Below are 72089 nucleotides of genomic sequence, written 5' to 3'. Positions count from 1 at the left end.
TTCCATTCGGGTATCGGCATAGGCTACAGTAATCCTGCTGGCTTCTGATGTTCTGCCTTCACTCGCTGGCATACATCACATAGGGCTACATACTCGGCAATATCCTTCTTCATTCCAGTCCACCAGAAACGCTCCTTCAAATCCAAATACATCTTAGTGTTTCTGGGGTGTATTGAGTATGGCGAGTCATGAGCTTCCTATAGTATCAACTTCCTGACCTCTGCATTATTGGGCACATATACACGGTCTTCAAACCACAAGGTGTCGTGTTCGTCTTCACGAAAACCCTTGGCTTTTCCTTCGCTCATATTCTCCTTTATTTCAGCAACTTCTTTGTCATCCTTCTGAGCTTCTCTAATCTTTTCCAACAATGTTGACTGAACCTCCAATGCTGCAACAAAACCTCTAGGAACTATTTCCAAACGAAGCTCCCTGAGATCTTCTGCTAACTCCCTTGGCAATCCCCCTGTTACTACGGTATTGGCATAACCCTTCCGGCTGAAAGCGTCTGCTATGACATTGGCCTTGCTTGGATGATAGTGCAACTTCATATCATAATCCTTTATGAGCTCCAACCATCTCCTCTGCTTGAGGTTCAACTCCTTTTGAGTAAAAATGTACTTCAAACTCTTGTGATCCGTGTACACATCACAACGGTTTCCAATAAGAAAATGTCTCCAGGTCTTGAGTGCATGCACTACGGCTGCTAACTCCAAGTCATGAGTGGCTTAATTCAACTAATGCGGTCGAAGTTGTCGTGAGGCGTAAGAAACAACTCTTTCGTCTTGCATAAGTACTCCTCCAAGTCCTAAGCGAGAGGCGTCGCAATACACTTGGAAATTCTTGCATATATCCGGCAAAATCGGCACTGGGGCTGTAGTCAAACGTTTCTTCAACTCCTGGAAACTTGCTTCACATTCTTCAGTCCAATGGAACTTGGTGTCCTTCTTCAACAATGCCGTCATGGGCTTCGCAATCTTAGAAAAATTCTCAATGAATCTCCGATAGTATCCCGTGAGTCCAAGAAAACTGCGGATCTCTCCAACTGAGGTGGGTGCCAACCACTCAGTGACTGACTGAACCTTGGTAGGATCCACTGCTATACCTTCTCCTGATATAACATGTCCAAGAAATCCAACTTCCTTCAACCAAAACTCACATTTGCTGAACTTGGCATATAACTGATGTTCCCTGAGCTTCTTGAGAACTAAACGCAAGTGTTCCTTGTGTTCCTCTTCATTCTTCGAGCCAAGATATCATCAATGAACACCACAGCAAACTTATCCAAGAACTCCATAAACACCTTATTCATCATACTCATGAAATAGGCAGGGGCGTTAGTCAGTCCAAATGACATAACCGTGTACTCATATAACCCGTACCTTGTGGTGAAAGCTGTTTTAGGTATATCCTTTTGTCGAATCTTCAGCTGGTGATATCCTGATCGCAGATCGATCTTCGAAAACACTTTAGCTCCTTGCAGTTGGTCAAACAAATCATTGATCATCGGCAGTGGGTACTTGTTCTTGATCGTCACTTCATTCAACGCATGATAATCAACAACCATTCTTAACGATCTATCCTTCTTCTCGACCAAGAGCACTGGGGCTCCCCATGGTGATGAACTTCGTCGAATGTAACCTTTCTCCAACAACTCCTTAATCTGCTTCTTAATCTCCTCCAGATCATTTGCGGGCATCCGGTACGGTCTCTTCGATATGGGTCCGGTGCCTGGCAATAGTTCTATCAAAAACTCAATATCTCGATCTGGCGGCATGCCTAGTAACTCCTCTGGAAACACATCAGGGTAATCCTTCACTACCGGCACTTCCTCCTGAACAACTCCTGAGAGAGAATTTACTTGGGTCAGGCGCATGTCTAGATACATACTTGATCCTTTTCCCTTCCGGGGTGGTGAATAGAATTGATCTTCTTGCACAGTCGATGTTTCCTCCATACTTCGATAACCAATTCATTCCTAGTATCACATCCAATCCTTGTGACTCCAAAATTACCAGGTCTGAGGGGAAAACATGGCTACCAATGGTTAAGGGTATCCGATCGCACCATCGGCTAGCCATATACTCTGCACCGGGTGAGCTCACTAGCAAGGGTGTCCTAAGGGCTAAGGTGGGTAACTTAAATTTATCCACAAATACCCTTGAAATGTATGAATGTGATGCACCAGTATCGAATAAAACAAGGGCGGTAAATGACTTAACCAAAAACTTACCGATAACTGCATCAGGCTGCTCTTCAACCTCCTCCACGTTCACGTGGTTCACTTGTCCCCTGTTGAAAGGGTTGGGCTTCTTTCCAGAGCTTCCATTGCCATTCCCATTCTTAACTTCAGGGCACTCAGTGGCATAGTGTCCAGTCTTCCCGCACTTGCAACAAGTAATGTGACTTAGGTCCCTCTTGGCGGGTGTGGCTGGAGTGGAGCGGTTCTGATTGTTGCTTGCTCCATTCCCATTTCCATTCTTGGGGCCACTGTGGTTATGGGAACTTCCTCCATTGTGAGTATAGCCTCCATGGTTATGGGTCAGACCTCCTGAGTTCGGGGTTAGACGGGGCTTCTGCTGAGCTCCAGAGTTGTACTTTCCTTGTCTATACTTCCTCTTGCGCCTCTCTATCTGCTGCTGCTTCCCTTCAATCATAAGAGCCTTGTCTACCAACTCCTGGTAGTTGTTAAATGTTGCCACCATCAACTGCATGCTCATCTCATTGTCCAGCCCTTCCATAAACTTCTCCTGCTTCACGGCATCTGTGGCCACATCGTCAGAGGCATAACGAGATAACTTACTAAACTCATCTACGTACTGAGCCACAATATGATTTCCCTGGCGCAAGTTGCGAAACTCATGCTTCTTCATGCTCATAGCTCCAGTTGAGACATGGGCTGTGCGGAATGCTTGCTGAAACTGATCCCAAGTGATACTGGCTATAGGGAAAGTGGCTGTGTAATTCTCCCACCATGATGCTGCTGGTCCATCCAATTGGTGTGCGGCAAAACGCACCTTCTCAGCATCAGTGCAACCTGCGGTGGTCAACTCCCTTCCAATCTTGCGTAGCCAATCATCAGCAACTATAGGCTCGGTGCTACTGGAAAACACCGGCGGCTGCAACCTCAGGAAACGGGCTAAGTTATCAACTGGTGGTGGTGGTGGCGGGTTGTTGTTGTTGTTGCCTTGGTTCTGGACTAATATCTGCATCAAGGCATTCTGCTGCTGGATCAACTGAGTGATCTCTGGTGGGAAGACAAATCCGGTATCACATCTCGGAGGCATCTGATGGGTTTAGAGGGGAGAGATTAGAATAGAATGAGGTCTAGTGAGAAAGCACTACCATATGCACACGAGACAAGCACAATCATATCATATCACTCAATCAATCAAGCAAGGACATACAATCAATCTAGAACTAACGTTACAAAAGTGCTCGGACTACTACTATATACATGGGGGAATACTACTGATCATATGGTGGTCATCTAGAAATACTGATCGGTGGAATACTCCATGATATCTGCTCCAACTTCGTCTTCATAGTCGTCATCACTATCGTCAGGGTCAGAGTCGGTGTCGTCGATGATGATGTAGTCTTCAGAACGAATTTCCTTGGGTTCGTCGTCTTCTCCTCCTGGCGCGGGGTCTCCCAATAATATTCCTATCTTTCTTGCCAGGTCGTCATTCTTCTCCACGAGTATCGTCATTTCCTCCTCATATCCATCGCGTGTAGACTTGAGTTCCTCTTCTAGCTCTGTGATCCTAGTCATCGCCTTCTTCAAATCCCTCATGCCTACGCACATCTGGTTCTCCTGTCGGCGGATGTGCTGGTTTAACTCCCGGATGAAAGCTGCAATGGACCTGTCCTTCCTAGTGCTGATCATCTCCCATTGCTCATCTCGGCGCCCACATATCTGATAGATAGTGTCCTTCAGCTCTTGTTTGTAGATTTCTCTAATATGTCCCATAGCAATGTGGGCTGCCATGCTCTTGCCTAGACTCCAGGTGGGTGCATCAAAGGAAAACTCTATTGGCTCAGTGACTAGCATGAAGGTCCTTCCTGGAACTTGAACTCGAATCATCCAGCGCTCCTCTTCTGGTAAAGTGGCGATGTAGGTCCCGGTGAAGCTTGGTATTCCGATGTTCAGGTACCTAGTGACTTCCTTCAAGTGTCATCCAAAGGGTGTGTCTTCATCCGGTTGTGCAAACTTGTTCCTTGAGTCCGCCATCCTAAAGAGTAGAAAATGGAGAGGAGTCAGAAATGAGGAGAGAAGAGTGACCTATGGCTTGTCTTAGTGGTCGTGTCCTACATTCAGCGTGTGCTCTGATACCATCTTGTAGCGACCCGACCTCAGACGGTCAACTCTCTGTGCTCAGTGTCATCCCTGGATCGGTAATGCTGACACACACACAGTACTCGAAAGATTTATAACAGAGTAGCAATCACACACTTATTACATCGAATGTCTCAAAAGAGAATTTATTACAATAAATATGGCTTAAGGCCATCTAAATAAGATAACAACGGAAGGCTTGGAAGATAAAGTGAGTCCATCAACTCCAACGTCATAGCTGAGTCATGACAAACGACCTAGCGATCCTTACTCCTCGTCTGAAAAGTCTGCAACATGATATGTTGCAGCCCGAAAATGGGTCAGCACATGGAATATGCTGGCAATATAACACAGTAGAGCAATGAACAGATAAAGCCTATCACTACATACATATATGGCTGGTGGAGGCTCTAGGGTTATATTGTTTTGCGAAAAGCCAATTTTTCCCTACAACAAAGGAATAAATTTTATTTAACTATCATGGTGGTTGAAACATTATTGAGAAGATTCCTCCAACTCAATCCCAATTAAGGTGATCATTAACAACCCAACAAATTAATTTTAGAGTGATGAGATCAAATCAATAATTCAAGTACCAAATACTCAAGATGTCCATAACCGAGGACATGACTAACCATGATTAGATTGTACACTCTGCAGAGGTTTGCGCACTTTTCCCACAAGACTCGATCTCCTCCGTTGGATTTCTCGCACTACATGGAGTTTGAGAAACGGATGACCGAGACACAATCTTTCAGAAGCATTAACTCTAACCCCGGGTAGACAGTACCAACCTACATCCCCTACATCTGCTAGCCTACCACTAGAAGAGGTCATGCAACCTACTCAACTATGCTAGAGCCCATAATAGCTTGTGGCTGCACACGGAAGTTTCTAGCATGAATAATCTTATGATCCCTTTGAGCCTGGGTGGCGGACCGTAGGATGATCACACGGGTACTCCGGGATATCCTAGGACAACACTGGATTCTCCAGGTGCCCACAAGCAATCCACCCAGATGTGTATTAAAGTTGCCACCTTAAGTTGAACCATTAATAAACAAACTCATATCTGTCATGGATACACTCAAACCCAAACCATGTCTACGAGCATAGCATGGCAGTATAAGCATAACGTAGAAGTAACTGCCAAGGGTTTGATAATAAAACAGGTAATAGGTTCTACCTCATCAACTACTTCCCAGACCCACAAATTAAGAGATCCTACTCATGCAATGTGTGAGGGTTGTAAGTAATGCATAAAAACTGGGTATGAAAAGGGTATGATCAATGTGTTACTTGCCTTGCTGACGATCCGCAAAACCTAGTGACTCGTAGTAGCACGCTTCGCGCTCCGGAAATTCTATCGCAAACAAACAATAGCATACATAAGAAATCAAAAAAAGATGCACGGGTAAAACCCAAATAAGAAGGTCTAACCAGAAAGTTGAACTGAAGAACTCCGGTTTGCAAAAAGAATCAAATCAAACGGAGCAACGAAAGTCAAACTACGAAAGAAACAAGATCCGATTACTAATATGGACTAAAGTCAAATTTTACAGTACCAAAATCTTGTTCAAGTTGGTTAAACAGAAAGAGGGCTTCGAAACGAAGATCTAGGCGCTTGTTTCACCCGATTTGGATAAACGAGCCAAAAGTTATACTAGATCGAAGATTAGGGCAGAAATCACGATCGAAAATAATCGCGGAAAAACCCTGGAAAAAGAAAACTGCGAACAAGCTAACGAACGAACGTTCGCTGTCTGTGACTAACGGACGAACATCGTTCGTTAAAATGAACGTACGGACGAATGTCCGCTATTTAACCGAACCGATAAAAACCGAAACAAAACCGATCTAAAAAAACGAACTAGGGTTTCGAAAAAACCGAGCGGCTTTCTAACGAAAACCGGCGGCGGCGGGCGGCTACCTCGGCGAGGTCCGGCGGGGTCGGCGGCGGCTCCGGCGGGGTTGGCGGCGGCGGCGGCGAGCGGATCCGGCGGCGGGCGGCGGCGAGGCGGCATCGCGACAGGAAATCGAGGCGGGGCGCGGCGGCTGGCTAGGGTTTCAGCGGGGCTGGCGGGGCGGCTTATAAAGGCCGGCCGGGTCGGAGTCCAGGTCGGACACGGGCCGGTTAGGTCGGTAACTTTTTTTAAAAATAAAATTCTGACGCGCAGAAAAACAAATAAAAGAAATATTAAACGGACTCCAAAAATCCTGAAATAAATTTCCCCGTCCTCTAAAAATATAGCGGACAAAGTGAATATTTATTTGGGCCTCTAATGCAATTTTGAAAAACGCATATTTTTCCTAATCCAAATTAAATTGCGATAAAATCCAAATAAAAAATTATTTATTGATTTTAATATTTTCCTCCAATATTTCATTTATTTTGGAGAAGTCGTATTATGTCCTCTCATATATTTTAATTCGAAATATTTTCGGAGAGAAAAATTATTTAAAACCAAAATTATCCTTATTTCAATATTTGATAAAAAATCAAATATGAAAGCGTGAAATCCCCAACTCTCTCCGTGGGTCCTTGAGTTGCTTAGAATTTCGAGGATCGCAAAACGAAATGCGATAAAAATATGATATGCATGAATGACCTATGTATAACATTCCAAATTGAAAATTTGGGATGTTACAGAAAGTAGCTCATCACAGAAAACCGCTCCCATGATGCCTACACCAACTAGAGAGGAAGCTAATGATAATGATCATGAAACTTCTGATCAAGTTACTACTGAACCTTGTAGGTCAACCAGAGCATGTTCCGTACTATAGTGGTACGGTAATCCTGTTCTGGAAGTCATGTTACTAGACCATGAGGAACCTATGAACTATGAAGAAGCTGTGATGAGCCCAGATTCCGCAAAATGGATTGAGGCCATGAAATCTGAGATAAGATCCATGTATGAGAACAAAGTATGGACTTTGGTTGACTTGCTCGATGATCGGCGATCCATAGGGAATAAATGGATCTTCAAGAAGAAGACTGACGCTGATGGTAATGTTACTGTCTACAAAGCTCGACTTGTCGCAAAAGGTTTTCGAAGAGTTCAAGTAGTTGACTACGATGAGACTTTCTCACCCGTAGCGATGCTTAAGTTTGTCCAAATCATGTTAGCAATTGCCGCATTTTATGATTATGAAATCTAGCAAATGGACGTCAAAACTGCATTCCTTAATGGATTTCTTAAAAAAGAGTTGTATATGATGCAACCAGAAGGTTTTGTCGATCCTAAAGGTGCTAACAAAGTGTGCAAGCTCCAGTGATCCATTTATGGACTGGTGCAAGCATCTCGGAGTTGGAATATACGCTTTGATGAGGTGATCAAAGCATATGGTTTTATTCAGACTATTGGAGAAGCCTGTATTTACAAGAAAGTGAGTGGGAGCTATGTAGCATTTCTAATATTATATGTGGATGACATATTGTTGATTGGAAATGATATAGAATTTCTGGATAGCATAAAAGGATACTTGAATAAAAGTTTTTCAATGAAAGACCTCGGTGAAGCTGCATATATATTGGGCATCAAGATCTATAGAGATAGATCAAGGCGCTTAATTGGACTTTCACAAAGCACATACCTTGATAAAGTTTTGAAGAAGTTCAAAATGGATCAGTCAAAGAAAGGGTTCTTGCCTGTGTTACAAGGTGTGAAGTTGAGTCAGACTCAATGCCCGACCACTACAGAAGATAGAGAGAAAATGAAAGTCATTCCCTATGCCTCAGCCATAGGTTCTATCATGTATGCAATGCTGTGTACCAGACCTAATGTGTGCCTTGCTGTAAGTCTAGCAGGGAGGTACCAAAGTAATCCAGGAGTGGATCACTGGACAGCGGTCAAGAACATCCTGAAGTACCTGAAAAGGACTAAGGATATGTTTCTCGTTTATGGAGGTGACAAAGAGCTCATCGTAAATGGTTACATCGATGCTAGCTTTGACGGTGATCCGGATGACTCTAAGTCGCAAACCGGATACGTATTTATATTGAATGGTGGAGCTGTCAGTTGGTGCAGTTCCAAGCAAAGCGTCGTGGCGGGATCTACGTGTGAAGCGGAGTACATAGCTACTTCCGAAGCAGCGAATGAAGGAGTCTAGATGAAGGAGTTCATATTCGATCTAGGTGTAATACCTAGTGCATCGGGTCCAATGAAAATCTTTTGTGACAATACTGGAGCAATTGCCTTGGCGAAGGAATCCAGATTTCACAAAAGAACCAAACACATCAAGAGACGCTTCAACTCCATCCCTGATCAAGTCAAGGAGGGAGACATATAGATTTGCAAAATACATATGGATCTGAATGTGGCAGACCCGTTGACTAAGCCTCTTCCACGAGCAAAACATGATCAGCACCAAGACTCCATGGGTGTTAGAATCATTACAATGTAATCTAGATTATTGACTCTAGTGCAAGTGGGAGACTGAAGGAAATATGCCCTAGAGGCAATAATAAAGTTGTTATTTTATATTTCCTTGTATCATGATAAATGTTTAATATTCATGCTAGAATTGTATTAACCGGAAACTTGATACATGTGTGGATACAAAGACAAAACACTGTGTCCCTAGTAAGCCTCTACTAGACTAGCTTGTTGATTAAAGATGGTTAAGTTTCCTAACCATAGTCATGTGTTGTCATTTGATGAACGGGATCACATCATTAGGAGAATGATGTGATGGACAAGACCCATCCGTTAGCTTAGCATGTTGATCGTTCAATTTTATTGCTATTGCTTTCTTCATGTCATATACATATTCCTTTGACTATGAGATTATGCAACTCCCGGATACCGGAAGAATACCTTGTGTGCTATCAAACGTCACAACGTAACTGAGTGATTATAAAGATGCTCTATAGGTATCTCCGAAGGTGTTTGTTGGGTTGGCATAGATCGAGATTAGGATTTGTCACTCCGTGTATCGGAGAGGTATCTCTGGGCCCTCTCGGTAATACACATCATAAGAATCCTTGCAAGAAAAGTGACTAATGAGTTAGTTACAGGATGATGTATTACGGAACGAGTAAAGAGACTTGTCGGTAACGAGATTGAACTAGGTATGAAGATACCGACGATGAATCTCGGGCAAGTAACATACCGATAGACAAAGGGAATTATGTATGTTGTCATAGGGTTCGACCGATAAAGATCTTCATAGAATATGTAGGAACCAATATGGGCATCCAGGTTCCGCTATTGGTTATTGACCAGAGAGGATTCTTGGTCATGTCTACATAGTTCTCGAACCCGTAGGGTCCGCACGCTTAATGTTCGTTGATGATATAGTACTATATGAGTTATGTATGTTGGTGACTGAATGTTGTTCGGAGTCCCAGATGATATCACGTACATGACGAGGAGCTCCGGAATGGTCCGGACGTAAAGATTGATATATAGGATGATATGGTTCGGCCAAGGGGTGAAGCCCACGAGGCTTTAGGTCGGTGCAAAAGGAGTTTTACGGAGGCCATGGGGCAAACGCTGGAGACCCTAGCGTCTAGCCCTAGGCTAGACGCCAAGGACCATGGCGTCTGGTCCTGAAACTCCGAGAAGGACTCTTCCTTGCGGGCAAAACCGACTTTGAGGAGGATTTTACTCCAAGTTTCGACCCCGGGGCTCAACATATAAATAGAGGGGCAGGGCTAGCACCTGGAACACATCAAGAAACACCAAGCCGTGTGCCGGCAACCCCGTCCCTCTAGTTTATCCTCCGTCATAGTTTCCGTTGTGCTTGGCGAAGCCCTGCAGAGATTGTTCTTCACCAACACGGTCACCGCGTCGTCGTGCTGCCGGAACTCATCTACTACTTCGCCCCTCTTGCTGGATCAAGAAGGCGAGGACGTCATTGATCTGAACGTGTGCTGAACGCGGAGGTGCCGTACTTTCGGTACTTGATCGGGACGGATCGTGAAGGTGTACGACTACATCAACCGCGTTGATAAACGCTTCTACTTTGCGATCTTCAAGGGTATGAAGATGCTCTACCCCTCTCGCTCCTATGCATCTCCTAGATTGTTCTTGCGTGAGCGTAGGTTTTTTTTTTGAAATTTCATGCTATGTTTCCCAACGATACCCCCCGATACTACCCATGGAATCATCAAAATAAGCAAACAACACATAGAAAACAGAATCTAAAAAACAGAACAGTCTGTAGCAATCTGTATTTCTCGAATACTTCTGTAACTCCAAAAATTCTGAAAAATTAGGACAACAGAGGAAATTTGTATATCAATCTTGTGTAAAAAATTCAGAATTTTATCACGCTTATGCGATTTTTAAAAATTCTGGGACTGGGCGCAAAAGTTTCTATTTTTTAGCAAGATCAAATCAACTATCACCCTAAGCTATCCCAAAGGTCTTACTTGGCACAAACACTAATTAAAACACAAAACCGCATCTAACCAGATGCTAGATGAATTATTTATTGAAAACAGCAAGGATAAATATTAGGTTGTCGCCCGACAAGCGCTTTTCTTTAAAGCCTTTTAGCTAGGCATTGATAATTTTAATAATGCTCACATGAAAGATAGCAATTGAAACACAAAGAGAGCATTATAAAACATGTGACAAACAAGTTTAAGTCTAACATGATTCCTATGCATAGGGATTTTATAAGCAAACAAATGATCAAGACAAGCAAAAACTACCATATGCAAGGAAGAGGAAAGAAACAATAGCAATCTCAACATAATGAGAGGAAATTTTGTAACATGAAAATTTCTACAATCTATTTTCCTCTCTCATAATAATTACATTTAGGATCATAATCAAATTCAACAATGTAGCTATCACATAAAATTTTCTCTTCATGATCCACATGCATGCAAAGTTGACACTCTTCCAAAATAGTGGGATTATCATCAATTAAAGTCATGACATCTCCAAGCCCACTTTTATCAAAAATTCCATAAGATTGATGAAAATCCAAAGTAGTGGGATCATTATTTCCTAAAGTTGACACTCTTCAAAACCCACTTTCAATATTATTGCAAACACTATTTTCAATATCATATTCATCATGAGGCTTAAATAATTTTTCAAGATCATAAGAAGAATCGCCCCAATCATGATCATTGCAATAAGTAGTGGACATAGCAAAACTAGCATCCCCAAGCTTGGGGTTTTGCATATTATTAGCACAATTGACATTAATAGAATTTATAATAACATCATTGTAATCATGATTTTTATTCAAAGATCTATCATGAATCACTTCATAAAGCACTTCATCACAATTTTCAGATTCACGGATTTCAAGCAAAACATCATAAATAGAATCTAGTGCACTCAACTCACTAGCAATTGGTTCATCATAGTTGGATATTTTAAAAAGATTAGCAAGTGGATGAGGATCCATAAACTCTTTGCTTCTGATTTCCAATAGATACACAATTATACCAAGCAAATGAGCAAACAAACCAAGACATAAGGGCAAACGCAAAGACGAATGAAACAAGGGCGAGTAAAACGACAAATCTTTTCAAAAATCGTTTTAAAAGTGGGGGAGAGGAAAATGAGAGGCGAATGGCGAATAATGTAATGCAAGAGATGAGAGTTTATGATGGGTACTTGGTATGTCTTGACTTGGCGTAGATCTCCCCGGCAACGGCGCCAGAAATTGACAAGTTGACGGGAGACAAATCTTGACTTGACTTGGCGTAAATCTCCCCGGCAACGGTGCCAGAAATTCTTCCTGCTACTTCTTGAGCTTGCGTTGTTTTTTCCCTTGAAGAGGAAAGGGTGATGCAGCAAAGTAGAGATAAGTATTTCCCTCAGTTTGAGAACCAAAGTATCAATCCAGTAGGAGACAACGCACAAATCACCGAATACCTGCACAATCAATAAAACAACTTGCACCCAACGCGATAAAGGGGTTGTCAATCCCTTCACGGTTACTTGCAAAAGTGAGATCTGGTAGAGGTAGATAAATGATAAAGTAAATATTTTTGGTATTTTTGGTTTATAGATTGGAAAGTAAAAGAGAAAAATAGTAGATCGAAAAGTTATATGATGGAAAATAGACCCGGGGGCCATAGATTTCACTAGAGGCTTCTCTCAAGAAAGAAAATAATACGGTGGGTGAACAAATTACTGCCGAGCAATTGATAGAAAAGCGCAAAGTTATGACGATATCTAAGGCAATGATCATGAATATAGGCATCACGTCCGTGTCAAGTAGACCGAAACGATTCTGCATCTACTACTTTTACTCCACACATCGACTGCTATCCAACATGCACCTAGAGTATTAAGTTCATAAAAAACGGAGTAATGCATTAAGTAAGATGACATGATGTAGAGGAATTAACTCAAGGAATATGACGAAAACCCCATCTTTTTATCCTCGATGGCAACAATACAATACGTGCATCGCTGCCCCTACTGTCACTGGGAAAGGACACCGCAAGATTGAACCCAAAGCTAAGCACTTCTCCCATTGCAACAAAAACCAATCTAGTTGGCCAAACCAAACCGATAGTTCGAAGAGAATTACAAAGATATCAAATCATGCATAAAAGAATTCAGAGAAAATTCAAATAATATTCATAGATAAGTTGATCATAAATCCACAATTCATCGGATCTCGGCAAACACACCGCAAAAAAGTATTACATCGAATAGATCTCTAAGAACATCGAGGAGAACATGGTATTGAGAATCAAAGAGAGAGAAGAAGCCATCTAGCTACTAGCTATGGACCCATAGGTCTGTGGTAAACTACTCACGCTTCATCGGAAGGGCAATAGAGTTGATGTAGAAGCCCTCCGTGATCGAATCCCCTTCCAGTAGGGTGCCGGAAAAGGTTCCTAGATGGGATCTCACGGGTACAGAAGGTTGCGGCGGTGGAAAAGTCTTTTCATGGATGCCTCTGGTGGTTTGGGGATATATGGGAATATATAGGCGAAAGAATTAGTTCATTAGGTGCACGAGGGGCCCGTGGGCGCGCCCTCCGTCCTTGTGGCCGCCTCGTGGCTCCTCCGACTTCGTCTCCAAGTCTCCTGGTTGTCTTCTGGTCCAATAAAAATCATCACGAAGGTTTTATTCCGTTTGGACTCCGTTTGGTATTCCTTTTCTGCGAAACTCAAAAACAGGGAAAAACAGGAACTGCCACTAGGCTCTAGGTTAATAGGTTAGTCCCAAAAATAAAATAAAATAAAATAGCATATTAATGCATATAAAACATCCAAAACAGATAATATAATAGCATGGAACAATAAAAATTTATAGATACGTTGGAGACGTATCAAGAATTAAACCATAACTTAGCATCACCCTTTAACGACAGAAGGAAACAACTTAAGAATATAGTAATAGCGAATTTTTTTCCTCATGAGCAAATAGGGTGGCTATATCATTCAATTCAGTAAGATGCAGCACAACAGTTTTAGATTCATAACCATAGAAAGGATCAGATTCAACCAAAGTAATTAACTCAGGATCGATAGAGAATTCATAATCCTTATCAGTAACAAAGATAGGTGAAGTAGCAAACTTAGGATCATATTGCATTCTAGCATTCAAAGATTTTGCTTTCCACTTGCATAATAATTTCTTAAGTTCATCCCTATCCTTACAAGCAAGAAAGTCCCTAGCTAACTCTCCATCCATAACATAACCCTAAGGAATAACAGGAAGTTCATATCTTGGAGAGCTAGGTCTAACAGGTGTTTCAAAGTTTTAAGTTTCACTAATTTCATCAGTTTTAGAAATATCATCATCTTCAGCATAATCAATAGTTCTAACTCTAGCAAGATGTTCATCAAGTAATTCACCCAGTGGCACAGTTTTATCAAGCAAAGTAGTATCATCATAAACATCATTCATAGCAGAAGTGGCATCATCGATAACATGCGACATATCGGAATCAATAGCAGGTGTAGGTGTCGCAAGTTTACTCAAAACAGAAGGTGAATCAAGTGCAGAGCTAGATGGCAGTTCCTTACCTCCCCTCGTAGTAGAGGGATAGATCTTGGTTCTAGTATCTTTCAAATTCTTCATAGTGATCAACAGATATAAATCCCAAGTGACTCATAGAACAGAGCTATGCTCCCCGACAACGGCGCCAGAAAAAGGTCTTGATAACCCACAAGTATAGGGGATCGCAACAGTTTTCGAGAGTAGAGTATTCGACCCAAATTTATTGATTCGACACAAGGGGAGCCAAATAATATTTCTCAAGTATTAGCAGCTGAGTTTTCAATTCAACCACACCTGGAAGACTTAATATCTGCAACAAAGTATTTAATAGAAAAGTAGTAGGGAAATAACGATAACGGTGGCAAAAGTAACAGTGGCAGTTTTGTAGCAATCGTAACAGTGGCAACGACAAAGTAACGAAGCAAAGATCAATATGAAACAAACTCGTAGGCAATGGATCAATGATGGATAATTATGTCGGATGACATTCATCATGCAACAGTTATAACCCAGGGTGACACAGAACTAACTCCAATTCATCAATATAATGTAGGCATGTATTCCATATATAGTCATACATGCTTATGGAAAAGAACTTGCATGGCATCTTTTGTCCTACCCTCCCGTGGCAGCGGGGTCCTAATGGAAACTAAGGGATATTAAGGCCTCCTTTTAATAGAGAACTGGACCAAAGCATTAACACTTAGTGAATACATGAACTCCTCAAACTACGGTCATCACCGGGAAGTGTCCCGACTATTGTCACTCCGGGGTTGCCGGATCATAACGCGTAGTAGGTGACTATAACTTGCAAGATAGGATCAAGAACACAAATATATTCATGAAAACATAATAGGTTCAAATCTGAAATCATGGCACTCAGGCCCTAGTAACAAGCATTAATCATAGCAAAGTCATAGCAACATCAATCTCAGAACATATATAGAGGATACTAGGGATCAAACCCTAACAAAACTAACTCGATTACATGATAAATCTCATCCAACCCGTCACCGTCCAACAAGCCTACAATGGAATTACTCTCGCGCGGCGGTGAGCATCATGAAATTGGTGATGGAGGATGGTTGATGATGATGATGGCGATGATTTCCCCTCTCCAGAGCCCCGAACGGCCCTCCCGAGGAAGAACAGGAGGTGGCGGCGGCTCCATATCGTAAAACGTGATGAATCCTTCTCTCTCATTTTTCTCCCTGAACGTGAATATATGGAGTTGGAGTTGAGGTCGGTGGAGGTCCAGGGTACCCACAAGGCAGGGGGTGCACCCTCCACTCTTGTGGATAGCAGGTGGGTCCCCCTCTTTTGATTCTTTCGCCAATGATTTTTATATATTCCAAAAATATTCTCCGTTAATTTTTAGGTCATTCCGAGAACTTTTATTTCTGCACAAAAATAACACCATGGCAATTCTGCTGAAAACATCGCCAGCCCGGGTTAGTTCCATTCAAATCTTGCAAATTAGAGTCCAAAAAAGGGAAAAAGAGTTTGGAAAAGTAGATACAATGGAGACGTATCAGTCACCATCACTGAGGGGTTGATCGTCCTCATTGGTGCCTCTCCGATGATGCCTGAGTAGTTCAATGTAGACCTTCGGATCCGTAGTTAGTAGCTAGATGGCTTCCTCTCTCTCTTTTGATTCTCATACAATGGTCTCTTGGAGATCTATTTGATGTAACTCTTTTTGCGGTGTGTTTGTTGGGATCCGATGAACTTTGAGTTTATAATCAGATCTATTTTATCCATGAAAGTTATTTGAGTTTTGATCTCTTATATGCATGATTGCTTATAGCCTCGTATTTCTTATTCGAATCTTTGGTTTAGTTAGGACAACTAGATCATTTTTTCTTGCCATGAGAAGAGGTACTTTGTGATGGGTTCGATCTTACGGTGCTCAATCCCAGTGACAGAAGGGGACATGACACGTATGTATCGTTGTTATCAAGGATAACAAGATGGGGTCTATTCCTACATGAATAGATCTTGTCTACATCATGTCATCGTTCTTAGTGCATTACTCCGTTTCTCCATGAACTTAATACACTAGATGCATGCTGGATAGCGGTCGATGTGTGGAGTAATAGTAGTAGATGCAGGCAGGAGTCGGTCTACTATTCTTGGACGTGATGCCTATATAATGATCATTGCCTGGATATCGTCATGATTATTTGAAGTTCTATCAATTGCCCAACAGTAATTTGTTTACCCGCCGTATGCTATTTTTCTCAAGAGAAGCCACTAGTGATATCTACCGCCCCCGGGTCTATTCTTTATCATATTTGCCTTCAAGATATATTTTTATTCGCTTTTATTTTCAGATCTATTAATCCAAAAACCCAAAAATACCTTGCTGCAATTTTTATTATTTATTTTATTTCGCGTTTCCGTGAGATCTATATATCCAATCTACTACAAATTTATCTATCTTTTTACCCAGGAGGGATTGACAACCCCTCTTACACGTCGGGTTGCAAGTATTTGTTCTTTGTGTGCAGGTACCGTTTACATAGTGTTGCGTGGTTCTCCTACTAGTTCGATAACCTTGGTCTCATCACTGAGGGAAATACCTACCGTAGCTGTGCTACATCATCCCTTCCTCTTTGGGGAAATACCGACGTAGTTCAAGCCTCATCAGTCACCTACAATAGTTGGCAACAAAAATGCTTGCTATAAACTAATTTATTATAGCTTTAATCCATATCGTGCATGCATCTGTTAGAAATATTTCATGCACATCCTCGTCTCTAGTTTCCCATTTTGTTGCCACTCGCTTATACCTTCACTTTACTCAATTCACCATTGTTACTTGTGGCCTGAGCCTCTCTATTTGCATTTGAGAATTTTGCTACATGTAATATCAAAAAATAAGAGGAAGAATTGGTGTATAGTATATACTCGCTGGCGTGAGGGTTCATATCTTATGCAATTATACCATTCCTTAATCAACAGAATAAACAGTAGGTTGATGTTATGCATTATAAAGCATAGGTTTAAGTAGACTATTAATATGATGTGAACACTCCTATGGAGCGCACTTTCCTAATTAAAGTACGGGGATTGATATGACGTGAAAACTCTTGCATTTTGGTCCCTCTTTTCATCCTCTCAGTTGAATCCATAGGTGTTTTGTGATTATTTATATAGCCTATGCAACGTTTCGGTACATTATTTCTAAGGAGAATGAATTTTTAGTTGACTATCATTTCTTTAGTCGAGTAATCTTCGCCTCAGCCATGTCATTTTTGGATTTTTTTTGTTAATACATATTGTAATACTTGAAGATATTCCTAGGTTAGTAAATACTCCCACCATTCCAAAATAAGTGTCGTGGTTTTAGTTCAAAGTTCAAATTTGAACTAAAACCATGACACTTATCTTGGAATGGAGGGAGTATATGTGTATGCAGGGTTGCGACTCATAGATGTCTAAGGTGCCCCCGGGGTACATTATGGCTCTATAAGTGTGTGATTGAAACTTTGAAAGGGGCATCGAGAAGGGTTGTATGGGTCTAAGATCCGACCCGTCCAACCAAGGTCACCAATTGGCAAAGAACAACAATGACTTGGTGATTGCTTAGGAGGTCGCCTGACTGCTCGACAGATATTTCTTTGATGATGGTTGGGTGGAGGCTCAGCCTCACTAGTCAGGTAATTTCTTCTCCAACTATCTCTCAAGGTATAAATATTAGAACAGTAGCATAACCATAAGCTGATAACACTGCAGATACAATATCTTAGTGAGTAGATTCAGATTTAGTTCTTCTTTTCTTTCAGGTTGGTAGCCTACTGCGCTACATCTAGATCTCGACATCTGTGAGAGTGCATCTTGATGTAATAGAATTAATGATTTGATATCCCATCGACATTTGATATTTGAGGCATTTTCATCTTGATTTTAGAACCGTTAATGTAATAATGTTGGCATTAGATATCCTAAAGACATTTGATATTTGAGGCATGTCTAAGGAATAACAACCGAGACATGCATGTTGTTTGTTTGAGTGCGAACAATTCATTTGCTTATGTCAGGGCTGATACACGTTGTGAGATTTTATATCCTGAGCATTCTTGTTGATAGTTTGACATGGCACTCTTTCTTGGTTCATCAATCTTAGATAAACAACTACCGAATGCAAGTTATATTGATATCATGCACTTTACAAGGTAATGATTTCCTTTTGAACTTCCATTTGATGGTCGGATCCACAACCTTTCTAGGATTACGAAATGATGCTTGAAAAATTCAAGAAGGAGACTCCATCCTTTGCCCTCTGGAGTGTTGCTGGGGGATGACCCCCAGGTAGGCTCAGGAGCACAAATCCACTTTCCAAAACATTGGGGCGGCCAACGCCCCTCAATCCGGCTGGCCCTCCAGCCGTCTCCCTGCCCTCAATCCGGCTGGACACGGTGCCGCACCGGGATGGCTGGGTCCCATCCCATCCAGCCGTAAGACAAGACTTCTCCGACGCTGGAGAGAGCGTGGCAACAGTACCCACGGTACCGCTGACCGGAGGAAGCATGGCAACAATACCACTGACCGGGGCGGACGACACCTACACGACATGGCACTGTAGCTACACAATGCCAACCACTCCGTGATGCAGGGGACGGCGGTCTACACTAACGTGCAGCCGTTGAGGCCTGCCGCCAGCAGGCCCAGCAGTCGGCGGGCCCCACTGTCGGCCAGAGACAATGACGATAGGGCGTCCCCCCTCTTATTTTATCACTTGTAACTTGGGAGGCCAGGCTATAAGACCTCCCAAGATCCCTCCTGAGAGGGGGTCGGCTTATTCAACACACACAAACTCACTCATGCAACCAAATAACAAAGAGTCTCTTGTGTTCCCAACACACCAAATACAATGGTAAATTGTATAGGTGCACTAGTTCGGCCAAGAGATGGTGATAAAAGTGTAATAATGATAGTAGATATTGATTTTTTTAATAGGAACAACAAAAAATAGCAAGGTAGCAAGTAACAAAAGTGAGCACAAACGGTATTGCAATGCTTAAAAATGAGGCCTAGGGTTCATACTTTCACTAGTGCAATCTCTCAACAATGCTAATATAATTGGATCATATAACCATCCCTCAACGTGCGACGAAGAATCACTTCAAAGTTCTTATCTAGCGGAGAACATAACACGAAGTTGTTTGTAGGGGTACAAAACCACCTCAAAGTTATCCTTTCCGATTGACCTATCAAGCTATCCCTATAAATGTCAAAAACAGCCAAAGAGTTCCTACTAAAATCACACCATATGATACACATCAACCAACTCTAACATTACCTAGATACTCCAATGTCACCACGAGTATCCGTGAGTTGATTATACAATATGCATCAAACAATTTCCGATTCATAATACTCAATCCAACACAAAGAACCTCAAAGAGTTCCCCAAGATTTCTACAAGAGAAACAAGGACGAAAACGTGCATCAACCCCTATGCATAGATTACCCCAATGTCACCTCGGGAATCCGCGAGTTGAGTGCCAAAACATATATCAAGTGAATCAATATGATACCCCATTGTCAGCACGGGTATTCATAGCAAGACATAAATCAAGTGCTCTGAAATCCATAAAAGTGTTCAATCCGATAATAACGAAATCTCAAAGGGAAAACTCAATTCCTCACAACAAGATAGTGAGGGAAAACACCATATGATCCAACTATATTAACAAAAATCACGATACATCAAGACCGTGCCAACTCAAGAACAAGAGAGAGAGAGATTAAACACATAGCTACTAGTACAAACCCTCAGCCCTGAGGGTGGACTACTCCCTCCTCATCATGGTGGCCGACAGGATGATGAAGATGGCCTCCGATGATGATTTCCCCTCCGGCAAGGTGCCGGAACAGGGTCTAGATTGGTTTTTCATGGCTACAAAGGCTTGCGGTGGCGGAACTTCCGATCTAGGGTTATTTCTGGGGGTTTCTGTATTTATAGGATTTTTTGGCGTCGGTCTCACGTCCAGATGGGCCACGAGGTGCACGCTACCCACCAGCCTACGGCCAAGGCCTCTAGCGCGTCCTGGTGGGTATTGGCCACCTCCTTCACCTTCTGGTCCTCCCACGAAGCTTCCAGTGCCTCTTTTGTTCCAAAAAAATTGTCAAAAAGTTTCGTTGTGTTTGGAGAACTTTTATTTCTGCACAAGAAACAACACCACGGTAGTTCTGCTAAAAACAACGTCAGTCCGGGTTAGTTCCATTCAAATCATACCAAAACCATATAGAATTGTTGTGAACATGGCATGAATACTTCATAAATTATAGATACGTTGGAGACGTATCAGCATCCCCAAGCTCAATTCCTACTCGTCCTCGAGTAGGTAAATGATAAAAGAAATAATTTTGAAGTGTGAATGCTAGCATAGTGCATAAGTTTGATCAGTGATAATTTCAATCACTTTTCCTAGCATCATAATAGCAACTCTTGCTCATAAAACTCATCATGATAAAGTAGCAATTGAAAACGGAAATTTTGTTGTAGCATGGACATTTGGACTTGAATAATTAAAAGCAATAGTCTATAATTTGACATGAGGACATTAATACTCAAGTATATCAACAAGCAACCATGTATTTCAAAATATCAACACTAAAGGAATCTATCCCTAGCCCATTACGCTCAATCGTTGATCCATTCATGAAACACACTCGGATATTAATTATGCCCAATGCACAAGTATGACAATAGTGTTCCCTAGTTGGTGCTTTATAAGAGAAGATGGAGACTCAATAAAAATAAAAATTGCATAAATTAAATAGATAGGCCCTTCGCAGAGGGAAGCAGAGATTTGTAGAGGTGCTTGAGCTCAAAGCTTAAATTGAGAGATAAAATTGTTTTGAGAGGCATGCTTTTCCTGTCAACGAAAACGACCGAGAATTCCCAATACTTTCCATGCTAGATACATCATAAGCGGTTCCCAAACATAAAATAAAGTTTATTCCCTTTTCCACCATTCTTTCACAATCCATGGCTAGCCGTATCCACGGGTGCCTTCCATACCAACACTTTCCAAGGAATTTATTATTGACAACATAATTAAAATTTCTTTTCATTTCGGGACTAGGCATCCCTATTACCTACCACACTCTCGTGCAATGACAAGTGAATAAATACTCATCTTGAGAATAACACATCTAGCATGGAAAATATTGGCCACCCCCTCCAGCTTCATGAGTGGTATGGGCACACAAAAAGGAAATTCATTTTGAAAATTAGAGTTGGCACATACAAATTTACTTGGAACAACATGGAAATATAGCATATAGGTAGGTATGGTGGACTCATTTGGCACAATTTTGTTTAAGGAGTTTGGATGCACAAGCAGTATTCCCGCTAAGTACAAATGAAGGCTAACAAATAGATTGAGAAGCGACCAACCAAGAAACGAAAACGACCATAAACGAGCATTAAACATAACTAACACCGAATAATGCACCACAAGTAGGATATAACTTCATTGCATAACTATTGACTTTACGTGCTTGCATAGGGAATCAAAAATCTTAACACCAATATTTCTACTAAAGCGTAATTACTCACCAACATGACTCACATATTATCATCTCCATATCGCAAAACTATTGCAAGGAATCAAACTTATCATATCCAATGATCTATATGAAAGTTATTATTTTAGCCTTCTTGGATATTCATCATATTAGGACCAATTTCATAGCTTGTGCAAATTTTCATCACTATTATAAACTCTCAAAATAATACAACTGAAGCATGAGAGTGTTCGACAAACTACTCCAAAAAGATATAAGTGAAGATCAAGTGAGTAGTTAAGTAAATAGGTAGCTATGTGAGGACTCTCTCCCAATTAAGAAATTCAGATGTTAAGTATTTTATTCAAATAGAAAACAAAACAAAATAAAATGGTATCCCAAGAATAGCACATCTCATGCGAAGAAGCAAAAACTTAGGTTCAACCGATACTAACCGATAATTGTTGATGAAGAAAGGTGGGATGCCTACCGGGGCACCCCCAAGCTTAGATGCTTGAGACCTCTTGAAATGTTATCTTGGGATGCCTTGGGCATCCCCAAGCTTGAGCTTTTGTATCTCCTTAATTCCTTTTATATCACGGTTTCACTAAATCTTAAAAACTTCATCCACACAAAACTCAACAAGAACTCGTGAGATCAGTTAGTATAAATCAATGCATAACCTTATCATTCTCTACTGCAGAAAATCACTAAAATTATTATTTAACATTGCATACTAAATGCCTCTGCATATTTAATACTCTGATCCTCAAATAGAACCATTAAACAAGCAAACATATGCAAACATAACAACAATCTGTCTAAACAGGACAGTCCGTAAAGAGTGCAATTTTATTCAAACTTTCCTAACTCCAAAAATTCTAAAAAATTACCACACTTTATAAAATTTCTCATAGCTAACCGTGTAAAAATTTCAAGATTTTATCATGTTCTGAATATTCACAAATATTCAAAACATAACAACAAACTTTAGTTTTCAAACAGCAACATATAGACTTGCAAAATAAGCATGGTAAAGGCTATGCTTGACATTTTTGTTGTAATAAAATATGCAAAAATTTACTCTAAATAATAGCAAGAAAATCCTAATAAAATAATATGACGCTCCAAGCAAAACTCATATCATGTGAGGAATAAAATCATAGCCCGAGTAAGGTTACCGATAATGTTGGAGACGAAAGATGGGATGCCTTCCGGGGCATCCCCAATCTTAGGATCTTGTCACTCCTTATTCTCCTCATATCGATATCTCACCCAAAACTTGAAAACTTCAATCACACAAAACTTAACGGAACTTCGTGAGATGGGTTAGCATAGTAAAACAAATCATTCACTTGGATACTATCAAAGGCAAGATTCATAATTGTTTCCACATAATTCCTACTGTACTCTATAATTTCCACAATTTATATTAAGCAATATAAGCCATAGAAACCATAAAACAAGCAAACTATGCATTGCAAACAGAATCTGTCAAAAACAGAACAGTATGTAAAGATCTGAATAATACTACACTTTTGTTACTCCAAAAATCTGAAACATTAGGACAATGTAGGAAATTTCTAGATAAATCATCTGTAAAAAATTCAGAATTTTTCGACGCACTAGTGATTTTAACAATTCTGTTACTGGGTGCAAAAGTTTCTATTTTTGTACAGAATTAAGTCAACTATCATCCACACTATCCCAGAGGCTTTATTTGGCACTTTATTAAACAAAGGCTATAAAACATGATTACTACAGTAGCCTAGTCATGGAACACACAAAAATAGTAGGTATAAGTATTGGGTTGTCTCCCAGCGAGCGCTTTTCTTTAATGCCTTTTTAGCTAAGCATGACGATTCCAATGATGCTCACATAAAAGATAAGAACTGAAACACTAAGAGAGCATCATGAAGCAGATGACTAGCACATTTAAGTCTAACCCACTTCCTATGCATAGGGATTTTGTGAGCAAACAATTTATGGGAACAAGAATCAACTAGCATAGGAAGGCAAAACAAGTGCAACTTCAAGGTTTTCATCATAAAGAGAGGAAACTTGATATTATTGAGATATGTAGAAGCATATATTACTCTCTCATAATAATTTTCAGTAGCATCACGAATGAATTCAACAATATAACTATCACATAAAGCATTTTTTTCATGATTCATAAGGATAGAAATTTTATTACTCTCCACATAAGCAAATTTCTTCTCATCAATAGTGGTGGGAGAAAACTCAACAAAATAACTATCATGAGATACTTGATGGACATAATCAAATTGAATACTAAAATCATGATGACAAATTTCATGGTTATCATTACTCTTTATAGCATACATGTCATCGCCATAATCATCATAGATAGGAACTTTGTTGTCATAATCAATTGAAACCTCTTCCAAAATAGTGGATTAATCATTAAATAGAGTCATGACCTCTCCAAATCCACTTTCATAATTATTAGAATAAGATTCAACACCCTCCAAAATAGTGGGATCATTAGTACCTAGAGTTGACACTCTTCCAAACCCACTTTCATCAATATAATCATCATAAATAGGAGGCATGCAATCATCAAAATAAATTTGCTTATCAAAACTTGCGGGACTAAAAATATCATCTTCATCAAACATAGCATCCCCAAGCTTATGGCTTTGCATATCATTAGCATCATGGATATTCAAATAATTCATACCAACAACATTGCAATCATGCTTATCTTTCAAAGATTTTATGCCAAAGATTTTATTGAATTCTTCTTCTATCAATTGAGCACAATTTTCCGACCCATCATTTTCAAGAAAGACATGATAAAGAAGAATAATATGAGGCCACCTCAATTCCATATTTTTGTAGTTTTCTTTTATAAACCAAACTAGTGATAAAACAAGAAACTAAAAGATTTAATTGCAAGGTCTAAAGATATACCTTCAAGCACTCACCTCCCCGGCAACGGCGCCAAAAAAGAGCTTGATGTCTACTACACAACTTGTTCTTGTAGACTCGTGTTGGGCCTCCAAGTGCGGAGTTTGTAGGACAGTAGCAAATTTCCCTCAAGTGGATGACCTAAGGTTTATCAATCCGTGGGAGGCGTAGGATGAAGATGGTCCCTTTCAAACAACCCTGCAACCAAATAACAAAGAGTCTCTTGTGTCCCCAACACAACAAATACAATGGTAAATTGTATAGGCGCACTAGTTCTCGCGAAGAGATGGTGATACAAGTGTAGTAATGATAGTACATATTGATTTTTGTAATAGGAGGTACACAAACAGCAAGGTAGCAAGTAACAAAAGTGAGCACAAACGGTATTGCAATGCTTGAAAATGAGGCCTAGGGTTCATACTTTCACTAGTGCAATCTCTCAACAATGCTAATATAATTGGATCATATAACCATCCCTCAACGTGTGACGAAGAATCACTCCAAAGTTCTTACCTAGCGGAGAACATCAGAAGAAATTGTTTGTAGGGTACGAAACCACCTCAAAGTTATCCTTTCCGATCAATCTATCGAGCTACCCCTATAAGTGTCAAAAACAGCCTAAGAGTTATGTTTTTGACAGATTACTACAGACTGTTATGTTTTTGACAGATTCTGTTTTTCGTGTGTTGTTTGCTTATTTTGATGAATCTATGGCTAGTATCGGGGGGTATGAACCATAGAGAAGTTGGAATGCAGTAGGTTTAACACCAATATAAATAAATAATGAGTTCATTACAGTACCTTAAGGTGGTGATTTGTTTTCTTATACTAACGGAGCTCATGAGATTTTCTGTTTGAGTTTTGTGTTGTGAAGTTTTCGAGTTTTTGGGTAAAGATTTGATGGATTTTGGAACAAGGAGTGGCAATAACCTAAGCTTGGGGATGCCCAAGGCCCCGGAAGGCATCCCCTCTTTCGTCTTCGTCTGTCGGTAACTTTACTTGAGGCTATATTTTTATTCACCTCATGATATGTGTTTTGCTTGGAGCGTCTTGTATGATTTGAGTCTTTGCTTTTTAGTTTACCACAATCATCCTTGTTGTACACACCTTTTTGGAGAGACACACATGAATCGGAATTTATTAGAATACTCTATGTGCTTCACTTATATCTTTTGAGCTAGATAATTTTGCTTTAGTGCTTCACTTATACCTTTTTAGAGCACGGTGGTGGTTTTATTTTATAGAAATTATTGATCTCTCATGCTTCACTTATATTATTTTGAGAGTCTTTTAGAACAGCATGGAAATTTTCTTTGGCTATAAAATTAGTCCTAATATGATAGGCATCCAAGATGGGTACAATAAAAACTTTCATATAGGGTGCATTAAATACTATGATAAGTTTGATACTTGATAGTTGTTTTGAGATATAAAGGTGGTAATGTTAGAGTCATGCTAGTTGGGTAATTGTGGAATTGAGAAATACTCCCTCCGTCCGGAAATACTCGTCGAAGAAATGCATAAAAATGGATGTATTTAAAACTAAAATACGTCTAGATACATCCATTCCTTCGACAAGTATTTCCGGACGGAGGGAGTACTTGTGTTGAGGATTGCAAGTCCCGTAGCATGCATGTATGGTAAACGTTGCGTGACAAATTTGAAGCATGGGGTGTTCTTTGATTGCTTTCCTTATGAGTGGCGGTCGGGGACGAGCGATGGTCTTTTGCTACCAATCTACCATGGATTATACGCACTCTCACCCTTCCATCGTTGCTAGCCTCTTCGGTACCGTGCATTGCCCTTTCTCACCTTGAGAGTTGGTGCAAACTTCGCCGGTGCATCCAAATCCCGTGATACGATACACTCTATCACACATAAGCCTCCTTATATCTTCCTCAAAACAGCCACCATACCTACCTATTATGGCATTTCCATAGCCATTCTGAGATATATTGCCATGCAACTTACCATCGTTCCGTTTATTATGACACGCTCCATCATTGTCATATTACTTTGATTGATCATGTAGTTGACATCGTATTTGTGGCAAAGCCACCTTCATAATTCTTTCATACATGTCGCTCTTGATTCATTGCATATCCCGGTACACTGCCGGAGGCATTCACATAGAGTCATATTTTCTTCTAAGTATCGAGTTGTAATTCTTGAGTTGTAAGTAAAAAGAAGTGTGATGATTTTCATTATTAGAACGTTGTCCCATGTGAGGAAAGGATGATGGAGACTATGATTCCCCCACAAGTTGGGATGAGACTCCGGATGAAAAAAAAGAAAAAAAAAGAGGCCAAAGAAGCCCAAATAAAAAAAAGAGGCCAAAGAAGCTCAAACAAAAAATAATAATGAGAGAAAAAGAGAGAAGGGACAATGTTACTATCCTTTTTCCACACTTGTGCTTCAAAATAGCACCATGATCTTCAGGATAGAGAGTTTCTTATTTTGTCACTTTCATATACTAGTGGGAATTTTTCATTATAGAACTTGGCTTGTATATTTCAATGATGGGCTTCCTCAAAATGCCCTAGGTCTTCGTGAGCAAGCAAGTTGGATGCACACCCACTTAGTTTCTTTTGTTGAGCTTTCATATCTACCATTCTTAATAAGTTGCTCCCCACTTCTACCTATTCTCTCAACATGCACACTGTCCACATCAGCTATATGCCACATCATCAATTAGTTTGCAAAATCATCCAATCTCTTATTGCTTTATGCCACATCATCAATCAGGGCGCTGAAAAAATAACTCTTTTCCCTGTCTACCACAGCGGCCACTCTTCCCGGGGATCTCAACACGAACAACTTACAGAATTGCGACCGTCTCTCTTGCTCGATTCATCTGAATCCATCTACTTCCTTTTCCCTGTGTACACTCCAACGCGGCGGCTGGGATACCATCCCACGCGGCAGGACTGTCGGCTCGGCTCCCCTCTGCGATTCTCCCGGGATCGACGGGTGAGCGATCCCATCTCATCTGCGCCACCAGTCCCTTGTAGGGGAACATAGTAATTCCAAAAAATTTCCTACGCACACACAGGATCATGGTGATGCATAGCAACGAGAGGGGAGAGTGTTGTCTACGTACCCTCGTAGACTGAAAGCGGAAGCGTTAGCACAACGCGGTTGATGTAGTTGTACGTCTTCATGATCCGACCGATCCAAGTACCGAACGTACGGCACCTCCGAGTTCAGCACACGTTCAGCTCGATGACGTCCCACAAACTACGATCCAGCAGAGCTTCACGGGAGAGTTCCGTCAGCACGACGGCACAATGACAGTGATGATGTTGCTACCGATGCAGGGCTTCGCCTAAGCACCGCTACGATATGATCGAGGTGGAATATGGTGGAGGGGGCACCGCACACGGCTAAGAGATCAAGAGATCAATTGTTGTATCTATGGGGTGCCCCCTGGCCACGTATATAAAGGAGTGGAGGAGGGGAAGAGGGGCCGGCCCCCATGGTGCGCCTTGGAGGAGTCCTACTCCCACCGGGAGTAGGATTCCTCCCCTTCCAAGTACTAGGAGTAGGAGACAAGGAAGGGGAAGAGGGAAGAGAAGGAAGGAGGGGGCGCCGCCCCTCCCCCTAGTCCAATTCGGACTAGTCATTGGGGGGGCGCGTCCTGCTTCTCTTTTTCCCCTAAAGCCCAATAAGGCGCATATACTTCTTCCCCCGTATTCCCGTAACTCCCCGGTACTCCGAAAAATACCCGAACCACTCGGAACCTTTCCGATGTCCGAATATAGTCGTCCAATATATCGATCTTTACGTCTCGATCATTTCGAGACTCCTCGTCATATCTCCGATCTCATCCGGGACTCCGAACTACCTTCGGTACATCAAATCACATAAACTCATAATACAAATCGTCACCGAACGTTAAGCGTGCGGACCCTACGGGTTCGAGAACTATGTAGACATGACCGAGACACGTCTCCAGTCAATAACCAATAGCGAAACCTGGATGCTCATATTGGCTCCCACATATTCTACGAAGATCTTTATCGGTCAAACCGCATAACAACATAGGTTGTTCCCTTTGTCATCGGTATGTTACTTGCCTGAGATTTGATCGTCGGTATCTCAATACCTAGTTCAATCTCGTTACCGGCAAGTCTCTTTACTCGTTCCGTAATACATCATCCCGCAACTAACTCATTAGTTACAATGCTTGTAAGGCTTATAGTGATGTGCATTACTGAGTGGGCACAGAGATACCTCTCCAACAATCGGAGTGAAAAATCCTAATCTCGAAATACGCCAACCCAACAAGTACCTTCGGAGACACCTGTAGAGCACCTTTATAATCACCCAGTTACGTTGTGATGTTTGGTAGCACACAAAGTGTTCCTCCGGTAAATGGGAGTTGCATAATCTCATAGTCATAGGAACATGTATAAGTCATGAAGAAAGCAATAGCAACATACTAAACGATCAAGTGCTAAGCTAACGGAATGGGTCAAGTCAATCACATCATTCTCCTAATGATGTGATCCCGTTAATCAAATGACAACTCATGTCTATGGTTAGGAAACTTAACCATCTTTGATTAACGAGCTAGTCAAGTAGAGGCATACTAGTGACACTATGTTTGTCTACGTATTCACACATGTATTATGTTTCTGGTTAATACAATTCTAGCATGAATAATAAACATTTATCATGTAATAAGGAAATAAATAATAACTTTATTATTGCCTCTAGGGCATATTTCTATCAGTCTCCCACTTGCACTAGAGTCAATAATCTAGTTCACATCGCCATGTGATCAATAGTTCACATCTTTATGTGGTTAACACCCAAAGGGTTTACTAGAGTCGGTAATCTAGTTCACATCGCTATGTGATTAACACCCAAAGAGTACTAAGGTGTGATCATGTTTTGCTTGTAAGATAATTTTAGTCAACGGGGCTGTCACATTCAGATCTGTAAGTATTTTGCAAATTTCTATGTCTACAATGCTCTGCACGGAGCTACTCTAGCTAATAGCTCCCACTTTCAACATGTATCCAGATTGAGACTTAGAGTCATCTGGATCAGTGTCAAAACTTGCATCGACGTAACCCTTTACGACGAACCTTTTGTCACTTCCATAATGGAGAAACGTATCCTTATTCCACTAAGGATAATTTTGACCGCTGTCAAGTGATCTACTCCTAGATCACTATTGTACTCCCTTGCCAAACTCAGTGGTAGGGTATACAATAGATCTGGTACACAGCATGGCATACTTTATAGAACCTATGGCTGGGGCATAGGGAATGACTTTCATTCTCTTTCTATCTTCTGCCGTGGTCGGGCTTTGAGTCTTACTCAATTTCACACCTTGTAACACAAGCAAGAACTCTTTCATTGACTGTTCCATTTTGAACTTTTTCAAAATCTTGTCAAGGTATGTACTCATTGAAAAAAACTTATCAAGCGTCTTATGACGCCCCCGATTCAATTGTACACTAATCGTGCACACAAACATGTACGATCAAGATCAGGGACTCACGGGAAGATATCACAACAGAACTCTAAAATATAAATAAGTCATACAAGCATCATAATACAAGCCAGGGGCCTTGAGGGCTCGAATACAAGTGCTCGATCATAGACGAGTCAGCGGAAGCAACAATATCTGAGTACAGGCCTAAGTAAACAAGTTGCCATAAGATGGCTAGCACAACTGGGATACAGATCGAAAGAGGCGCATGCCTCCTGCCTGGGATCCTCCTAAACTACTCCTGGTCGTCGTCAGCGGCCTGCACGTAGTAGTAGACACCTCTGGTGTAGTAGGAGTCATCGTCGACGGTGGCGTCTGGCTCCTGGGCTCCGGCATCTGGTTGACCAGGTAGAAGGGAAAGGGGAAAAGAGGAAGAAAAGCAACCGTGAGTACTCATCCAAAGTACTCGCAAGCAAGGAGCTACACTACATATGCATGGGTATATGTGTAAAGGGCCATATCGGTGGACTGAACTGCGGAATGCCAGAATAAGAGGGGGATAGCTAATCATGTCGAAGACTACGCTTCTGGCCACCTCCATCTTGCAGCATGTAGGAGAGAGTAGATGGTAAGTTCACCAAGTAGCATCGCATAGCATAATCCTACCCGGCGATCCCCTCCTCGTCGCCCTGTTAGAGAGCGATCACCGGGTTGTATCTGGCACTTGGAAGGGTGTGTTTTATTAAGTATCCGGTTCTAGTTGTCATAAGGTCAAGGTACAACTCCAAGTCGTCCTGTTACCGAAGATCACGGCTATTCGAATAGATAAACTTCCCTGCAGGGGTGCACCACATTACCCAACACGCTCGATCCCATTTGGCCGGACACACTTTCCTGGGTCATGCCCGGCCTCGTAAGATCAACACATCGCAGCCCTACCTAGGCACAACAGAGAGGTCAGCACGCCGGTCTAAATCCTATGGCGCAGGGGTCTGGGCCCATCGCCCTTTGCACACCTGCACATTGCGAACGCGGCCGGAAGCAGACTTAGCCTCCCTTAAACAAGAGTAGGCATTCCAGTCCAATCCGGCGCGCGCCGCTCAGTCGCTGACGTCACGAAGGCTTCGGTTGATACCACGACGCCGAGTGCCATAATTGTTCCCGCGTAGTTGGTTAGTGCGTATAGGCCAGTGGCCAGACTCAGATCAAATACCAAGATCTCATTAAGCGTGTTATTATGAAGTAACCGCGAACGCCGACCAGGGCCAGGCCCACCTCTCTCCTAGGCGGTCTCAACCTGCCCTGTCGCTCCGCCACAAAGTAACAGTCGGGGGCCGTCGGGAACCCAGGCCCACCTCTACCGGGATGGAGCCACCTGCCCCTTCAGCCCCCATCTCCGAACAGTATCATAAGTAATGTAACAGTATAAAGTATATAGCATATGCCCGTTATCACCTCCTGAAGTGATCACGGCCTAGTAGTATAGCATGGCAGACGTACAAGAGTGTAGGGCCACTGATGGAACACTAGCATCCTATACTAAGCATTAGGATAGCAGGTAAAGGTATCAACAATTGTAGCAACAATGACAGGCTATGCAGCAGAATAGGATTAACCGAAAGCAGTAACATGCTACACTACTCTAATGCAAGCAGTAGAGAGAAGGAATAGGCGATATCTGGTCATCAGGGGGGGGGCTTTCCTGGAAGCTTTGTTGTACAGGAAGAAGGGTCGTCGGTGATGTAGTCGTACTCGGTGGCATCAGCGCCGGTCTCGGGGTCTACCGGGGAAGAAGAGGGGGGAAGAAACAGTAAATACGGAGCAAACAAAGCATCACAAAACATAACGAGGCAATACGCGGTGCTAGGTATACCCTAACGCGGTAGGAGGTGATACCGACGAAGGGGGGAAAGATCCGAGAAAGTATCCCCGGTGTTTCGCGTTTTCGGACAAATGAACCGGAGGGGAAAGTTGCGTGTTTGCTATGCTAGGGATGTGTGGCGGACGAACGGGCTGCGTATCCGGACTCGTCTCATTGTTCTGAGCAACTTTCATGTACAAAGTTTTTCCATCCGAGCTACGGTTTATTTTATATTAATTTTAAAAGATTTAATCATTTTTAGAATTTATTTAATTAATTTAGTTTAACATTATCCAGAATAGTGCATGTTGATGTCATCATGATGTCAGCAGTCAACAGAGGTGTTGACTGGGTCGCTGACGTGTGGGTCCCGCATGTCATAGGTACAATAATCTAATTAACCTATTAGTCAGTTTAATTAGTTAATTAGGTAACTAATGTTTTTAGTTTAATTAAACAAGATTAATTAAGTTAATTAATTACTTAATTAGTTAACATTTTTATTTACTTATTATTTATTTATTTTAATTTCTTTTTTTAAATCGTTCTGGGCGCTGGGGCCCCATTTGTCACAGACCCCAGGGCCTAATGGGTGCACGGGCGTGTGGGCACGCGGACTGGGCGCGACCAGTCGGTGCCACGGCGAGGGGAGGACGCCGGCGCGGCGCCGGCGTGGCAGCGGCGAGGCCACGGTGGGGCGAGGTTGTGGTGATCCGGGCGGTGCTGGGTCGCCGGGACGGTGCGTCGGGCGGACGAGGCGAGGCTGGGGCGCAGGTAGGGGAGCAGGGGGCGACGGCGGTGAGCAGCGACGCGAGCGGCTGCGGCGGGTGGAGCTGGTGAGGCGCGGGTGAGGTCGGGCGCGTGTGCGCGGTGAGCAAGGAAGACGGACAAGAGGGGCGCGGCCGTGGGTGCGTCCAGGGGCACAGGGGTGGTGCGCGTGCGCGCGGTGGCCAGGCGAGGCGAGCGGCGCCCGCAGCGGGGCATCAGCTGCAGGTAGCCGCAGCGGGCGGAGCCGGCGGACGACGGCGTCGCGGGAGGAAAAAGAGGACGGGGCACAAGGCAGCCATGGGCGCGGGCTGGCCGCAGGGACGCGAGCGCGGCAAGAGGAGGAGAGGCCAGAGGCGCGGGATGGCAAGTGCCGCCCGGAGCGCGAGCTCCGCCACACGGGCATGGCGATGCGTGCACGGTCTAGACGCGGGCACGCGTGCGAAGGCGCGGACGTGGGCGTGACGGGGTCGTGGTGAGCGCGGGGCGAGGGAGAGAGGAGAGGCCGGGGCCTCACCGGGGTTCGTAGGGACGGGGGCAGCGGGGCTCGGGGTGGTCGACGGGGACGACGGCGACGGTGTGACGGAGAGGAGGCAGACCATCGGGGAGGAGGAGGCAGTCTGGCGAGGTGCGTCGGCGATGGACGGCGTCGGGCGGCGGGGATCGAGCGGCGCGGGTGTGGCTGGTCCTTGCCCCCGATCTCGATCCAGATCGGGGGGAGAGGAGCGGGCGACGCGGAGGGTGGAAGTGGGTGCGTGGGGGGTTAGGGTTTCTAGGTCCAGGGGATAAGGGAGAGTGGGGGCGGGCCGGCCTGGCTAACAGCTGGGCCGACTGGCCAAGTGGGGGGGTTCTCCCCTTTCTGTTCTTTTTGTTTTGTTTTCTGTTTTTATTCTTTTATTCTTTTTTTTTCCTTTTCTGTTTTAATTCAATTTAAAATATTTATGCATTTTCTAAACATGTGTTTTCTTCACCATAATTAACTATGTAAATTTGGCACAAACCGAACACTTTTGTTTTTATGTTAGAAAACTTTTATCGTTTGACTTAATTTCAAATTTGAATTTGAATCGGTTTTGAACTACGCGAGATTAGCAACAGTAACAGAGGTGACGTGGCATCGTTAACATGGGATTACTGTAGCCTAATTATCCGGGCGTCACACGTCTTGATCTATCTCTATAGATCTTGATGCTCAATATGTAAGCAGCTTCACCGAGGCCTTTCTTTGAGAAACTCCTTTCAAATACTCCTTTATGCTTTCCACATTATTTCCGATCAACAATATGTCATTCACATATATTTATCAGAAATGATGTAGTGCTCCCACTCACTTTCTTGTAAATACAGGCTTCACCGCAAGTCTGTATAAAACTATATGCTTTGATTAACTCATCAAAGCGTATATTCCAACTCCGAGATGCTTGCACCAGTCCATAGATGGATCGCTGGAGCTTGCACATTTTGTTAGCACCTTTAGGATCGACAAAACCTTCTGGTTGCATCATATACAACTCTTCTTTAAGAAATCCATTAAGGAATGTAGTTTTGACATCCATTTGCCAGATTTCATAAAATGTGGCAATTTGCTAACATGATTCGGACAGACTTAAGCATCGCTACGAGTGAGAAAATCTCATCGTAGTCAACACCTTGAACTTTGTCAAAAACCTTTTTTCGACAAGTCTAGCTTTGTAGATAGTAACACTACTATCAGCATCAGTCTTCCTCTTGAAGATCCATTTATTTTCTATGGCTTGCTGATCATCGGGCAAGTCAACCAAAGTCCACACTGTGTTCTCATACATGGATCCCATCTCAGATTTCATGGTCTCAAGCCATTTTTGCGGAATCTGGGCTCATCATCGCTTCCTCATGGTTCGTAGGTTCGTCATGGTCTAGTAACATGACTTCCAGAACAGGATTACCGTACCACTCTGGTGCAGATCTCACTCTGGTTGACCTACGAGGTTCGGTAGTAACTTGATCTGAAGTTTCATGATCATCATTAGCTTCCTCACTAATTGGTGTAGGTGTCACAGGAACCGGTTTATGTGATGAACTACTTTCCAATAAGGGAACAGGTACAGTTACCTCATCAAGTTCTACCTTCCTCCCACTCACTTCTTTCGAGAGAAACTCCTTCTCTAGAAAGGATCCATTCTTAGCAACGAATATCTTGCCTTCGGATCTGTGATAGAAGGTGTACCCAACTGTCTCCTTTGGGTATCCTATGAAGACACATTTCTCCGATTTGGGTTTGAGCTTATCAGGATGAAATTTTTTCTTATAAGCATCGCAACCCCAAAATTTAAGAAACGACAACTTTGGTTTCTTGCCAAACCACAGTTCATACAGTGTCGTCTCAACGGATTTAGATGGTCCCCTTTTTAGCGTGAATGCAGCTGTCTCTAATGCATAACCCCAAAACTATAGTGGTAAATCGGTAAGAAACATCATAGATTGCACTATATCCAATAAAGTACGGTTATGACGTTTGGACACACCATTATGCTGTGGTGTTCCAGGTGGCACGAATTTGTGAAACTATTCCACATTGTTTTAATTGAAGACCAAACTTGTAACTTAAATATTTGTCTCCGCGATCAGATCGTAGAAACTTTATTTTTCTTGTCATGATGATTTTCCACTTCACTCTGAAATTCTTTGAACTTTTCAAATGTTTCAGACTTATGTTTCATCAAGTAGATATACCCATATCTGCTCAAATCATCTGTGAAGGTCCGAAATTAACGATACCCACCGCGAGCCTCAATACTCATCGGACCGCATACATTAGTATGTATTATTTCCAATAAGTCAGTTGCTCGCTCCATTGTTCCGGAGAACGGAGTCTTAGTCATCTTGCCCATGAGGCATGGTTCGCAAGCATCAAGTGATTCCAAAAACCCATCAGCATGGAGTTTCTTCATGCGCTTTACACCAATATGACCTAAACGGCAGTGCCACAAATAAGTTGCACTATCATTATTAACTTTGCATCTTTTAGCTTCAATATTATGAATATGTGTATCACTACAATCGAGATCCAACAACCATTTTCATTGGGTGTATGACCATAGAAGGTTTTATTCATGTAAACAGAACAACAATTATTCTCTAACTTAAATGAATAACCGTATTGCAACAAACATGATCAAATCATATTCATGCTCAACGCAAACACCAAATAACATTTATTTAGGTTCAACACTAATCCCGAAAGTATAGGGAGTGTGCGATGATGATCATATCGATCTTGGAACTGCTTCCAACACACATCGTCACTTCACTCTTAACTAGTTTCTGTTCATTCTGCAACTCCCGTTTCGAGTTACTACTCTTAGCAACTGAACTAGTATCAAATACCGCGGGGTTGCTATAAACACTAGTAAAGTACACATCAATAACATTTATATCAAATATACCTTTGTTCATTTTGCCATCTTTCTTATCCGCCAAATACTTGGGGCAGTTCCGCTTCCAGTGACTAGTCCCTTTGCAGTAGAAGCACTTAGTCTCAGGCTTAGGTCCAGACTTGGGCTTCTTCACTTGAGCAGCAACTTGCTTGCCGTTCTTCTTGAAGTTCCCCTTCTTCCCTTTGCCCTTTTCTTAAAACTAGTGGTCTTGTTAACCATCAACACTTGATGTTTTTCTACCTTCGTCGATTTCAGCATCACGAAGAGCTTGGGAATTGTTTCCGTTATCCCTTGCATATTATAGTTCATCACGAAGTTCTAGCAACTTGGTGATAGTGACTAGAGAACTTTGTCAATCACTATCTTATCTGGAAGATTAACTCCCACTTGATTCAAGTGATTGTAGTACTCAGACAATCTGAGCACATGCTTACTGGTTGAGCTATTCTCCTCCATCTTGTACGCAAAGTAATGTGAGAGGTCTCATACCTCTCGACACGGGCATGAGTATGAAATACTAATTTCAACTCTTGGACCATCTTATATGCTCCGTGGCGTTCAAAACATTTTTGAAGTCCCGGTTCTAAGCCGTAAAGCATGGTGCACTAAACTATCAAGTAGTTATCATACCGAGCTTTTGTCAAAACGTCTGCATCTGCTCCTGCAATAGTTCTGTCACCTAGCGGTGCATCAAGGACATAATACTTTTGTGCAGCAATGAGGATAATCCTCAGATCACGGAGCTAGTCCGTATCTTTGCTACTAACATCTTTCAACTTATTTTTCTCTAGGAACGTATCAAAAATAAAACAGGGGAGCTAAACGCGAGCTATTGATCTACAACATAGATATGCTAATACTACCAGGACTAAGTTCATGATAAATTAAAATTCAATTAATCATATTACTTAAGAACTCCCACTTAGATAGACATCCCTCTAATCATCTAAGTGATCACGTGATCCAAATCAACTAAACCATGTCCGATCATCACGTGAGATGGAGTAGTTTTCAATGGTGAACATCACTATGTTGATCATATCTACTATATGATTCACGCTCGACCTTTCGGTCTCAGCGTTCCGAGGCCATATCTGCATATGCTAGGCTCGTCAAGTTTAACCCGAGTATTTTGCGTGTGCAAAACTGGCTTGCACCCGTTGTAGATGAACGTAGAGCTTATCACACCCGATCATCACGTGGTGTCTCGGCACGACGAACTTTGGCAACAGTGCATACTCAGGGAGAACACTTTTATCTTGAAATTTAGTGAGGGATCATCTTATAATGCTACCGTCAATCAAAGCAGAATAAGATGCATAAAGGATAAACATCACATGCAATCAATATAAGTGATATGATATGGCCATCATCATCTTGTGCTTGTCATCTCCATCTCCGAAGCACCGTCATGATCACCATCGTCACCAGCGCAACACCTTGATCTCCATCGTAGCATCGTTGTCGTCTCGCCAACTATTGCTTCTACGACTATCGCTACCGCTTAGTGATAAAGTAAAGCATTACAGGGCGATTGCATTGCATACAATAAAGCGACAACCATATGGCTCCTACCAGTTGCCGATAACTCGGTTACAAAACATGATCATCTCATACAAGAAAATATAGCATCATGTCTTGACCATATCACATCACAACATGCCCTGCAAAAATAAGTTAGACTTCCTCTACTTTGTTGTTGCAAGTTTTACGTGGCTGCTATGGGCTGAGCAAGAACCGCTCTTACCTACGCATCAAAACCACAATGATAGTTCGTCAAGTTGGTGTTGTTTTAACCTTCTCAAGGACCGGGCGTAGCCACACTCGGTTCAACTAAAGTTGGAGAAACTGACACCCGCCAGCCACCTGTGTGCAAAGCACGTCGGTACAACCAGTCTTGCGTAAGCGTACGCGTAATGTCGGTCTGGGCCGCTTCATCCAACAATACCGCCGAACCAAAGTACGACATGCTGGTAAGCAGTATGACTTGTATCGCCCACAACTCACTTGTGTTCTACTCGTGCATAAACATCTACGCATAAAACCAGGCTCGGATGCCACTGTAGGGGAACGTAGTAATTTCAAAAAAAATCCTACGCACACACAGGATCATGGTGATGCATAGCAACGAGAGGGGAGAGTGTTGTCTACGTACCCTCGTAGACCGAAAGCGGAAGCGTTAGCGCAATGCGGTTGATGTAGTCGTACGTCTTCACGATCCGACCGATCCAAGTACCGAACGTACGGCACCTCTGAGTTCAGCACACGTTCAGCTCGATGACGTCCCGCGAACTCCGATCCAGCAGAGCTTCACGGGAGAGTTTCGTCAGCACGACGGCGTGATGACGGTGATGATGTTGCTACCGATGCAGGGCTTCGCCTAAGCACCGCTACGATATGATCGAGGTGGAATATGGTGGAGGGGGGCACCGCACACGGCTAAGAGATCAAGAGATCAATTGTTGTATCTATGGGGTGCCCCTGGCCATGTATATAAAGGAGTGGAGGAGGGGAAGAGGGCCGGCCCCTATGGCGCGCCCTGGAGGAGTCCTACTCCCACCGGGAGTAGGATTCCTCCCCTTCCAAGTAGTAGGAGTAGGAGACAAGGAAGGGGAAGAGGGAAGAGAAGGAAGGAGGGGGCGCCGCCCCTCCCCCTAGTCCAATTCGGACTAGTCATTGGGGGGGCCTGCCTCTCTCTTTCCCCTAAAGCCCAATAAGGCCCATATACTTCTTCCCCCGTATTCCCGTAACTCCCCGGTACTCCGAAAAATACCCGAACCACTCGGAACCTTTCCGATGTCTGAATATAGTCGTCCAATATATCGATCTTTACGTCTCGACCATTTCGAGACTCCTCGTCATGTCCCCGATCTCATCCGGGACTCCGAACTATCTTCGGTACATCAAATCACATAAACTCATAATACAAATCGTCACCGAACGTTAAGCGTGCGGACCCTACGGGTTCGAGAACTATGTAGACATGACCGAGACACGTCTCCGGTCAATAACCAATAGCGGAACATGGATGCTCATATTGGCTCCCACATATTCTACGAAGATCTTTATCGGTCAAACCGCATAACAACATACGTTGTTCCCTTTGTCATCGGTATGTTACTTGCCCGAGATTTGATCGTCGGTATCTCAATACCTAGTTCAATCTCGTTACCGGCAAGTCTCTTTACTCGTTCCGTAATACATCATCCCGCAACTAACTCATTAGTTACAATGCTTGCAAAGTTTATAGTGATGTGCATTACTGAGTGGGCTCAGAGATACCTCTCCGACAATCGGAGTGACAAATCCTAATCTCGAAATACGCCAACCCAACAAGTACCTTCGGAGACACCTCTAGAGCACATTTATAATCACTCAGTTACGTTGTGACGTTTGGTAGCACACAAAGTGTTCCTCTGATAAACGGAGCTGCATAATCTCATAGTCATAGGAACATGTATAAGTCATGAAGAAAGCAATAGCAACATACTAAACGATCAAGTGCTAAGCTAACGGAATGGGTCAAGTCAATCACATCATTCTCCTAATGATGTGATCCCGTTAATCAAATGACAACTCATGTCTATGGTTAGGAAACTTAACCATCTTTGATTAACGAGCTAGTCAAGTAGAGGCATACTAGTGACATTATGTTTGTCTATGTATTCACACATGTATTATTATTCCGGTTAATACAATTCTAGCATGAATAATAAACATTTATCATGAAATAAGGAAATAAATAATAACTTTGTTATTGCCTCTAGGGCATATTTCCTTCATCCCTCTCTCTTCGTCTCCCTCTCAATCTATCCTCTCCCTCGTGTGGTGCCACCAGCGACTAGGACGGTGGCTAGCAGCAGGGCTTTGGGGGAAGGTGACACCGGCGGGGACGGAGACAGTCGGGGAGGCGAGCGACGACTGCTGGTGCCACCAGCTGACTAGGGAACCTGCTCGGTCTAGGCTTTGGCGGCAAGGACGCACAGCACCACCAGCCCAGATGATCCAGGTCGCATCTCCTCTTCCGCCCGCCATCCTTCTCCACGCAAGCGTTGGTGCGAGTTCTTGGCCGCGTTGCGACCACCAACAAGCACAGCAAGCAGGCGTATCAAGATCCGTCCAGCCACAACTAGTTGCTGACAATGAAAAAGTTGATTTGTTCGTGTGCTGGATGATGCTGTGCTATGCATGTCACCCACAAATGAATCGCTATATTTACTATTTCTTTTTCTGGTTATTTACCGGATGAATTTTATTTTGATTTAGCACTTACGTTTTTTCTCTGCCATGCTCCCTTGCCATCTCTCTCCCTCATAGCTGCCAGTTTGCCACACACCATGTCCATCTCATCTCTCCTGCTGGATCAGTCGAGCGGCAGAAGGCAAAATTAGTCGAGCAACGGCACACTTAAGGGATAAGCGGTGGCTGCTGGGCGTAGCTACATGTGTTGTGGTGTTCATACGTTTTGTGCTGCTTGCTGGTAGTTACAAGGTATAGTGATCTAAATGCTCTTATATTATTTTACAAAGGGAGTACTTACTAGCTTGAACTGGTCGGGACCGCAACCTACGGACTACGACAACGACGCTGCTGCAGTTTAAGGTCATGTGCTCCTTTGTTGTTCTTTAGTTTGTTATTTTCCTGTGTAGATGTACATCCTGGAACGCCAAGCAGCCCGATTATATGTTGTTTTTGGGATAAGTATAAGGGTGAGAATGAATTAGCGCTTATTGATGTGCAGCGTAATCCTGATTCTGAAATTCATATATAACCATATCTGGCAGGTTTGGTACGTACGAGCCCCATCCTTTGCAAAACTTATGATTTTTATTTGCACTACACATGCATTTTGTTGGATTCTGCATATCTTAAATAGCCAAATAATTTGATTTCCTTATGTGTGCTACACAGCCTAATGGATAATCTTGGTGCAGCCATACGAACCTTCTTAAACATTGGTTTAATTTTCAGAAAAAATATTGGGTTAATTATTTTCCTTTTGCGGGACCAAAAACATAGATTAATTGACTTCACAAAGTAACATTTTGGTACACTGTTTACACAAATTTAAATGTCACTATTTCCATTGTAGGAATCATATGCATGGGTCCTCTCACACATGTGATTTCTTTTGTTGGGGTTATATCAATACATCCTATATATTAGGGTTCTGACCTTTCATTGCAAAGTTGATCAAAGTTTTCAATATTGGGATTCATGGTATGCTTCCACCCATTAGTTTGTAAACACTCTCTCATCACCCGAGATGGCTTATGAGAAGGGATAATTAGATTTATGCCCCTAGTTGTATCCCACTCGTCTGTTTTACCCCTAATTCCCAAAAGTCACTGGTTCTCTCCAAGTAACTTTGCTCCTATTATGCTTTTGCCCTTTGACCGTATGACCATCAGTTTGAAAACTTCGTAACTAATTCATACTAAATCAGAAAAATGCAAATAAGATACCAAAATGTTCAGAAAAACATCACCTATATGTCAGTGTCATTTGCATTCATGAAAAAAGTGTTGGAAAGTGCCCATCCGAGTTTTAGCTCTTATGCTACCACCATGAATAGTAAAATGTAAAAAAGTTCAAAAAACTAAAATAAAATTGGTGGCAAAGAATGACAAATGTTTTAAGTGCCTGCCATGTTTCATCAGGGAATAACATTCGTGGGTGCCGCGGCAAAAAAAACAATCGGCACTCCAAAATAGATTATTTTTTTGCCACGACTTCCACGAATGTCGTTCCCTAATGAAACTTAGCAAGCACTTAGCACATTTGTTGTTCTTCGCCACCATATTTTTTTGAATTTTTTAGAGTTCACTATTCATGGTGGTATCAAAAGAGCTAAAACTCGGATGTGCACTTTCCAACACTTTTTTCATGAATGCAAATGACACTGACATATAGGTGATGTTTTTCTGAACATTTTGGTATCTTATTTGCATTTTTCTGATTCAGTATGAATTAGTTATGAAGTTTTCAAACTGATGGTCAAATGGTCAAAGGGCAAAAGCATAAGAGGAGCAAAGTGACTTGGACAGAACCGGTGACTTTTGGGAATTAGGGGTAAAACAGACGAGTGGGACATAACTAGGGGCATAAATATAATTATCCCTTATGAGAATGTTAGTTCTATATAGTAATCAAATACATTATATTATCTATTTTAATTTTCACTAATATTTCATCAAAAATTATTACAACCAATCCCGCGGCAACTCGCGGGGTATCATCTAGTATTTATAGCTTTAGTGCATCCGTTGCATGGCAATCCCTACTCCTTGCATTGACATCAATTGACGGGCATCTCCATAGCCCGTTGATTAGCCGCGTCAATGTGAGACTAGTCTCCCTTTTTGTCTTCTCACACAACCTCCATTATCATATGCTATTCCACCCATAGTGCTATGTCCATGGCTTGCGCTCATATATTGCGTAAAAGTTGAAAGAGTTTGAAAAGGCTAAGTATGAAACAATTGCTTGGCTTGTCATCAGGGTTGTGCATGATGGGAGCATTTTGTGTGACGAAAATGAAGCATGGCCAAACTATATAATTTTGTAGAGATAAGCTTTCTTTGGCTATGTTATTTTGATAAGACATAATTGCTTGGTTAGCATGCTTGAAGTATTACTATTTTTATGTCAATATTAAAACTTTGTCTAGAATCTTTTGGATCTAAACATTCATGCCACAATAAAGAGAATTACATTGAAAAATTATGTTAGGTAGTATTCCACATCAAAAATTATGTTTTTATCATTTATCTACTCGAGGATGAGCAGGAATTAAGCTTGGGGATGCTGATACGTCTCCAACGTATCTATAATTTTTTATTCTTCCATGATATTATATTATCTGTTTTGGATGTTTAATGGGCTTTATTATGCTTTTTTATATTATTTTTTGGACTAACCTATTAACCGAAGGCCCAGTGCAAATTGCTGTTTTTTTTTGCCTATTTCAGTGTTTCGCAGAAAAGAAATATCAAACGGAATCCAAACGGAACGAAACCTTCGCGAGGATCTTTTTTGGAACAAACGCAATCCAGGAGACTTGGAGTGGAAGTCAAGGAAGCAACGAGGCAGCCACGAGGCAGGAGGGCGCGCCCGGGGTAGGCGCGCCCCCCACCCTCGTGAGCCCCTCGTAGCTCCACCGACCTATTTCTTTCACCTATATATACTCTTATTCCCTGAAAACATCCAGGGGAGCCACGAAACCACTTTTCCACCACCGCAAACCTTCTGTACCCGTGAGATCCCATCTTGGGGCCTTTTCCGGCGATCTGCCGGAGGGCGATTCGATCACGGAGGGCTTCTACATCAACACCATAGCCTCTCCGATGATGTGTCAGTAGTTTACCACAGACTTTCGGGTCCGTAGTTATTAGCTAGATGACTTCTTCTCTCTCTTTGGATCTAAATACAAAGTTCTCCTCAATGTTCTTGGAGATCTATTCGATGTAATACTCTTTTGCGGTGTGTTTGCCGAGATCCGATGAATTGTGGGTTTATGAACTTGATTATCTATGAATATTATTTGGTTCTTCTCTGAATTCATATTCATGATTTGATATCTTTGCAAGTCTCTTCGAATTATCGGTTTAGTTTGGCCTACTAGATTGATCTTTCTTGCAATGGGAGAAGTGCTTAGCTTTGGGTTCAATCTTGCGGTGCTCGATCCCAGTGACAGAAAGGGAAACGACACGTATTGTATTGTTGCCATCGAGGATAAAAAGATGGGGTTTATATCATATTGCTTGAGTTTATCCCTCTACATCATGTCATCTTGCCTAATGCGTTACTCCGTTCTTATGAACTTAATACTCTAGATGCATGCTGGATAGCGGTCGATGTGTGGAGTAATAGTAGTAGATGCAGAATCGTTTCGGTCTACTTGACACGGATGTGATGCCTATATTCATGATCATTGACTTAGATATCATCATAACTATGCACTTTTTTATCAATTGCTCGGCAGTAATTTTTCACCCACCGTAATATATGTGAGAGAAGCCACTAGTGAAACCTATGGCCCCCTGGTCTATTTTACATCATATTAGTTTCCCGTCAACTAGCTACTTCTGTCGCCGTTTATTTTGCAATCTTTATTTTCCAATCTATACAACAAAAATACCAAAAATATTTATCTTATTATCTTTATCAGATCTCACTTTTGCAAGTGGCCGTGAAGGGATTGACAACCCCTTTATCACATTGGTTGCAAGGTTCTTGATTATTTGTGCAGGTACTAGGCGATTTGCGTGTAGTCTCCTACTGGATTGATACCTTGGTTCTCAAAAACTAAGGGAAACACTTACGCTACTTTGCTGCATCACCCTTTCCTCTTCAAGGGAAAACCAACGCATGCTCAAGAGAAAGCAGGCAACAACGACAAACATTTGCATTTCAGTGGTGGCGTTGGTAGCGCATCTTGTCGAGGAAGACGGCTAGCGCGACGATGAAGGAGTTGTCGATGTTGGGGTTGACGGTTGCGCTGTATGCGTTCTTCCCCAATACGCGCTCACCACGGTGGACCGACGGTTGATCCTAGCGATGATGATGTAGGGAGGCCGGTGGGAAGGAAGGAGCTCGTCGGAGGGCTGCCCCATCATCTTAGAGTGGGTGGGTGGGGGTGGGGGGGGGTCAGCACGATGATGGTGGGGAGCAGCAGCACGACGGTGGTGCAAGTTCGCCGGAAAAATCTCCATCGACGCCAGGGCTAGAGGGATGGCGGGGGACCGACGGCGATGGGCCATGCTTTGGGGGGGGGGGGGGGGGGGTGGTGCGGAAGCAGGAGGCTAAACCAACGGCGGCACGACGGTTCGAAGCAAGAAGATGAATAGGAGGGCACGGGAGGTTGAAGAAGGTGACCCGGCTGTTCATTTCGCGTCCGAAGGTTGGTAACAATCGACTAACCCAAATTCAAAAATCAGCAAACTTATATCAAGCCATTCCCATACTTTTGTCTATAAAATAGGTGCCCTTCTACTTGCCGCTAAATCCCGCGCTGATGGCGAATCTGGCGGCCCAGCTCGCTGGCGTGCTCCAAGCATGCATCAAGCGGAACCCAAAGCCCAGCCGCACCCACGCCAAGGCCGCCCACGCGCGCGTCCTTGCCGGTGGCCTCGCCGCCGACACCTTCCTCCTCAACCGCCTGGTCGAGCTCTACTCGCTCTCCGGCCTCCCGCGCGACGCCCTCCGCGTCTTCCGCACCCTGCCCCACCCCAACGCCTACTCCTACAATGCGGCGCTCTCGGCGGCCAGCCGCGCGGGCGACCTCGACGCGGCCCGGACGCTGCTCGACGAAATGCCCGAGCCGAACGTCGTCTCCTGGAACACCGTCATCTCCGCGCTCGCGCGGTCCGAGCGCGCGGGCGAGGCGCTGGGGCTGTACGAAGGGATGCTCCGGGAGGGCCTCATCCCGACGCACTTCACGCTCGCCAGCGTGCTCAGCGCTTGCGGCTCCATGGCCGCGCTCGTGGACGGGAGGCGCTGCCACGGGCTCGTGGTCAAGGTCGGGCTTGAAGAGAACCTGTTCGTGGAGAACGCGCTCGTTGGCATGTATACCAAGTGCGGCAGCGTCGGGGATGCTGTGCGGCTGTTCGACCGGATGGCTCGCCCGAACGAGGTGTCGTTCACGGCGATGATGGGAGGGCTCGCGCAGACCGGGTCCGTCGACGATGCGCTCAGGCTGTTCGCCAGGATGTGCAGGAGCGGGGTACATGTTGATCCCGTGGCCGTGTCAAGTGTTCTGGGCTCGTGCGCACAAGCTGGCGCCAGCGAGTTCAACGTTCTTCGCTCGTTCCAGCTTGGGCAGTGCATTCACGCCTTGATCATCAGAAAAGGCTTTGGGGCAGACCAGCATGTGGGGAACTCCTTGATCGATATGTACACCAAGTGCATGCAAATGGACGATGCTGTCAAGGTGTTCGACTCATTGCCCAGCGTCAGTATTGTTTCTTGGAACATCCTTATAACTGGATTCGGCCAGGCGGGCAGCTATGAGAAGGCTTTGGAAGTATTGAACGTGATGGTAGAGTCGGGCTCTGAGCCCAATGAGGTCACTTACAGTAACATGCTTGCGTCCTGTATTAAGGCGAGGGATGTTCCATCTGCTCGTGCAATGTTCGACAATATATCAAGGCCGACTTTGACTACGTGGAACACGCTTTTGTCTGGTTACTGCCAGGAGGAACTGCATCAAGAAACAATCGAGCTGTTTAGGAAAATGCAGCATCAAAATGTGCAGCCTGACCGAACAACTCTGGCCGTGATCCTCAGTTCATGCTCAAGATTGGGGAATTTGGACCTTGGAGCACAAGTTCATTCTGCTTCAGTAAGACTCCTGTTGCATAACGACATGTTTGTCGCTAGTGGTTTGGTCGATATGTATGCAAAATGTGGACAGATTAGTATTGCCAGGAGCATTTTCAACAGGATGACAGAGAGAGATGTGGTGTGTTGGAATTCCATGATCTCATGTTTGGCTATCCATTCTTTCAACAAAGAGGCCTTTGATTTCTTCAAGCAGATGCGACAAAATGGAATGATGCCCACATCCTCCTCCTATGCTACCATGATTAATTCATGTGCAAGACTTTCTTCCGTACCTCAAGGTAGGCAGATACATGCACAAGTTGCGAAAGATGGTTATGATCAGAATGTCTATGTGGGTAGTGCCCTGATTGATATGTATGCTAAATGTGGCAACATGGACGATGCACGCCTTTCCTTCGACAGCATGGTGACTAAGAATATAGTTGCATGGAATGAGATGATACATGGATATGCTCAGAATGGTTTCGGAGAAAAAGCCGTTGAACTATTTGAGTATATGTTAACTACAGAACAGCGGCCAGATAGTGTCACTTTCATTGCCGTCCTAACAGGATGTAGTCACTCCGGGCTCGTAGATGAAGCCATTGCATTCTTTAATTCCATGGAGAGTACTTACAGAATTACACCACTGGCTGAGCATTACACTTGTCTCATAGATGGATTGGGGCGAGCGGGTCGGCTTGTTGAAGTGGAGGCACTAATAGAACAGATGCCATGCAAAGATGATCCTATAGTGTGGGAAGTTCTACTTGCTGCCTGTGCTGTACATCACAATGCTGAATTGGGGGAATGTGCCGCGCAGCACCTGTTCCACCTTGATCCAAAGAACCCATCACCCTATGTTCTCTTGTCAAACATATATGCTTCCTTAGGCCGACATGGGGATGCATCAGGCATTAGGGCATTGATGATTAGCCGTGGAGTTGTCAAAGGTCGTGGATACAGCTGGATAGATCACAAGGATGATGTTCGTGCCTTTATGGTTGCTGATGATCTTCAGACGGTCAGTGGAGAATCTAAAATGTTCAGCAATCAAGAGAGTGCTGCTGGGGTTACAGAAGTACACCAGAAAGAGACATGTGCTGGTTGATTTGGGCTTTTTGTTATCAGACGCACTGGTGAATCTGTTTCAGTGATAGCTGAATTCAGTAGCCACTTTTGTGCAATTTGCTTGAGAGCCTCAAGCTTTACTGTTGTATGTAGCTTCATGTGTCTGGAAGATGGGAAACACAGCCTGAAGGTTCAGTAGAAAGAATATGCAAGACAGGAATGGGTTGCGTTGCAGATTAGGTGCTAATGAAATTATATGCTCGGTTCATGTCACTACGTGGTGCAGAGCTTCATCGATGAGCATGTACTACGATGAGTTGTGCATGTGAGAGCGCAAAAGCAATTGTTGCCCGGTTATACGAGGGTAAGTTAAATCTTTGGATAAACACAATAACCTTCCATTTAGTTTTCAGTCAGTATCCGTAAGTGTATTGAATAGATCAACTGTGACATGACTTTGATTACCACTCCACATGCACTGGAGTCTGGAGGGCAGAGTGGTGCCCTTTTCTGTACCTGGTTGTAATTTTAGTAGCAATTGCTCAATTTTAAGCAGTCATTTCTATTTTACGTTTAACTTCCTTGTGCTAGAAAAGAAATTTGCATAAGATGAAATTTTGATCAGTTGCTCTGCACTTGCTGCACACAACTCATTTGGTTGCACTGTTGCAGACAAGGGAGGCTGTGCAAGCATCACAATCAACAGTCACAACTCTGAAACAAAATCAATTCATATTAATGTTGTTTCCAGTTTAATATCTCTTCAATAGTAACATTAATACAACACAATTATAAATTTAATGTTGATGTCTCAAAAATTTGACATAGGGTTTCTTCATTATTGGCCTATAGCCATTGACCATAGGACAATAGGTATTTCTGTTTCGTATGACCTTTGTATTGACTTAGGTGCAAACTGCAAATCTTGCCACAGAGAAATACCATTGTGCTGAAAATCTGAGCTGAATGATGCAGGATGCAATAACTGCATTCATAGCTTCACAATGGTTGATTTAAAAGCCAGTGGATATAACTTTTGGATAATCATTATCTGGCTTCGCTTCCCATTCTGTCCAAGATCCGCCGTAAACTGGAACGTCATGCTTCCCAATTCTATAGTCCCTGTAAAGAAATATTGTTAGACACTGCTTGGCAGAGTCAATGTCTCAGTGATAATATCCAAGAAGAACATGCCAGATTTCCAGACCAGAGCAAAGTATGCAGGCAGTTACACCAGATCTGCATGTGATGTGATGACTATCGGTTGATCAAAGTGAAGTCCCTGAAGAGACATCAAACCGGGTGCTATTATTACTATTGCTTGGTGAAACTTTTGTACTTCATGTACACATCTGATAGGCCCAAGAAATGATTGCTTCTTAGGTCAGAATGTACTTCTGTTTTCTGTACTGTACACATTGAAAATTTTCTTACTTGTTTCCTTTCATAGCAAATGCCATAATAAACTATGAGTTTCAGACTAGAACAGTGAGACGAAACAGAATTCACACGTGCTTGCTCAAATTTCTTACATAGCTCTTTCTGCAGGGAGAAGCATTGGTGCACCATCAATCATTTGGGAGAAGACTAGCATTGTCATATTCTAGCCTTTTGTGGTTATCCAAGTATATATTATCTAATAATGATATCGGTGTTAGGAATAAGCAACTTGTATTCCCATGAGGCCATAGGCCGATATATATACATGTACAGGTGCGGAACATATGCAGGAAACCCCTTATACAACGGGATAAATACAAAGGGTTACATGACTTATATTATAACTCTAACACCCCCCCTCAAACTCATGGTGGATGAACAACACTGAGTTTGGAGAGGTAAAAGCCATGTTGGGCTCTAGTCTGGGCCTTCGTCAGGAAATCCGCCAACTGTAACTCGGAAGGCACATACTGAAGAGCAATAACCTGATCCTGCACACCAGCACGCACATAGAAAGCATCAACACCAATATGCTTGGTGAGTTCATGCTTTACAGGATCGCGCGCAATGCTAATAGCACCTGTACTGTCAGATAAGAGCAGAGTCGGTGTAGTGACAGAAACACCAAAATCCTGAAGTAACCACCGTAACCAAGTCACCTCTGCCGTCAAAAGAGCCATGGCTCGCAACTCAGCCTCAGCACTCGAACGGGAAACTGCAATCTGTTTCTTCGTCTTCCAGGCAATGAGAGAACCGCCAAGAAAAACACAGTAAGCAGAAAGTGAACGGCGATCAGAAGGATCACTAGCCCACGTAGCATCCGAATAGGCCTGAAGCTGTAAAGAACTGGAGCTAGGAAAGAATAGACGGTGAGAGATCGTGCCCCGAAGATATCGGAGAACACGAAGGAGATGACTGTAGTGAACCGATGTGGGAGCAGAGACAAACTGACTCAGAATATGAACCGGATAGGAGATGTCCGGACGAGTGACAGCTAGATAGACAAGACTGCCAACGAGATGACGATAACGCGTCGGGTCAGGGAGAGGATCACCATCAGTAGCACGGAGGTGAACATTGAGCTCCATAGGAGTCTCAACAATGCGCTCGTCGGTAAGAGCAGCACGAGCAAGAAGATCCTGGATATACTTTTCCTGGGATATAAAAAAGCCATCAGAGGTAGAAGAGACTTCAATCCCAAGAAAGTAGCGAAGAGGTCCAAGATCAGACATAAGAAACTACTCACTAAGACGGGCCTTTACAAAGGCAATATACTCGGGGTCATCCCCAGTGATGACCATGTCATCAACATAGAGAAGAAGAAGAGTCCGGCCACGAGGAGAAAGGTGAATAAACAATGCTGGATCATGAGCACTTGCTGAAAAACCAGCAGTAGTGACCACAGAGGCAAAACGCTCAAACCAGGCGCGAGGGGCTTGCTTAAGGCCATAGAGAGAGCGACGAAGACGACATACCATGCCATCAGGAACAGAATACCCAGGTGGTGGCTGCATGTACACCTCCTCACGCAGCTCACCATTAAGAAAGGCATTCTTAACATCAAGCTGAGAGATAGACCAGTGGCGTGCAGAGGCAACGGCAAGAAGTGTACGAATAGTGGTCATATGGGCCACAGGAGCAAAAGTCTCATCATAATCACGACCATGCTCCTGCTCAAAACCACGAGCCACGAGACGAGCTTTGTGATGCTCAAGAGAACCATCGGAGCGAGTCTTAACCTTGTAGACCCACTTACAAGTGATGGGACGGACTCCGGGAGGAAGAGAAACAAGATCCCAGGTACCAGTGCGTTCAAGAGCAGCAATCTCCTCTGCCATCGCAAACTGCCATTCAGGATGAACAACAGCCTGATGGTAAGAAGTCGGCTCAAGAACAGCAGCACCAGCGGTGGGAAATCCAAAGCGATCAACAGGCGGACGAGGACGAGAACGCAAGCCATAAGTAGGCTGAGAGGAAGAGGACGACTCATCCAAGGAAGCATCCACAGGTCGTGAACGACGAGTGTAATGCTGAGGAAAAGATGGAACAATAGAAGGAGGAATCGCCAAGGTAGAATGGGGGGGTGGCGACGAAGAAGTCACCGGAGATGAAGGTGTAGAATCCGGTGACATGCTAGGTGAGGAGACCGGGGAAGATGGTGGCTGCAAATCGACGAGGGGTGGAGAAGCAGAGGGAGTGGAACGAATAGGCACAGGCGCGACGGGGGTGATAGGTGAGTCAGGAAAAGTGAGGAAAGAGATATCCTCCACTGAAAAAATCGAGGAAGATGGGCGTGGGTAGAAAGGACGAGACTCATCAAAAGTCACGTCTCGAGAGATACGCATCCGACGACCGATAGGATCCCAACAACGATAGCCCTTATGTTCATCACTGTAGCCTAAGAAGACACACTCAACAGACTGAGCGGCCAGTTTGGTGCGTTCGCGAGGGGCAAGAAGAACATAGCAAACACAGCCAAACAAGCGAAGCATCGAATAATCGGGAGAACGATCAAAAAGACGCTCAAAAGGAACACCACCCTGCAAAGCAGCGGACGGCTGAAGGTTGATGAGATAGGCGGAAGTGGAGATAGCCTCGGCCCAAAAATGAGGCGGAAGAGAGGCGGTGATCATCATCGCACGAGCTGTCTCAAGGTGGTGACGATGCTTGCGCTCAGACACGCCATTCTGAGCATGAGCACCAGGACAAGAGAACTGGGCAAGAGTACCCTGCTCAGCAAGGACACCACGCAACATCTTAGAGATATACTCACCAGCGGAGTCAGCACGAAAAACACGAATGGGTGAAGAGAACTGAGTATGAACCATGGCAGCAAAACGCTTATAAATAGACAACACCTCACTACGAGAAGTCATGAAATAAAGCCATGTGTAACGAGAAAAATCATCGATGAAAATAATATAGTATTTATGACCACCTTTCGAAGCGAAAGGAGCCGGACCCCATACATCAGAATGGACTAAATCAAAAGGACGCTTAGACACTGACTCACTATGTGAATATGGTAACTGAATCTGCTTGCCAAGACGACAACCCTGACACTCTAAAGAGACATCTCCTGAGACAGACCCCAGAAGACCTCGACGAACTAAAGACGATAACCGAGAACCACACAGATGACCAAGTCGATGATGCCACTGCTTGAAGGAACCAGTAACAGAGGCGACAACAGCGGAGGGACTGGCGATGGTGGTGGCAGCGGAAGGAACATGAAGCCAGTCCAACTCCCAAAGACCCTGAGAATCACGGCGGCGAGGGCCAGTACCAACCAGAGTGTGCGTGCGACGATCCTGGACAGAACAAGAGTCAACGTCAAGGATGACACGACAACCAGAATCAGTAAGTTGACCGGCAGAAAACAGATTCATGGTAAGTCAAGGAACATGAGCAACATCAGGAACAGAATAAGGAGTGGAAAGATGGCCTCTACTAGCAACAGAAAGTGGAGTACCATCAGCAGTGAAGACATGAACAGGAGAATCCAGCGATCGAAGAGAGGACAAAGCGGAAGAATGAGAAGACATATGAAAAGAAGCTCCAGAGTCCAGAACCCATGGAGATGTACCTGACTGTGTAGAGGGCGGGTGCTCAGTGCGGGAAGCATCAGTAAACCAGCACCACGTAAGCGAGTCTCCTCAGCACGAATCTCTGAAAGCGCCTTCATGAGAGAAATACGGCCACGGGCAAACAACTGAGCACGCCGGGGCTCAAACTCCTTACGGAGCCGAGACAGGAACTCGTAGACGCGATGAAACTCCAAATTGGCCTGGACAGCCTGGCAGCAGGGGCAAGTACGACAACCAGCACTGCGGAGAGAATCAAGCTGGCGCCAGATAGCAGAACTCTGTGCATAAAAGTCATCAACAGTAGAGTCACCCTGCTGAAGAGCATGCTCCTGACGAACCACAGAAAGGTATAAGGCATCACCAGAGGGCTCATAGCGCTGACGAAGACAGGTCCACATCTGAAAGACAGTAGGAAGACCCAGAAACTCAGAAGCAAACTGAGGCAGAACACTAGCAGTGAGAACAGCTGCAGCACGAGCATCATCATCAAGCCACTGGGTGTAAACAGACAAAGCACCATGATACGTCTGAAGAGCCTCCTCATAAGCCAAAACCCTCTCATCATAAGCACGATCAGTAGTCTCATCAGCAAGCTTAGCCGCATCCTTGGCGGCCTGATTAGCGTCCGTAGGAAGAACCAGTGGAGTCGGCGGAGTAGGGGCCACCGGAGGGACCGGACGTGGCGGACAGCATACCTCGCCAGAAAGAACACCCCAGAGACGAATGCCACGCATGTGAATGCGCATGAAGCCAGCGAACTCGGTGTAGTTAGTACCATCGAAGATCACCGGACAGCGAGGGACAGCAACATAGCCCGATGCAGCAGACAATTTTTTTTTAGCAGAGATCCGAAATCAGCAGAGTCCGGACGAGAACGGCGGCTGGGAGCGGGATCCGGCACGGGAAGCCGGCGAAAACCAGCGAGAATGGCAGCTGGGGGCGGGATCCGGTGCGGCCTGATCACGAGCGGGAGGAGGCGGAAGCGGCAGGTGACGACTGGATCGGGGAGCACTGCCTGGTCACGAGCGGGAGGAGGCGGGATCCGGTGCGGCAGACCTCAGACGGCGGCAGGTGACGACGGGATCGGGGAGCACAGCCTGGACACGATCGGGAGGAGAGGGACAGCGGCCCAGCCTGGCGATCGATCCACACAGCGGCGACGACGGCGGCAGGTGACAGCTCGATCGGGGGCGGGACTAGGGAACGCGTCCTGGCGTTGACCTGCAGGGGGAGAGGAGCAGGCACAGAGAGCCAGCGGCGACCACAGACGAGGGTAACGGCGCGAGGTGGATCAACAGCACGAGTTGCAACGTGCAAAAAAAGTTGACCTAGCTCTAATACCATGTTAGGAATAAGCAACTTGTATTCCCATGAGGCCATAGGCCGATATATATACATGTACAGGTACGGAACATATGCAGGAAACCCCTTATACAACGGGATAAATACAAAGGGTTACATGACTTATATTATAACTCTAACAATCGGCACTATACCCACCTCAGGGAATTGAACACATTTAGCTCCAGGTATGTGCCCGCTTCTTACTCCTTCCCTTGGTTCTGGTGCTACACCGTCAAATCTGTGAATGAACTTTAAGTGGCTTTGGTGAGAACAATAATTTAAAAACTGTAGGTAACACTGGGGGAAGATCAACAACAATAAATGGCATCATGTTCAGTTGCTTTGTTCTGAAAATTTAGACATAGATAAAAGACAACATTTTATAAAGGCATGGCATCATGTTTAGTTACATTAAGTTTTTATTTTTGAGGGACAGTTGCATTAAGTTTTGAAAATAAAGAGATGTACACAGGACAATAACCTTTCATATCAAACCGTTCAACCTAATTGTGTGTTTTTAACATCCGTTTTGCAGGAGATGCAACAATACAGAGGGGGGAAAGGATCTTCTAGGTATATGACTTTGGTATGCTGCAATGTGGAACTCTGTAGCAAAATCCTCATTGGCGGGATGATAACGAGGCTGATGCACCACTAGGTGGGAAAAGAACCGGCGATGGTCTTTGGTGTGTGTGTTGTGTTCCATGACGAAGACCGCTGTTGTTCCTTCCGCGACAGTGTTCGAGTCTGAAGATGGTTAACTCGGATTTGTTGTTCCTCTCTATACCATCTATTTTGTTTGCCTGTAGATTATCATATTCACAAGTGTGGCTGGTTCCTTGTGTAATACTTGTGTTTGTTGTCTACATCTTTCTGAATTAAGACTTGTCTGGAAATCTGAGAACTGAAGGTTACCAGAGGCTGTAGTTACGGTGCAAGGTGGGCCAGCGAATTTTAGTACTCCCTCCGATCCATTGAATTGTACTAAAGCAGTGACAATTAATATGGATCAGAGGGAGTATGGGAAATTTTGTGTGAACTGGGGTTTCAAGAAGTTGCATGAATCGTCTTTGGAACGTCTTGGTTAGCAATCTCCCACGCCGTGCTTTTGTCAAACACGATAATACGAGATGCAAGAGAGGAAATGTACAAGGTTTCTCCAAAGTAAGAGTAATATTGCACTTGTGTTATGGTTCGTTTGAGAACCGTAAATAAAGCCAGGGTTGCAACATCTTTGAAACAAGTTTAGCCAGCAAGTCATCTATACTGTATATTTGATCCATGCTTTACTTAGAAAAGTTTTTTTGTCATCTCAACTCACCATACAGAATTGTTTAAACGAACCTCTCTTTGCTTTTCAGATATCAACATCCAGATGCATAGCCATGTCAGTGCACCTTCAGTCGATGTCGATGCTCAGCAGAGGATTAATACCACAATGGGGCGAGTGGAGGCAGCGACGGACAGTTGTTCTTTTCATTCAGAAGATGGAATATGAGTTGATTGAGTTCCATTAACTGTGACTCCAACCAAATCACCTGTGGTCTGCTATGCTGTCGCAAGATCTGGCACAGACTTGCAATGAAGCCTGCTGTCATATGCAATGCCCATCTTAGGTGTCTTGGTTAAAAACTTTCTATTGCCATGTGCCTGCAAGACATGCCCTTCTCAGCGCATTGCAAGAACACGAACCACTCAAGCGAAACACTGAAATATAAGAATGTAAAACGACATCAAGTAACCATGCAAAGGAAGCTGATATCAGAAAGTACTTCCACGAAACAACGCAGTTTCATACTCTGTATATGTTTTTAACACCTCAATGGCAGCAATGACCGCGGATAAAATCATGATGCTCTGTTGTAGGTCAGTTTCATGCGATACAATCTGTATTAAGTAAAGTACACATATAATGCTCTCAAAGTTAAGGCTGAAATGACTACATGAGGCATAGAAGTGTTGATCCGAGCAAATTCAAGATCGTCGCTATTTCAATGTATCAGAATGGAGATTTCAATGGGCTGAGTTAGAAAGGTGATATAAAAGGGCATTCATGAGGGGGGACAACATCAGTTACTTATTAATGTCAGTGCTTAAGGACAGTGGCGGAGGACGAAAGAAAATTGAGGCGTGGTGACTCTAAAGCATTTTTTGTAATGCAAAACTAAAGTAGCCAACACAAACTAAAATGCACAAATAGATTTTCCGTGTAAAACAGTTACATATGCATGCTGAAATGTGACCAATTAATAAAGTCAGGAAGTTGCATGGCACAGTAGAAAGGTATCGTCGCTAATTTTACAATATTAAGCCCTAAAACATTTCGGGCTGATCAATTATATGCACAAAACCAAAAATGACACTTCGCAAACGTATGTGCATGAGAAATCGTTTAAGTCACTGATCGCTTGCTGATCTATAACATCCTCTATAACATTATGCTCCCTAGTTTTAAAGAGCCCACAATCAATTGAGGTCTTCAATTAAAATTGGGTCATCCAATTTTGACCGGGTAAACAATTTCTCAAAGCTTTTTCATTCAATTCTTTTATACTATACACTATAATTCCTAATTTTTAACGCCTCATAATTAATTGAGGTATTGAATTTAGAATTGAGGCATCCAATTTTGACCGGATCTTCTCAAGCTCTCACATCCTAATTTTTGAATCTTCTTTCATTCAATTGAGGTATTCAATTTTGGATTTGGCTTAAAATTTTGACTGTGCCAACAAATTTTTAAATTAATCAGCAACAACCAGCCTATAAAAACATATCAATCCCACACACCCTCTCACCTTCTAGAAAAAATCATGTGATACTATAGCATCAATATAATATATGGAGTCACTGATGCAGAAATTTCCCCTAAAAAATATAAGTTGGTTAGTGGGTAACATATAATCAACCATGAATGGCTCACCAAATCATCGCATTATAAAAAAAACACACACTCCATCATCTCCCACACCTGTCAAACTAAATATTCCATCAGTTTCAAACTATAAGGGGTATTAGTTTCTTAAAAAGTTGAATTTCTTTAAATTTGACCAAGCTTAGAGCAAGAATATTGACATCCACAATGTTGAACAAAAAATTATGTAAATCTAATCGTACCGAAATAATATTATGGATTTTGATATATTTCTCTACAAATTTGATCAAATGTAAAAGGTTTGATTTTTGAGAAAAGTAATACACCTTATATTTTGAAACAAAGTGATTATTTCTTTTATGGAAAATCTAGCAACACCAACAACGCAACAAAGTGTGTCCAACCCTTTTAGTTAAGAATAACTCCAGAAATAAAGATCTTGCGACGCAGAGAGTAGGAAAGCACCGTGACGGCTCGCTCGGAGACTCCAAAGTCTGACCATGACGCCGTGCACAGACGCAAATCTGAACAAATTGCAGAAACTCCCACTGCAACTCCCAAACTTTGGTCCGCCATGTCCTCTTGCGTCTCCTCCTCCCATCACCACTGCGCCCGCCGCCTCCCCGCCCCAACGCCCCGGGCGCACCTCGCCGCAGCTGAGTTGTGCGCGTCCCCTCACCGCAGACGCGTCGGTTCCCTGAGGGCAGTGAGAGCCGAGCCGCCCTCGAGCGTGGCGCCGGCGGGGGGCAGGAAGGCTGCGGCGGTGCAGGCGGAGATGGTAGAGGCGGCGGCCATGTGGTGCGCCATGCACGGACTCGTCGTCGGCGACCGCGGCGACCTGGTACGTTCGGCTTCTCACTCGCTAGTTCCTTCCCCGCCCCAAACTTTGCTGCTTCTTTTGACTCATTTCAGGAGCCCGGGATTTGGGAATGTGACGCGTATCTCCGCATACTTGACCATAAATTCCGTGATAGAAGAAGGAGTACTTCTTAGAGTCTTTTCAACCTGCACATCTCCGTAGAATGAACAAATAGGCAAGTATTGCTCCTAGAATGTCTGTCCTTTTGTAGGCTGCCCCTGCTCCATTCTCAGGAAGTTTGGATTGTTTGGCCACTAGGACTTGCCCTCGATATGGAACTGACGTGTCAAGTGCGTACACAAATCAGGGGCAGAGCCAAGAATTAGGCAGGGAAATGTGGGAAGCGAAAAACAACCAAGGATCACCATGATGTTAGGTGTTTCTGTCTGAAGATCCTTTGTATGAGAAAGTGGAGTATAAGTTAAGTCACAGAAGTTGAATTAATTGGACATTAGGTGTTGTTGCCGAAGACCCTCTGTGTGAAATATTGGGATATAAAGTGCGAAAATTCGTGTTGGAGTCAATTGATCGTCATGAACAGAACATCACGTTTGGTTGTGTCCTCTCCCTTTTGTGACAAGCCCTTTTTATGTGACAAGCCCAACACTGAGACATGCTCTTATTCTGTTCACACTCAAATGCCACAAGACGTACCGGTATCTTCGTTCATGCATCACCTAGCTTTGCTCAAGTGCTATTTGAATTGAGAAATAACTCTAGTTGTAAACCAGCATCTTTGTGGAATTAGCAGCTAACATTGTATCAACCCCTTGCAGAGATCTGGAACAGTCCCAGGTGTTGGTTTGGTTCATGCTCCATTTTCGCTACTTCCAACACGTTTTCCAGCATCTTTTTGGAAGCAAGCATGTGAACTGGCTCCTATTTTCAATGAGCTTGTGGATCGTGTGAGCTTGGATGGGAAGTTCTTGCAAGGTTCTTTGTCTAGGCAAGCTCCAAATTCCATTTGATTTTTTTTTAATGTTGATGTGTGGATCTAGAACTTCGTTTTAAATTTTCATGAAGTGGATTAGAGTTTTGACTGGTCCATATCATAAGAAGGCTGCTGCCTTGAGACCTTAAGCTTTTGGAACAGTTTGTTGTCTGTTAGCCTGATCATTGACATGACCAGTCCATTTTTATTATTACTTTAAATAAATGAATGCCAGTTAGGTATTTATTTTGTTTTCAGATGACAAGGAACTTCCAAATCAATAGCGTTTTTTCTTTCAGAACAAAGCAGGTTGACGATTTCACTGCTAGGTTGTTAGAAATTCATGCAAAGATGATGGCAGTAAACAAGAAGGAGGTAATTAACTGCGTTTGTTGGTAATTTCTTATTCAGAATTCAGAGAAAGCATCTTTTAAGTGGTGCTTCTTAACAATATGTTTGTCAGTTCTGTTAGTAAGGTACTGACAAGTGCTTAATGAACCATCAGGATATCCGCTTAGGGTTGCATCGATCTGACTACATGCTTGATTCTGAAACAAATTCTCTTCTTCAAATTGAGCTCAACACCATCTCAACATCATTTCCTGGTCTAGGCTCTCTTGTGAGCGAACTTCACAGGTGAACTTTTTCGTGATATCCTGCAGACTTGCACTCTTAATCATTTTGTGTTTTGTCCCTGTTTGGTAGTCTCTTAGGGTGTGTTTGGTTCGGGAAGGAAGTGGAACGGAATGGCATGGTTCCATTCCACCGGAACGGGTCGGTTCCGTCTTTATGTTTGGTAGGAGCAATAGCGAGGAATGGAATGATTACATTTCGGTGTTTGGTTTGAGTGATGGAAATTCACACTGAATTAGATTTTGATAGAAAACTAAACTGAACGTATACTAAACACTTGATTAAGCTGAACGGTGCATTAGACGCTGCAGTGCAGAACAAATCAAAAGTTCAGGTAGCCATAACTCATCGTTCTGCCAACATCACAGGATTGGAAAAATCAATGGATGACGAATGTGACGAGTGATCATCAGAGGTTGCATCGTAATAACACTGGAGATTGTTGTTGGTCGCTGCCGCTTATAGTTGTTGTTTGCTGCGCCGCTGAGTTGCTGCCTAGTGCCTGTACACTGCCTGTCGCTGCACACTGCCTGATTGTTGTTGTTTGCTGCGCCGCTGAGGTTGCATCGTACCTGCACACTGCCTGTCGCTGCCCTGCCGGCCACCAGCCCGCACGCCGGCACTGCACCAAGAGAGATGAGGGAAACCAGAAGAACGACGTGCGCGAACTCGCGACCACCAAAGATGGGCACCTCAGGTGCGCCCAGCCTCCATGCCCGGCTGAAGAAGATGACTGAGAGGGCTGCCCGGCCTCCCTGCTCGGCTGAAGAAAACGAGTGAGAGAGCCGCGACCGCGACGGCGAGAAGCGCCAGCACGAGGATGCGGCGGTGGCGAGTCATGACGCGCGCGGTGGGGCTGCTGGTGGCGGCGCACGCAAGATTGCAGAGGGGGTGGCGGCGCCGGAGAGGGGGAGACGGGGGAGTGGCTGGCGGCGTCGCAGATCAGATGGGGAGAGAGACTAGGGTGTGGCGGCTGGCGGCGCACCGAGGCGGAGAGAGACGAGGAAGAGGATGACAGTCGGGGTTGAGGCGTTCCGCGTGGTCCGCTCGTTTTCGAGGAACTGCCCGGTTCGGGATAATGAGCGAATATGCCGTTCCTGGGAACTGGTGGGTTCCGGTTCCTACGGCAAGCCAAACGCAAGAATGGTCTCTCGGGATGGGTCCGACCCATTACGTTCCATGCCATTACAGAAAGCAAACACACCCTTAGAAACATAAGATGAGGTGTTTCATTGAACATATTGCATGCTCACATGTTTCTGAATCCAACTGTAGATAGCATTCTTGTTGACCATTATATTATCCCTTTAGAATATTGGAGCACAAGGTGAATGCTGTAAATAGTAAAACTCAAGTCAATTGGCTTGCTTAACATAGCTACATACCTACAAGAACGTGAGAAGTATCCTATTCAACATTTTGGAAGCCCCAATTATATCTATGTGGTATAAACGTATTCATATATTGTAGATTTTCAAATCCTTAGATTTGAGAATGGATCTCTTTAAACATGTCTGATGCATGAGTTAACTATATGTTTATATCAGTGAGTGGGAAGTCAGGCACGATGATATTCTCAATCAGTACCAGTATTCATCTTATCTTGAAATGGCTGAAAGATTTCCTCATTTTGATCTCCAAGAGTAAACCTAAATAACTGATAAGTGCTATTATCTTGTTAAGTACAGGACCTTACTTAATCAATATGGTGAAGTCTTAGGTCTTGATTCTGAAAGGATTCCTCGGAACTGGGCAGCCATTCAATTTGCTGAAGCATTGGGCAAAGCATGGGTTGAGTATAATAATGAAAGGTCTACAGTTTACCTACATAGTTTGTGTTTATTTTATTGAGAACATTTGGAAAGGCAAACATGAAGTGACATGTTTTTTCCCTCTTGGTTGCCCAGCGCTGTAGTTATGATGATTGTTCAAGCTGAAGAAAGAAATATGTACGACCAGTACTGGCTCATCAATCATTTGAAAGAATCATATCCTTTTGTTATGTACTTTCTTTTCCCTTTCGTTGCAAACCTCTGAAACGACAAAACCTCAAAATACCCTTTCAAGTTAACGTTTTTGCTCATACAGTTTTCTAATCTATTGACGCTTGTTTAGTTTCTCATGAATTATAGTTCACGTAAACAATACAAACTTCCTATTGTGCTGTTGAATTGCTTGTTCACTTTAATTATCAACAAGTCATCTGATTGATACCACAATAAACTGCATCAAGATGAGACTTTTCTTAACTGTCTATAACGCATGGTGTGATGACCATTAGGAAAACTTTGGCACAGGTGGAGGCCGAAGGACTAGTGCTTCCGAATGGAACACTTGTGGTGTATGTATCTTGTATGACATGAAGAAAGACCTACCTTTTGCTATTATCACTTAAATTTAAATTTGCCAAAAATGCAGAGATGGACGACCTGTTGCTGTTGTGTATTTCAGAGCTGGGTATGCACCGACTGACTACCCTTCAGAAGTGGTATGTATTAGTACTACATTTGTTACCCTTTCACAGTTGAAGCTAATTCCTATCTCATAAATTGATTGAAGATAAAGTTTCAATGAGGAACATTTCATTCATAATCATATGTTTGTTTAAGGAAACTTCTTTTGTTTGTATATTTCATTGTAGGTTTTGTAAAGCTATATGTCCAGCACGTCAAGTGATGTGATAACTATTTACCTTTGTTGGTGCAAGTTTTCACCTTGGCATGTTCTTCTTATATTGATTTCAGGAATGGAGTGCAAGGCTTTTGATTGAACAATCATCTGCTATTAAGTGCCCTTCAATATCCTACCATTTAGTCGGAACCAAAAAGATCCAGCAAGAGCTAGCAAAACCTAGTGTTCTTGAAAGGTGATGAAAGTTTTGTCCGCTACAGATGGGCAGTTATATGTATTTTTATTATTCCTATGCTGTGCATATTGCATTACAGATATAGTCATAAGACTCGGTGGTAGTACGTCATATTAAACTCCCCTACAGTTCTAATTTTCAGAAGCATATTCCTAATCACTATCTGATCTTATTTATACGTAGGTTCCTTGACAACGAGGAAGACATTGCCAAGCTACGTAAATGCTTCGCAGGGTTATGGAGCTTGGACAATGAAGAAATAGTGAAATCAGCAATAGAAAAACCTGACTTGTTTGTCCTGAAACCTCAACGAGAAGGTGGAGGTAATTTCTTTGGCTCTTAATAGAACCCTTTTCACAAAAATTCCCCACAAATTGTTTTGATCCCGATATCTCTCTCCAGGGAACAACTTGTATGGTCATGATTTGCGAGAAACACTGATCAGACTAAAGAACGAACAGGGAGAGGCGCTTGCGGCCTACATTTTGATGCAGCGGATTTTTCCGAGAGCTTCTCTTACTCAGCTTGTCCAGGGCGGTGTCTGCTTTGAGGAACTTTCAATCTCTGAGCTTGGAATATTTGGATCCTACCTGCGGTAGTTAATCCTTTGGTGGCTCTAAATTATTTTGCTTTGCATATGCAACTTCCATTTTTTTTACTCTTCCTGAGTAAATCATACAATTTTCGTTGGCTAACTGCAGGAACAAAGATAAGGTAGTCATTAATAACCAATGTGGTTACTTGATGCGCACCAAAGTTTCTTCATCAAACGAAGGTGGAGTTGCTGCAGGATTTGCTGTTCTGGACAGCATTCTCCTCACAGATGAGGTGATTATTGTGGTGTAGAAACCATTTACTATTGATCTCAATTTTTGAAGTGTCCGAAACCTATCGGTTTCCTTCCAGTAAAGGTAGTTTGTATAGTCTCTTGTCAAATCCAATCCGTCTTGGAAAAAATGATGTTCTCTCATCAGTCACTTGAACTTGTTTACTGTTTTACTGGAACATTCTAGCATGACTACTGTTTTACTTCGAATTTAGTTTTATTTTGTTTTCAAAACTTGAATCTCATCTGTCCTCCATGTTGCTTTTCTTTCAGTGAGATAGGAAGGTGGCAGGGTTACAACTTACAAGTCACTGGTGACAGCATGCACCGGATGAGGAACTGAACTTACCGACAGTTGGATGAATGTTACTTACCGACAGTTGGATGAATGTTGGAACTCTCATATCCGCATTCAGTCCCTTCCGTCTGCAGGCATAGGAACAGATAATGCATGTGCAGCTTTCGCTGTGCAAAATATGAGATGGAATAGGCCTTGGAAAGGTCGGATAGATTAGTCATGTTCATGTATTTAGTAGTACCAAGTGGGAATTAGGTCTGGAGACAAATCATCATAATTGTTCACTGAACGATAAATGTATCTCCCGAACGATCGGAAACTCGCAACAGATCTGAACGTAGGGGATGCCGTTCATTTTGAGATCGCATGGTGCGCGCGTTGGTGGTTTAGTCCGCGGATGACGCGACGTGATGGTGTGAGGTCGTGGGCCACGCCCTTTTTTACTCGCGCTGTCCATCTCTGGGTTCTTTTTTTCTGGTGTCCATCTCTCGATCCGCTTCCCCCGCACCTCATGGTAGATAACTGTGGTAGGTAACCTTCCTAAAAAAAAAATTTGTGGTAGGTAACCACATGGCAGACTGAGCTTGTGTTACAAATAGGGTAGGTAATGTTTTTTTTGAAACATCAATAACTTTTATTCCTCAAATGATGACCAAATCGTTTACAATTTTTGGAAGAATAAAGTCAGGGGGAAAGGAATCCCAAACTTCTGAAACTCTAGTACTAAAGCAATGTTTTGCTAAGCTATCAGCTACTAGGTTGGCTTCCCTACAGCAATGGACGAAACTAACAGATGAAAACTCCATAGCCAAGATTGTTGCTTCGGTTATAACTGCAGCATCACCGCCCATGTATGCCTCTGGGTTTGAAGCCGCCTCAAGAGCATTCAGGCTATCGGATTCAATAACAATTTTGGTGCATCCAACGTTAGCAGCAAGAATAAGTCCAAACCTGATTGCATATATTTCTGCGGAATTTGCCGAAACGACATGAGGCAGAATCCAGCTCGCCGCTGCGATGAAGGTCCCATGTTCATCTCTCGCCACGGCTCCACAGGCTCCGGCCATTGTATCAGCATGGAACGATGCATCCACGTTGATTTTCACTATACCCAAGTCAGGTTTCCTCCATATCTGGTCTAACATTCGGGTTGGCTGGTTTGGTGAGTTTGCTCGAACAAAATTTGTAGCCAGTACCTTAATCGACAGGGCCGTTCTATCAGGAGTATGTATGGTTTCCCCCTTCACCGCTTGTCTCCGCTGCCATCAAATGTACCACATTGCCACAAGTATGAGTTCTGCTGCCGGTATTTCATGTATCACAAAATCAGATTGTAGGAGGATCTCCAGAGTAATGGACCCCGAGCGATCTTGTACCACTGCCTTCTGTACTGTATCTGCCAGCTGAAGTTCATTCCACACTTCCATGGCCCTTGAGCATGTGAAGATGCAGTGCTGTATATCTTCCAAACCCATTTTACAGAAGGGACATTGGGGAATTATAGGAATGTGTCTTCCAGCTAGAACACCGAAACATGGCAACACCCCCTTTAGAACCTTCCAACCAAAGTGCTTGATTTTTCCGGCGACGCGGAGCTGCCAAAGTTGTTTCCACACTAAGTTAATTCGAGAACCACCTGGAGTATCCCATCAACCAAACTGACGGCCGAACTGGTGGTTGAACTCTACGTGATAAGCAGATCGCACCGAAAAGGTACCAGACCTTGTAAAGTGCCAAGCAACAAAATCTTCTACAGCTTCAACATGCAAATGAATTTGTAAGATTCTTGCAACATCCACGGGTAAAAAATTGTCCCGAAGGAGCTCCACATCCCACTGACCCGTATGTGGATGTATAAGTTCTTCAACCTTAGACAGAATGGTTCTTCCCTTAGGTGTGATGATCCTTCTTGACTCACTAGAAGGAATCCAGGGATCATCCCATATGTAATGTTTTGTACATGTGTGTAACGTGAATTGAAAAGTAAACCTTCTTTCTTTTCTTTTTCTACACCGATTTTTTTCTTACCATTTTGGCTTTTTTTTACTTTTTTCTTTTCTAGTCTCGATGACTCATCTACTCTATTAGTATGGTTATATATGCACCGTCTAGCTGATAATTTAGGTACAAACATCACGATAACTTTTTGCTAGCGAAAAAAGTTGTTAAATACACAACTTGCCGACTTCAATATAAATAGCATGGCAATATACACACAACAGATCAGACAACTTGGGCACATACAACGCGATAACTTTGACCTAGAAAAAAATTTGTCAAAAACATACCCTGACAACTTCTGTATAAAATAACATGGTAATATACACACAGCTTACCTGGTAGCTTAGGCACAAACACCACGATAACTTTTACCTGGGAAAAAAATTATTGAAGACACACCCGCTATAACTTCTGTATAAATACCATGGTAATATACGCACAACAGACCTGATAACTTATGTATAAACACCGTGGTAACTTTGAACAAAGGAAAAAAGGTTGTTGAAAACGTAACCCCAGTTACTTTTGTGTTAGTATCATGGTAGTATAAGCACTACAGACCTGATAATTTAGGTACAAACATCATGGTAACTTCTACTTGGGGAAAAAATTATTGAACACACATTGACGATAACTTACGTGTTAATAGCATGGTAGACAGTACTGGTGGGGTGTTGAGAAAGGGAAAAGAAAAATGGCGTGGCTGAGTTGGGATAGAACGATACTACCTAAATCTAAGGGCGGTATGGGGTTCCACGACATGCGAGCGTTCAATCAGGCACTCCTCGCCAAACAAGCTTGGAGATTGTTGGATACTCGAGGTAGTCTTTGTGCAAGGTTGATGCGGGCAAAATACTATCCTAATGGTAATTTGTTGGATACGATGTTCACTAGAAATTCATCGATGGTGTGGAAAGGTACTGAGCATGGGTTGGAGCTTCTTAAGCGAGGTGTTATATGGAGAGTTGGTGATGGTGCCTTAATTAAAACATGACGAGATCCTTGGATCCTGAGAGGCCCATCCTTTCGCCCCGTGACACCAAAACGTAATTGCAGGCTAAATCACGTAGCTGATTTTCTGGATGAATATGGAGCGTGGAATGTTCATTTTGTAAATGAACACTTCTAGGCGTATAGCTATGTGCCATGGTCCTGAACTCTTGAAGAAGGGTTTGGTTTGACGTATAGCTAATGGACAAAAAGTACGCATTTGGCGTGATCGCTGGCTAGTCCAGGGTACTACAGGCGCTATGCTTTTTAGGAGAGGGAGATGTCGTTTCAAATGGGTGTCCGATCTGCTCGATCATAATGGTAACTAGGATATTGATCGACTGGATCAATTCTTCTTGCCTGTGGACGTTCGTGCCATACGAATGATCAAGATGTCGCCTCGAATTGGCGAAGATTTTTTAGCCTGGGCGCCGGAGAAGAATGGCCACTTTTCAGTACGAAGTGCCTACTGGCTAGCAGCGAATGAAGTGAAATGTGCCTCAATTCCTTCCACCAGCAGTGCTCCTAGTGGACACCGGGACATTTGGTGATTGATACGGTCTTCCCAGCGCCACCAAAAGTTCTTTCTTTTGCATGGTGTGCTGCTACTGATTCTTTGGCTACATGGCTCAATAAAAAGCAGAGAACTCTAGAGTTACATGCAGACTGCCCGGTCTGTGGGAGAGAGGAGGAGGATCTGTTCCATGTTTTTTGTGCATGTGATAACGCTCAGTGTCTTTGGAGAGGGCGATGGCTAAAGCCTGGGAATTACCGATTCTAACAAACATTAAGTGGCATGATGAATGGCTCATACAGTTGATAACTGGAGCAAATGAACAGACACGAGTCCGTGTGTTGATGCTGCTTTGGAGTGTCTGGTACATCAGAAATGAATTAGTGCATGCTAAACCAGCTCCGCCTATTGATGTTTCGGACAGGTTCCTGTCAAGTAACCTCGATACACTCTCCAACATAAGGGCGAATCCCAATGCAGATATTGTTAAAGGCAAAATGGTTGTTAACCATTGCTTCCGGTTGTTACAGGATGTATGTGTTAACAGCATTGCTGAGAGCACATGTTGGCTACCTCCAAGTCATAGGTTAGTGAAGCTTAATATAGATGGCTCGGTTCTAAATGGTGAGGCCGGGACTAGCATGGTTCTTTGTGATCATCTAGGCAACATAATATTCTGTGCCTGCAGGCATGTTTAGCTTTGTGAGGATGCATTAGAATATGAAATTCTGGCTGTTTGGGAAGGGATCAACCTAGCGCTGCACTGAAGCACCTTACCTATCGATATTAAATCCGACTGCCTAGAAGCTGTGACCATGTTTAAGAGCGCTGAGGGTAACATGTCAAAGTTTTCTTTCATGATCAGATAGATAAAGTAAAGTAATATGAGTAATTTGACCATTACTCATATTCATCGCAATGGCAATCACTACTGCAGGATGGTCCAAACGCGACACTACGATCAGAGACCCTTCGACGAAACTGTGTGCAATGCCATAATCGCAAACGGTGGTGTAAAAAACCGTCAAAAAAGGTGCAAAACGTTTGCGATGAAGGATGCATCAAACACGGTTCAGATTTTAGTTGTGTGTGCGATGCAGGGCATACGGTTCAATTCAATTAACTGTTTGGGATGAGGATGAACAAAAGAAACGGGCAGCCAGATGAAGGCGTGTGCGATATACAACATACGGTTCACTATGATGAACTGTGTGTGATTAGGCAACACAATGGAAACGGTTCAACTGAACAAGATGTGTGTGATACGCGGCAAACAGGTCCGTAATCAAAAATGTGTGCGAAGACCAATAATAACACAGACAATTGCTGCTAATAAGCCGTGTGATTTGCTCTGTCTACAGTAGAATGACATGTATATATATAACTAAAATAAACATCCAATTACATAAGTGACTATACAGATCATTCGCACACACCTCAATCAACAATTGCATGCATTCTAAAGTAGGAGAAACGATCGTCTAGTCATCTACTTCTTGTGACGCTCCCGCCACTGCTATGTGGCTCGATCCCTCGTCTGGGGAAGGGAGAAGACAGTTCCTCATGTCAACGATCCGCCTATACATCTCATAGCTTGTGTACGCGTCCTTGGCCGCGTACTTGACGTGTTCTTCATCCAGTCTCTCATGCCAAACACTATGTCAGGCGTTCTTGTCCTTCTTGCTCTCCTCCTTCATCTTCGCGTAGTAGGAGTCGATGATGGCCGAGGCGAGGTCAACCAGGGAGTTCAGTTTGTTGTTGTCGCTCCCCCAGACCTTGTAGTGGTGCTGGATGTTGACAAGATTCGGGCATTTCAAGCCCGAAACCTTGAGCGCTTTTAGATCGTTGGTGGTGTCCACAGTAGCAAAACTGTAGTCGGAGCTGTTGATAAACCTGGAGAAACGCTCACAAGGCCTTGTGGCAAGGTGGTAGTGGTAGACGAGGACGTCATGTCGCACGCATAACTAGGCGACGACAAACTTCTGATCGTGCCCGACACGACCATGGTGTACTCGAGGTCGAAGCCGACCACTCGGTACTTGTCCTCAACAAGGAACTGCTCCATAGTTTGGATGGAGCTCTCCATCGAGACCGGATCGTTCATGTACACCATCGAGAGAGCCTTCCCCCTCACGTGGGTGTCCACTACGTGATGCGTGGTGAACTACCCGCCGTTGTCGTCGTCGGCCGCTCCATTGGAGCCACGGGAGCGCCATTGGAACCGCTGGATGCCCTCTCTGTATGTGTCATCGTGGGTGTGCTTATTGTGTCGTGTGACGCGAGAGATATAAGGTAAATGGCCGCAGGAATAAATGGGGCCTGGGTGGCCTGGATTCTCTGCGCGTCCGCATGACAGTTTTTGCAGCGGGTAACTGCATCGTCGCGCCGCGTCTGGCGCAACCGCATGCACACGAACGTGCGTGATCATGTGCCGGCTCCAAACACTGGCAGCGCGCATGGAGGGACGAGGGAAGAGCACCCGGAGGGACGCGAGAGCAGAGCGCACGCGGCGGGACGCGAGCATAGCGCGCCGCGGCCGCCTGAACCGCAAGCAACCACACACATAGAGCAGTTGAACACGCAGGAAATGGTCGCCTACAAGCCGGCCGATAGTTGCGTCGCTGCGTAGAGAGCGGCCGTGTGCTACCACCTCCGTCTAGTCTATAGTCCCATTTATCTTCTGTGCCATACTTTGCCCTCAAATTTAATCCATAAAATGTTAATGCATGTTATAAAAATTATATAATTGGAAACTATGTTCAAATACTAATCCAACTATATAATCTTTGGTGACATGCATTCGTATTTTATTAGTTCAATCATACTTATAAACCAGGATGGGGTTATAGTAGGTAATTAAATCATAAACATTTTTTTATTAACCGTGTGTGTACGTGGCCTTTCGTCCTCCTCTCGCACGTCTTGTCACCCCGCTGCCGCAGACGGCTTACAACGCAAGCTTACGCAGCGCACGGGGGTGTTCTTTTGGCCAAACGGTGGCGCCAATGAATCGTCAGTGAGCCCGTTCCCGCGCAACCATGCAGGTTCTCGCGCAAGCTTCCCGCCCGACTCGGTGAAATCTGCTATCTCTTGAGCACTGTGTTGGTTTTCCCTTGAAGAGGAAAGGGTGATGCAGCAAAGTAGCGTAAGTATTTCCCTCAGTTTTTGAGAACCAAGGTATCAATCCAGTAGGAGGATACACGCAAATTGCCTCGTACCTACACAAACAAATAAGAACCTTGCAACCAACGTGATAAATGGGTTGTCAATCCCTTCATGGCCACTTGCAAAAGTGAGATCTGATAGAGAAGATAAGATAATATTTTTGGTATTTTTATGATAAAGATTGAAAGTAAAGAACGCAAAGTAAAAATAGATTGGAAACTTATATGATGGAGAATAGACCCGGGGGCCATAGGTTTCAATAGTGGCTTCTCTCAAGATAGCATAAGTATTACGGTGGGTGAACAAATTACTGTCGAGCAATTGATAGAATTGAGCATAGTTATGAGAATATCTAGGCATGATCATGTATATAGGCATCACGTCTGCGACAAGTTGACCGACTCCTGCCTGCATCTACTACTATTACTCCACACATCGACCGCTATCTAGCATGCATCTAGAGTACTAAGTTCATAAGAATAGAGTAACGCATTAGTAAGATGGCATGATGTAGAGGGATAAACTCAAGCAATATGATATAAACCCCATCTTTTTATCCTCGATGGCAACAATACAATACGTGTCGTTTCCCCTACTATCACTGGAATCGAGCACCGCATGATTGAACCCAAAGCCAAGCACTTCTCCCATTGCAAGAAAGATCAATCTAGTAGGCCAAACCAAACTGATAATTCGAAGAGACTTGCAAAGATAACCAATCATACATAAAAGAATTCAGAGAAGATTCAAATATTGTTCATAGATAATCTTGATCATAAACCCACAATTCATCGGATCTCGACAAACACACCGCAAAAAGAGTTACATCAAATATGATTCCGGTGATTTGATTGAAATATCCCTTGATGAACATGATGCTTGCTATTCTTATGGCCATGATGCCAATATTTATGAAGATGAATTTGCTATAGTTCCTTATGTTAAACATGAGATCGTTGCTATTGCACCCATACTTGGTAGTTCCTTGAATAAAAAGCATGATTGCAATGATTTTACTATAAATTCTCTTGATGTCAATGGTGCCAATAATATGCAAAACCCTAAGCTTGGGGATGCTAGTTTTGCTATGTCTACTACTTGTTGCAATGATCATGATTGGGGTGATTCTTCTTATCATCTTGAAAATTTATTTAAGCCCCATGATGAATATGAGATTGATAATAGTGTTTGCAATAATATTGAAAGTGGGTTTGGAAGAGTGTCAACTTTAGATCCCACATATTTGGAGAATGTTCAATCTTATGAAGTTTTTGATAAAAGTGGGTTTGGAGAGGTCATGACTTTAGTTAATGATAATCCCACTATTTTGGAAGAGTGTCAATTTTGCATACATGTGGATCGTGTTAAGAATATGTTTTGTGATAGCTATATTGTTGAATTTGCTTATGATCCTACATGTAATTATTATGAGAGAGGAAAATATGGTTGTAGAAATTTTCATGTTACTAAATTACCTCTCGTTATGTTGAGATTGCTTTTGTTTCTTTCCGCTTCCTTGCATATGCTAGTTTTTGCTTGCCTTGATAATTTGTTTGCCTATAAGATGCCTATGCATAGGAAGTATGTTAGACTTAGATGTGTTTGTCACGTGTTTTATGATGCTTTCTTTGTGCTTCAATTCTTGTCTTTCATGTGAGCATCATTAAAATTATCAATGCCTAGCCAGGGGCGTTAAACGATAGCGCTTGTTGGGAGGCAACCCAATTTTATTTTTAGTTTTTTGCTTTTTTGCTTCTATTTAGGAATAAATATTTGATCTAGCCTCTGGTTAGATTTGTTTTTATGTTTTAATTAGTGTTTGTGCCAAGTTTAACCTATAGGATCTTCTTGGATGATAGTTATTTGATCTTGCTGAAAATTCCAGAAACTTTCTGTTCATGAAAATAATTGTTAAAAATCACCAGAACGTGATAAAATATTGACTCCAATTGCTTCTGGTCAATAAACAAATTGTATAGGTCTTCCTATTTTGGCTGAATTTTTGGAGTTCCATAAGTTTGCGTTAGTTACAGATTACTACAGACTGTTCTGTTTTTGACAGATTCTGTTTTTCGTGTGTTGTTTGCTTATTTTGATGATCTATGGCTAATAAAATAGTTTATAAACCATAGAGAAGTTGGAATACAGTAGG

The 72089-nt window shown here is 43.3% G+C and overlaps 2 protein-coding genes across 8 annotated transcripts; both read left to right on the top strand.

The window, feature by feature from the left end:
• Positions 1-45184: 45184 nt before the first annotated feature.
• Positions 45185-55836, top strand: LOC123143991 (pentatricopeptide repeat-containing protein At4g20770). 5 transcript variants are annotated; one of them, XR_006471185.1, is made up of 3 exons: positions 45185-47972; positions 48584-48991; positions 54515-55836. XR_006471185.1 is itself a non-coding variant. In XM_044562993.1 (1 exon), exon 1 carries the CDS (start codon positions 45231-45233, stop codon positions 47646-47648), a length of 2418 nt encoding a protein of 805 aa, XP_044418928.1. In that variant the 5' UTR covers positions 45185-45230; the 3' UTR covers positions 47649-48185. The 5 variants fall into 5 exon arrangements, 1 of the variants encoding a protein (XP_044418928.1); XR_006471184.1 differs by lacking the exon at positions 54515-55836 and adding an exon at positions 49157-49433; XR_006471186.1 differs by lacking the exon at positions 48584-48991 and having other exon boundaries at positions 54515-55835.
• A 1521-nt stretch (positions 55837-57357) lies between these two features.
• Positions 57358-63627, top strand: LOC123143989 (glutathione synthetase, chloroplastic). 3 transcript variants are annotated; one of them, XM_044562990.1, is made up of 13 exons: positions 57360-57695; positions 58490-58659; positions 58944-59019; positions 59150-59280; positions 60966-61088; positions 61185-61265; positions 61538-61618; positions 61696-61765; positions 62022-62143; positions 62327-62466; positions 62546-62738; positions 62845-62971; positions 63243-63627. In XM_044562990.1, exons 1-13 carry the CDS (start codon positions 57429-57431, stop codon positions 63243-63245), a joined length of 1584 nt encoding a protein of 527 aa, XP_044418925.1. In that variant the 5' UTR covers positions 57360-57428; the 3' UTR covers positions 63246-63627. The 3 variants fall into 3 exon arrangements, with proteins under 3 accessions (XP_044418927.1, XP_044418925.1, XP_044418926.1); XM_044562991.1 differs by lacking the exon at positions 57360-57695 and adding an exon at positions 57754-58369; XM_044562992.1 differs by lacking the exons at positions 60966-61088; positions 61185-61265; positions 61538-61618 and having other exon boundaries at positions 57358-57695.
• Positions 63628-72089: the final 8462 nt, after the last annotated feature.

This window comes from Triticum aestivum, chromosome 6D, assembly GCF_018294505.1.
Source record: "Triticum aestivum cultivar Chinese Spring chromosome 6D, IWGSC CS RefSeq v2.1, whole genome shotgun sequence".
In the NCBI taxonomy this organism is placed as follows: domain Eukaryota; kingdom Viridiplantae; phylum Streptophyta; class Magnoliopsida; order Poales; family Poaceae; genus Triticum; species Triticum aestivum.
Note: the sequence above shows the minus strand (reverse complement) of the source record. Positions and strands in the feature narration are given on the sequence as shown.

Bases quoted from the DNA above. Each gene is read 5' to 3' on its own strand.
- LOC123143989 (XM_044562990.1), top strand. From the start codon at position 57,429: ATGTCCTCTTGCGTCTCCTCCTCCCATCACCACTGCGCCCGCCGCCTC. The intron at 61,619-61,695 runs GTATGTATCTTG...CCAAAAATGCAG, and splicing joins CCGAATGGAACACTTGTGGT to AGATGGACGACCTGTTGCTG. The intron at 62,739-62,844 runs GTAGTTAATCCT...GGCTAACTGCAG, and splicing joins ATATTTGGATCCTACCTGCG to GAACAAAGATAAGGTAGTCA.
- LOC123143991 (XM_044562993.1), top strand. From the start codon at position 45,231: ATGGCGAATCTGGCGGCCCAGCTCGCTGGCGTGCTCCAAGCATGCATC.